The sequence below is a fragment of the Trachypithecus francoisi genome, unplaced genomic scaffold (genome assembly GCF_009764315.1).
Source record: "Trachypithecus francoisi isolate TF-2019V2 unplaced genomic scaffold, Tfra_2.0 Lachesis_group12, whole genome shotgun sequence".
Taxonomy (NCBI): Eukaryota; Metazoa; Chordata; class Mammalia; order Primates; family Cercopithecidae; genus Trachypithecus; species Trachypithecus francoisi.
Genome location: NW_022681457.1, coordinates 98295909 through 98365584, shown reverse-complemented (window position 1 = coordinate 98365584; position 69676 = coordinate 98295909). Strand labels below are relative to the sequence as shown.

The following is a 69676-nucleotide window of genomic DNA, read 5'->3' as shown; positions in this document are numbered from 1 at the left end:
TTCTTTTTTTTGAGATGGAGTCTCGCTCTGTTGCCCAGCCTGGAGTGCAGTGGTGCAGTCTCGGCTCACTGCAACCTCCACACCCTGGGTTCAAGTGATTCTCCTGCCTCAGCTTCCTGAGTAGCTGGGATTACAGGCACATGCCACCATGCCCGGATAATTTTTGTAATTTTAGTAGACACGAGATTTCAACATGTTGGCCAGGCTGGTCTTGAACTCCTGGGCTCAAGTGATCTGCCCACCTCAGCCTCCCAAAGTGCTGGGATTACAGGCATGAGCCTCTATGCCCGGCCTTAATGTAATTTTTAAAACTCAAAAATATTGCAAAAAAATTCATGTTGAACAAAACATCAACATTTTAAATAATGACTGAATTTGACACTTGCGTGGGCACTTGCATGACTGGGGTTTACTGGTCTCACCGTAATCTCAGTCCTGTGGGATCCTGTCTATATTTAAATTTTTAAATGAGATGCTACATATCAAACCTTAGAACAGTGTCCGGCACCATGCAAGTGCTCAGTAAAATAATAATGATGAGGCCAGGTGCAGTGGATCACTCCTGTAATCCCAGTACTTCGGGAAGTCAAGGCAGGAGGATCACTTGAGCCCAGGAGTTTGAAACCAGCCTGGGCAACATAGCAAGACCCTGTCGCTACAAAAATAAAAATTAAGGCCAGGCACGGTGGCTCACAAGTGTAATCCTAGCACTTTGGGAGGCCAAGGTGGGTGGATCACGAGGTCTAGGAGCTTGAGACCAGCCTGGCCAACATGGCAAAACCCCATCTCTACTAAAAATACAAAAAATTAGCTGGGTGTGGTGGCACGCGCCTGTAGTCCCAGCTACTCAGGAGGCTGAGGCAGGAGAATTGCTTGAACCTGGGAGGTAGAGGTTGCAGTGAGCAGAGATCACACCACTGCACTCCAGCCTGGGTGACAGCGCAAGACCCCATCTCAAAAAAAAAAAAAAAAAGTAGTCAGGTGTGGTGGTTAACGCCTATAGTACTAGCTCCTTGGTAGGCTGAGATGAAAGAATCACTTGAGCTCAGAAGTTTGAGGCTACAGTGAGCTCCACCACACTTCAGCCTGGGTGACAGGGCAATACCTGTGTCCAAAATAGATAAATAAATAAAATGATGATTATGATGGATAACATAATGATGTAAGCCACTGTGGGTCCTATTCTGTCTTCAGGTCAATGGTACACATAGTGTATTTGACACACAGAGAGAATCATATTTTAACCTCCATATGTCAGAATTTGTATCAGTAACAATTATGAAATAAAACAAATAATCATGGCCAGAAAGTAAACATAGTGAAAATTTTATTTTTTATTTTTATTTTTTTTGAGACGGAGTCTCGCTCTGTTGTCTGGGATGGAGTGCAGTGGCGCGATCTCAGCTCCCAGAAAGCTCTGCCTACCGGGTTCATGCCATTCTTCTGCCTCAGCCTCCCGAGTAGCTGGGACTACAGGTGCCCGCCACCATGCCCAGCTAATTTTTTGTATTTTTAATAGAGACGGGGTTTCACCATGTTAGCCAGGATGGTCTCGATCTCCTGACCTTGTGATCCACCTGCCTCGGCCTCCCAAAGTGCTGGGATTACAGGTGTGGGCCACCATGCCTGGCCAAATATTTATTTTATTTAACTACATATATATACTCAAACTAATAAAAATGTCTTGAAAATGAAATAAAAATTACAATCCAAAATGGAAAAGTAGGGGGCTATGCATGGTGGTTCATACCTTTAATCCTAGCACTTTGGGAGGCTGAGGCAGATGGATGGCTTGAGCCCAGGAGTTCGAGACCAGCCTGGGCAACATGGCAAAACCCTGTCTCTAAACAAATTGCAAAGATTGGCTGGGCACAGTGGCTCACGCCTGCAATCCTAGCACTTTGAGAGGCCAAAGCAGGTGAATCACCTGAGGTCAGGAGTTCGAGACCAGCCTGGCCAACATGGTGAAACCCCGTCTCTACTAAAAATATAAAAATTAACTGGGCATGGTGGTGCATGCCTGTAATCCCAGCTACTTGGGAGGCTGAGGCAGGAGAATCGCTTGAACCTGGGAGGTGGAGGTTACAGTGAGCTGAGATCGTGCCACTGCACTCCAGCCTGGGTGACAAGAGTAAAACTCCATCTCAAAAAAAAAAAAAAAATTAGCTAGGCATGGTGGTGGGCATCTGCACTCCCAGCTTCCCGAGAGGCTGAAGTGGGAGGATTACCAGAGCCAGGCAAGTCAAGGCTACAGTAAGCTATAATCACACCACTGCACTCCAGCCTGGGTGACAGGGCGAGACCCTATCTCGAAAAAAAAAAGAAAAATAAAAATGTTGGGGAGGGCGGGCACAGTGGCTCACACCTGTAATCCCAGAACTTTGGGAGACTGAGGTGGGTGAATCACTTGAGCCCAGGAGTTTGAGACCAGCCTGGTCAACATGGTGAAACCCCATCTCTACCAAAAATACAAAAATTAGCCAGTGTCATAACCTGGTCTCAAAATAAATAAATAAATAAATAGATTAAAAAAATTTTTTAAGCACAAAAGGGAAAAAAGTAATGGACTAATAGTTTTTAATTATATTTATAGATTTTTTTTTTTTTTTTTTTTTACAAAAGGGAACATACGTACATACAAGAAGCAATGCCTCCAAAAGTGTGGACTTGGCTGAGTGCAGAGAATAATTTGCACAAAGAATGACAGAATTGAAGCAATTCAAATTTTTTCCCTTGCTTTTTTTTTTTTGTTTGAGATGGCGTCCCGCTCTGTCGCCCAGGCTGGGGTGCACTGGCGTCATCTTGGCTCACTGCAAGCTCCACCTCCCAGGTTCACGCCATTCTCCTGCCTCAGCCTCCCGAGTAGCTGGGACTACAGGCGCCCGCCACCACGCCTGGCTAATTTTTTGTATTTTCAGTAGAGATCGGGTTTCACAGTGTTAGTCAGGATGGTCTCGATCTCTTGGCCTCGTGATCCACCCGCCTTAGCCTCCCAAAGTGCTGGGATTACAGGCATGAGCCACTGCGCCCAGCTCTTCCCTTGTTTTTACAGTTACTGTGCTATCACTGTTGATTTCAAATTTGTTGTTTAAATGCAAGGATGTGGAGACATGAACTACTCCCAAAGTGAGCTCCCATGATTTCGACCTACTGGGGACTCTCAAACTAAAGGTGCTTTGTAGCTGACTCCCTGTGTGCTGGGGGCCAAGCATATAACTCAGAGTTATCCAAATTAGCTTCCATGTAGAATATATTACTTATTAAACGTTAGGTAATAAAAACATATGATTCTGCAGCTTACATATGTTCCTAAAACTTACGGTAGTCCCTCTGCTTTGGGAGGCCGAGGTGGGAGGATCCCTTGAGCCCAGGAATTTGAGGCTGCAGCGAGCTGTGATTGTGCCACTGCCCTTCAGCCTGGCTGACAGAGGGAAACTCTGTCTCTTAAAAAAAAAAAAAAAAAAGAACAAAAAACAAAAACCTCACAGCAATCACAACAATTAGTACTTTGACCAACAGAGGGATCTCTTTAGGAAGGATGATTTTATTTTATTTATTTATTTATTTATTTTTTTTTTTTTTTGAGGCGGAGTCTCGCTCTGTCACCGGGACTGGAGTGCAGTGGCCAGATCTCAGCTCACTGCAAGCTCCGCCTCCCAGGTTCACGCCATTCTCCTGCCTCAGCCTCCCGAGTAGCTGAGACTACAGGCGCCCGCCACCTCGCCCGGCTAGTTTTTGTATTTTTAGTAGAGACGGGGTTTCACCGTGTTAGCCAGGATGGTCTCGATCTCCTGACCTCGTGATCCGCCCGTCTCGGCCTCCCAAAGTGCTGGGATTACAGGCTTGAGCCACCGCGCCTGGCCGGAAGGATGATTTTATCACCAACATTATTTAGAATTGCCAAGCCATGGTGAGAGTAAAAAGCAGACCTACCCAGTTTCACTGATGTTTCTATTTTATCTTTTTTTTTTTTAACTTTTTTTGTAGAGATGGGGTTTCGCCATGTTGCCCAGGTTGGTCTTGAACTCCTGGGCTCAAGCAATCCGCCTGTCTCAGCCTCCCAAAGTGCTGGGAGTACAGGCGTGAGCCATGGCACCTGGCCTCACTAATGTTTTTAAATTCTCTACAGACAAAGCATGCCTTATTTCTTCCACATGGCAGACTCACCACCACCCTTACCTGATTCACCTCTGCCTCAGGCTACCGGTTTCCCATCTTTGGCCAAGACAAAGGCCCCTTCCAAAGCTGACAACATTCCACTACTTTTTTTTTTTTGAGATGGAGTCTCGCCCTGTCACCCAGACTGGAGTGCAATGGCATGATCTGAGCTCACTGCAACCTCTGCCTCCTGGGTTCAAGCCATTTTCCTGCCCCAGCCTCCTGAGTAGCTGGGATTGCAGGCGCGCACCACCACTCCCCGCTAATCTTTAGTAGAGACAGGGTTTCACCATGTTGGCCAGACATGGTATCGAACTCCTGACTTTGTGATCCACCCACCTCAGCCTCCAAAGTGCTGGGATTACAGGCATGAGCCACTGCACCCAGTCCTTTTTTTTTTTTTTTTTTTTTTTGAGATGGAGTCTTGCTCTGTCACCCAGGCTGGAGTGCAGTGGCGTGAATTTTTATTTCCTGGTTTCAAGTGATTCTCCTGCCTCAGTCTCCCAAGTAGCTGGGATTATAGGCGTGCACCTTGATGCCCGGCTAATTTTTGTAGTTTTAGTAGAGACGGGGTTTCGCCATATTGGCCAGGCTGGTCTCAAACTCCTGACCTCAAGTGATCCATCTGCTTCAGTCTTTCAAAGTGCTGGGATTACAGGAATGAGCCACTGCGCCTGGCCAACTTTATTTTATTAATTCTTTTATAAAAAGAGACAAAAACTACTTCTAAATCCACTCTTTCTAATTTTGGCTCTACAAGCTATTTCCAGCCAATGACCCTGGGTAAGTCTGTTTTCTCATTTGGAAATGGAAGTAACAGTCCCTGCCCATGCCTTACCCCTGTGAGGGCTCCATGAAGCAGTGGGGGAGAAGAGTGTTTAGAAAGAGGGAGGCACCACCCAGGTGGCAGGTGTACACAGATGGCAGGCCTTGACAACAAAGTTGATTATATTCTTCTGAGGTCACTGGATCCAGGATCTGGGAGAGGGGAAGGGGATCTGGTGGGTGCTAGACTGCAATCACTGAGTTAGATTTTTTCCTTCCAGGAAAAGGCTAGATCCTCTTGGCCAGGAGGCAGAGGACTGATCACCATGACCTGGCCTGCTCTGCTGCTGGATCAGAGCCTGGCTGGATAGAGAAGCTTCTCTTCCAGTGGAAGGTGGCCAAGGAGCAGGGTACAAAGAAACACTGAAACCCACTGGCTCTTGTCCTGGGAAGCACCCGGAAAAGAGCTCACCTATTTGTTTAACTGTCTTCCCCAAAGAAAATGTAACTTTTTTTTTTTTTTTTTTGAGACAGGGCCTCATTCTGTCTCCCAGGCTGGAGTGCAGTGCCATAATCATTGCTCAGTGCAGCCTTAACATCTCAGGTTCAAACCATCCTCCTGCCTCAGCCTCCTGATTAGCCGGGACTATAGGCACATGGCGCCAGGCATTTTTGTGGAGACAGGGTCTCACTATGTTGCCCAGGCTGGCCTCAAACTCCTGGGCTCAAGCAAGCCTGCCTCAATCTCCCAAATTGCTGGAATTACAGGCATTAGCCACTGTGTCTAGCCACAGAATGTAACTTTCTAGAGCGGGGGTCTTTTTTTGGGGGAAGCTCAAACAGCAGAAATGTATTTCTCACAGTTCTGGAGGTTGGGAAATCCAAGATCAAGGTGCTACCAAGGTATATTTCATTCTGAGGACTCTTCCCTTGACTTGTCATCAGCCACCATCTTGCCGTGTGCTCACATGACCACATGACCTCTTCTTTGTGAGCTTGAGAGACAGGGAGTAAGCTATCTGGTGCCTCTTCTTATTAGGGCACTGTCTTAGTCCATCTAGGCTGCTACAACAAAATACTTTACGGTGGGTAATTTATCAAAGACAGAAATTTATTTCTCCCAGTTCTGGAGGCTAGGAAGTCCAAGATCAAGGCCCCAGAAGATTTGGTGTCTAGTGACGACCAGTTCCTCATCCAGAGCACTTTCTATGTGTCCTCACATGGCAGAAAGGCAAGGCAGCTCTCTGGTGCCTCTTTTTTTTTTTTTTTTTTAATTTCTATTTATTTATTTTTAGGCAGAGTTTACCTCTTTTTGCCCAGGTGATCCGCCTGCCTCAGCCTCCCAAAGTGCTGGGATTACAGGCGTGAGCCACTACGCCCGGCCTCTGGTACCTCTTTTTTTTTTTTTTTTATACTTTACATTCTGTGATATATGTGCAGAACATGTAGGTCTGTTACACAGGTATACACATGCCATGGTGGTTTGCTGCACCCATCAACCCGTCATCTACATTAGGTATTTCTCTTAATGGTGTCCCTCCCCTAACCTACCTCACCCCCTGAACAAACTTTTTTTTGAAAGAGCCAGCTAGTAAATATTTTAGGCTTTTCAGGCCATATGGTCTCTGTTGCAAGTACTCAACTCTGCTGTTGTAGTGAGAAAGCAGCCATAGACGATACGTAAACGGAACGTGGCTGTGTTCCAATAAAACTTTATTTATGGATACTACAATATGAATTTCATATAACTTTCACATGTCATGAAATATTCTTTTGACTTTTAAAATGATTTAAAAATCTAAAAACCATTCTTAACTTGCGAGCATACAAACACAGTAGGCCAGATTTATCGTGTGGGCCACAGTTTGTGCGCCTCTATCCTAGAGGGCAGGGACTGTCTTCTCCTCTGCTGTATTCCCAGTGCCTAGAACAGTGCCTGGCATGTAGCTGGTGCTCAGTAACTATTTGTTGATGATCAGCTGCTCCTTCTTCTGCCCCTTTTAACTCCAATTCCCTGCCCAACTCTTCCTGCTACTATATCACCTCTGCTGTCACCTCCTGTCCTCTCTGATGCCAGCAACCAAAGTCAGCCTCATCCCCAGGCTCCAGGACAACGGTACTGCTCTGTGGAGGAGCTCACTGTCTAATGCTCCGCCTTGCTCTCCTTCACCCGCTGCAGTTCTGGACCATGCCACCTGCATGCTTCTGTTCCTCCTCTTCCTCCCTGACCACTCCCTCTTTTTTTTTTTTTTTTTTTTTGCTAATTGCAGTGACTTTATTTTAAAGGGTTTTCAGACTTATAGAAAGGGGCTTTTTAGATGGGGCTGTGTCACTAGTCAACCATCTTCACTGTGGAGTCCTAATCACTATGATGTTTGTTTTGTAGATCACAAGGATTCATTCAAATTGTCTCTTCCATTCCTTCATAATAGGTTACATAGTCTGAAAGTACACCCCTCCTTCTCTAGTACATTGCATTCAAACAGGTTGCTGCTACTTCTCTACTGTCATTAATCTTTTCATCATCTTCTTATTCCTCTTAGCACAGTTAGGGCATAACATAGTATCTTCTATTCCTGGGGATGGGACAATGCAGACAGATAACAAGAAGAGAGAAATCATCCTCCCGTGAGTGGTAGGCACCCAGGCCTGACCTGCATGAAACCGCAGGTGCACCCAACGCTTTGTGTCTGCCGAGAGAAGTCTGCCATGGACCACACACCACCTGACTCCATAGGCTTGCATCAAAAAGACCTCAAGAGAAACAGGAATGGAACATGAATTCACAGCCTTAGGCTGAACAGCCCTTGCAGCAATTCTTGCCCGTGATGCCAACATGGCTCCCTGCGCTGAAGTTATTACTTCAACTGTATTAGTCTCTTCTGCTCACTCATTCATCTCATAAGTTTTCTGAAGCCGTGCTGTCTTGGTCACTGCCTTGCATTTCCTCGAACATTGCTGTAATCTGGTTCCTTGTGACACTTCAGGTATATCTTGCTGTTGTTCAGGGTAAGCATGCCTATGGACCCTCAGATAAACTTCGATTTTCTTGCCATTGGTACTCAAACTGAGTTGTTGGCACCAGTCCTGTAAAGAGTCCCAACACACCTTATTAATGGGAGGCAAAATGGTTGGCAAGGGAAGAGCTGGCACTTTGCATCTAGCTTTTTGTGGAGCTGTAAATTGTTCATTTGTTTGAAGCAGATGACCTTGATTGTATTTCATGGGCTTCTCCAGTTTGACATCAGAAGTTGAAGAAACACTTGGTTCCGTTTGTTCCATATTTGGATCATCTTTAACTGGCACCAATGTCAAAATCACACTTTCCCCATCATCTACTTCCCCCTCAAAGAAATTCTTCTTGCTGCTATCCAAATTTGAGTCTGACATTTTTCAGCAACACCCGTCTTGCCCATTCGGTAATATGTTGTTTTAAAAATTAGGCCGGGCAAGATGGCTCATGCCTGTAATCCCAGCACTCTGGGAGGCCCAGGCAGGCAGATCACTTGAGTCCAGGAGTTCGAGATCAGCCTGGGAAACATGGTGAGACTCCCATCTCTACCAAAAAATACAAAAATTAGATGGGCGTTGTGGCGCGTGCCTATAATCCCACCTACTTGGGAGGGGGTAGTGGGAGGACTACCACTCCCTCTTTTTTTTTTTGTGATGCAGTCTCACTCTGTGGCCCAGGCTGGAGTGCAATGGCGCAATCTCGGCTCACTGCAACCTCCGCTTCATGGGTTCAAGTGATTCTCCTGCTCAGCCTCCCGAGTGGCTGGAACTACAGGCGTATGCCACCACGCCTAGCTAATTTTTGTATTTTTAGTAGAGATGGGTTTCACCATGTTGGCCAGGCTTAAAACCACTCCCTTTGGCTTCATTGTCTACCAGTCCCTGATCACAGTCAGAGGAGTTCCTCTACGCTGAGGCCTCATGCCTTCACTGCACACAAGTGCAGAACCCACTCAGTGAACCCCAGGCCCCAGTCTCTGGCTCTTCCGCTTCTTTGCAGGGGGAAGAATTTGGAGAAAAGAAGGAAGTCTATGATTGTCACCTACCATTTCTTTTTTTCTTTTTCTTTTTCTTTTATTTATTTTTTTGAGACAGACTCTCACTCTGTTGCCCAGGTTGGAGTGCAGTGGTGAGATCTCGGCTCACTGCAAGCTCCGCCTCCCAGTTCACGCCATTCTCCTGCCTCAGCCTCCCAAGTAGCTGGGACTACAGGCGCCCACCACCACACCTGGCTAATTTTTTGTTTTTTTTTTTTTTTTTTTTTTTTTTTTTTTTGAGACGGAGTCTTGCTCTGTCCCCGGTCTGGAGTGCAGTGGCCGTCTCAGCTCACTGCAAGCTCCGCCTCCCGGGTTTACGCCATTCTCCTGCCTCACCTCCCGAGTAGCTGGGACCACAGGCGCCCGCCACCTCGCCCGGCTAGTTTTTTCGTATTTTTAGTAGAGACGGGTTTCACCGTGTTAGCCAGGATGGTCTCGATCTCCTGACCTCGTGATCCGCCCGTCTCGGCCTCCCAAGTGCTGGGATACAGGCTTGAGCCACCGCGCCCGGCAATTTTTTGTATTTTTAGTAGAGACGGGGTTTCACCGTGTTAGCCAGGATGGTCTCGATCTCCTGACCTCGTGATCCACCCGCCTCGGCCTCCCAAAGTGCTGGGATTATAGGCATGAGCCACCACGCCCGGCTGTCACCTACCATTTCTATGGAGCACCTATCGTGTGCCAGGTGCTACACAGGTATTTTATTGCCTGATCTCACTTAATACTCATAACCACCTCTAGTTTTCCAAGGCACAAACTGAGGCTCAGAGGGGTTAACTGAAATACTCAAAGTCACACAGCTAGGAGGTAGCCAGACCGGGATTAGAGCCAGGGTTGGTGTGGCTCCATTCACAAGTACATTTTGAGGGCCTACAGTATATCATATGTATCCAGAGAAACAACAGTAAACAGACAAGTCCTGCTCATGGAGCTTTGTTCTAGTGGGAGAAACAAACAGGTAAATATATAACAGGACTGCTAGTAAAGAGGTTTGCCATGAAAAATAAAAAGATAACATAGGTTATATCACTGATGGAGAGCTTTTTTTTTTTTTTCAGACAGTCTCGCTCTGTCACTCAGGCTGCAGTGCAATGGCGTGATCTCTGCTCGCTGCAAACTCCGCCTCCTGGGTTCAAGTGATTCTCCTGCCTCAGCCTCCCAGAAAGCTGGAATAACAGGCGTGCGTGCCACCACGACTGGCTGATTTTTGTATTTTTAGTAGAGACGGGGTTTCATCATGTTGGCCAGACTGGTCTCAAACTTCTGACCTCAAGTGATCCGCCCACCTCAGCCTCCCAAAGTGCTGGGATTACAGGCGTGAGCCACCGTGCCTGGCCAAGGGGAACTAAGAAAAGCAAAGTCCTCTCCAGGAGGTGACATTTGAGCAGAGGTGTGAATGAAGTAAGAGAGTGAACCCTGAGAACTGGAGAAAGAACGTTCCAGGTGGAGGGCACAGCAGGAGCAGAGCCTGATGGAAGCATACCGGGCATGTCCAGTGATCCGCAAAGATACCTGGTGGCAGGAGGGCAGCAAACTAGGGACAGAGTGGTAGGAGAGGGTGACCAAGGGAGTGGGCTGAGGCCTGGGGGCCTTCTCAGACTTGGCCAAGACTTTGGATTTTGTTTGAAGTGTAATGCGGGAGGCACAGGAGAGTTTCAAGCAGAAGGATGAGGGATCAGATGAGGGATGAGACAGACAAGAGACTCTGCCCCCTGGCTCCATCACTGCCACCCACTGTGTACACACTGAGCTCTCCTGGACCCCTTTCTGAAGTTAGCATAGTGAAGTGATCAAGAGCACTGGCTTTCAGGTCTGAGAAAAGTGAATTCCCAGCCCAGCTGCAATACTTACTGACTGTCTGACCATGGCAATCCTGTTCCTCTCTAAGCCTCAGTTTTCTCATCTGGAAAATGGGGACAAATGAGGACAATAAATTTTTTTTTTTTTTAAACTGAATCTTGCTCTTTCACCCAGGTTGGAGTGCAGTGGTGCAATCTCGGATCATTGCAAGCTCCACTTCCTGGGTTCATGCCATTCTCCTGCCTCAGCCTCCCGAGTAGCTGGGACTACAGGCGCCCGCCACCATGCCCGGCTAATTTTTTGTATTTTTAGTAGAGACAGGGTTTCACCGTGTTAGCCAGGATGGTCTTGATCTCCTGACCTCGTGGTCGGCCTACTTCGGCCTCCCAAAGTGCTGGGATTACAGGCGTGAGCCACCCCGCCCAGCCGATGACAATAATTTTTGTCTCATGGCATTGTATCGTTGGGGTGATTTGATGATCTCTTACTTGTAAAACACTTAGCTCCAGGCAGGCTACATAGTGCTCTCTCAATAAGCACTCATAGTTTGTTACTATTTTTTTTTTTTAAGTTTTTTGAGGCAGGATCTTGCTCTTTTGCCCAGGCTGCAGTGCAGTGGCTCAATCATAGCTCATTGCAACCTCAAACTCCTGGGCTCAAGCTATTCTCTGGCCTCAGCCTCCAAGTAGCTAGGACTACAAGTGCGTGCCACCATGCCCAGCTAATGTTTTTATTTTTAGTAGAGATGGGATCTTGCTATGTTGCCCAGGCTGGCCTCAAACTCCTGGTCTCAGGCAATCCTCTTGGCTCAGCCTCCCAAAGTGCTGGGATTACTGGCATGAGCCATTGCACCCCACTTGTGATTATTATTTAAAGTCTCAGCTCTGTTCTGGCACTTTGTAACAGCTCAATAAAGGTAACTATCATTATGATTATTCTCCTCACCCTGTTCCGCCTGTTAAAGACACATTAGCCAGGAACCCCCTTTACTGAGAGGCCAAGAAAGAATAATGATGACAGACCCTCTCCCCAGGGCAGGTCCCTTCCAGAACCTCTGCTCTTGAACATTATAGAAAAACCTTGGCCTGATGTGCATCCCAGCACTTTGGGAGGCCAAGGCGGGCAGATCACAAGGTCAGGAGATCAAGACCATCCTGACTAACACGGTGAAACCCTGTCTCTACTAAAAATACAAAAATTTAGCCGGGCGTGGTGGCACATGCCTGTAGTCCCAGCTACTCGGGAGGCTGAGGCAGGAGAATAGCTTGAACCTGGGAGGCAGAGGTTGCAGTGAGCCAAGATCGCGCCACTGCACTCCAGCCTGGTAATGGGGGAGACTCTGTCTCAAAAAAAAAAAAAAAAAGAAAGAAAGAAAGAAAGAAAAACCTCCCAGGCTTCAGCAGAGGGACCCAAAAAACCCGGCCCTCAGCCCCTGTCAGTTCAGGCCCCCTACTCCTTGCCAGAACTGCCTCTTCAACAGGGTGCAAAATGGTTGCCTCACTTATGTCTAGCAAAGCCCTTTCACACTCACCAGTTACTCATTTAACAAACACCTCAAGGCCAGACAAAACCCTGTCTCTACAAAAATCTTTTAAAAATTAAAAATTAAAAAAAATTAGCTGAGTATAATGATGGTGCCTATAGTCCCAGCTACTTGGAAGGCTGAGGTGGGAGAATTGCTGGAGCCCAGGATGTTGAGGCTGCAGTGAGCTGTGATTGCACCACTGAACTCTAGCTTGGGCAACAAAACAAGATCCTGTCTCAAAAAAAAAAAAAAAAAAAAAGAAGTTAGAATTTATCCACCACTCAGAGTGTAGCATTTCAGAGCATGAGATTAGATTGCCTGGGTCTGAGTTGCAAATTTGCCATTGCATAGCTGGGTGATGTTGGACATAACATTTCGTCTCTTTGAGTACCTCTGTGCCAGGCAGTGTGTCGGGTGTCAGGGAGACAATGAAGAGTCAACAAGACCCAATAGCTGCCCTCTCAGAGTTTACAGTCTAATTTAAAAGCCAGATGTAGGCCGGGGTCGGTGGCTCACACCTGTAATCCCAGCACTTTGGGAGGCCGCGGCGGGCAAATCACCTGAGGTCAGGAGTTCGAGACCAGCCTGACCAACATGGAGAAACCCAGTCTCTACTAAAAAACACAAAAAATTGGCCGGGCGCGGTGGCTCAAGCCTGTAATCCCAGCACTTTGGGAGGCCGAGATGGGCGGATCACGAGGTCAGCAGATCGAGACCATCCTGGCTAACATGGTGAAACCCCGTCTCTACCAAAAAATACAAAAAACTAGCCGGGCAAGGTGGCAGGCGCCTGTAGTCCCATCTACTCGGGAGGCTGAGGCAGGAGAATGGCGTAAACCCGGGAGGTGGAGCTTGCAGTGAGCTGAGATCCGGACACTGCACTCCAGCCTGGGCAACAGAGCGAGACTCCGTCTCAAAAAAAAAAAAAAACACAAAAAATTAGCCGGGTGTGTGGCGGGCGCCTGTAATCCCAGCTACTCGGGAGGCTGAGGGAGGAGAATCGCTTGAACCCAGGAGGCAGTGAGCCGAGATCGTGCCATTGCACTCCAGACTGGGGGACAAGGGCGAAACTCTGTATCAAAAAAAAAAAAAGCCACATGTTAATCAAACAGTCACATAAATACATGTAAGAAAGTACAACTTTGAGAAGCACTGTGAAGTATTGATTGCTATGGGCATGAGTACTATGGAGGTGAGGGAAAATGTCCTGGAGGAAGTGATGTAGAGCTGAGCTGGCTTGAAGAACACAGAATACTGTTTCAAGTACAAGGAGTGGCATGCGCAAAAACCCTGTGGCAGAACTGAAGGAAAGCCAGTGTGGCTGGAGCCGCGAGAGAGGTGGAGCAAAGCGTGGGCTTAAACTGTAGCAGCATCAGCACTTGTGGATTACGGTTTGTTCTGCACAGCTCTCTGATGAGTGACTGCTATGCCTACTCCAGAGATGGGCAAGATGACCTGGAGAAGCTCTCCAGGTAGAGCCCAGATGTCCTTTGGGCTCCCTTCTTACCAGCATGACCCACTCATGGGAGAGGGGACACAGGAAGTGAAGCTTATTCATAAAAGGTTGAAAGCACAACCAATCAATCAGTCCTTAAGTGAGAGGATGCACTTGATAGGGAGATTACTTTGAGAGGAAGAAGAAAGAGGGTCGGGGCCCAGGATAGAGGAAAGCTGAAGGTAGAACCACTCCTGCTTTCCCTCACTTCCTCTATTCCTGCCATCCACCCTACCTCTCTGGCCCAGCCCCTGACCTTCATTCTGTGGGTCTCAGTGTCTCTCTTCCTAACTTAAATGTGGCTGAGTGCAAGTCAGGTATCTGGCACCTGTGTGCGATCTGTTTCAACTCTTGACTAGCAAATCAAAATACATGATACCCAGTTGAATTTGAATTTCAGACAAACAACACATAAACTTTTAGTCAAAATATGTTCAAGTATAACAGCTCAAACTACTTTGGCCTCCCAAAGTGCTGGGATTACAGGCGTGAGCCACCCCGCCCAGCCGATGACAATAATTTTTGTCTCATGGCATTGTATCGTTGGGGTGATTTGATGATCTCTTACTTGTAAAACACTTAGCTTCAGGCAGGCTACATAGTGCTCTCTCAATAAGCACTCATAGTTGAGTGCTTGCCTCTTGCCATAGCAAGAGCTGGGGCATCACAAACTGCTTCCAGGTAACTGAACTGGATGACCCCCACACTGATGTGAATAATGGCTTCCATCTCTGGTCCAGGCTGCCATCTGTTTTGTCACCTTTTCTTATCAGGGAGGTGGAGACTATGTGAACAAAAGAACACACTCTGGGCTGGGCGCGGTGGCTCACGCCTTAAACCCAGCATTTTGGGAGGTCGATGGGGACAGATCACCTGAGGTCAGAAGCTCAAGACCAGCCTGGTCACCATGGTGAAACCCCATCTCTATTGAAAATACAAAAAAATTAGCTGGACGTGGTAGCAGGCACTTGTAATCCCAGCTACTTGAGAGGCTGAGGCAGGAGAATGGCTTGAACCCGGGACATAAAAGCTGCAGTGGGCTGAGATCATACCATTGCGCTCCAGCCTGGGCAACAAGAGTGAAACTCTGTCTAAAAAATAAATAAATAACATACTCTGGAGCCAGACTGTCAGGTTGTCTCTCTGCTCTGCCATTTTTCAGTCCTGTGGATTTTTTTTTTTTTTAGATGGAGTTTCCCTCTTGTCACCAAGGCTAGAGTGCAATGGCACAATCTCAGCTCACTAAAACCTCCACCTCCCAGGTTTAAGCGATTCTCCTGCATCAGCCTCCTCAGTTGCTAGGATTACAGGCACCTGCCACCACGCGAAGCTTTTTTTTTTTTTTTTTTGTATTTTTAGTAGAGATGGGATTTCACCATTTGGCCAGGCTGGTCTCGAACTCCTGACCTCAGGTGATCCACCCACCTTGGCCTCCCAAAGGGCTGGGATTACAGGCGTGAGCCACCATGCCCTGCTGCAGTCCTGTGGCCTTGGAGGGACCCAAGTAATGGGATGCTTACTGCCCTCAGTTTCCTCATCTGTACACTGGAGAGAATAATAGCACAAACCCATAAGATTACAAGGATTACCTTAGTTTATGCAGGTAAAAAATGTGTAGAACAGTGCCTGGTCCATAGTAAGTGCTATGTTAGTGTTAGCTGTCATTATTTGTTTAGTTACACCACAACGAATGTAAACTCCATAAAGGCAAATGCTTTATTTATTATGTATTTTATTATTTATTTTTCAGCAATGGGGTCTCACTGTCTTGCCCAGGCTGGAATGAAACAGCGTGATCATAGCTCACTAGAGTCTCAAATTCCTGAACTCAATGGATCATTCTACCTCAGCCTCTTGAGTAGCTAGGATTACAGGCACCCAACTAAGGACTTTGATTTACTCATTGCTATATTCTCAGGCTCTAGTAGAAAGCCTGAGCCATGCCCCCTGGTGTGCTGAGGCAAAAGGATTGCTTGAGGTCAGGAGTTCAAGGCTGTAGTGTGCTATGGTTGCCTCTATGAATAGCCACTGCACTCCAGCCTGGGCAACACAGTGAGACTCCATCTTTAAAAATAATAATAATAGGTCGGGCGCAGTGGCTCATGCCTGTAATCCCAGCACTTTGGGAGGCCGAGGCGAGCAGATCACGAGGTCAGGAGATCGAGACCATACTGACAAACATGGTGAAACCTTGTCTCTACTAAAAAATATATACATAAAATTAGCCAGGTGTGGTGGCACATGCCTATAGTCCCTGCTACTTGGGAGGCTGAGGCAGGAGAATTGTTTGAACCCGGGAGGCAGAGGTTACAGTGAGCCAAGATCAGGCCACTGCACTGCACTCCAGCCTGGGCGACAGAGTGAGACTCCATCTCAAAATAAAAATAATAATAATAAAAAGAAGGCTTGGCTTACAATACATTCTCAGAAAGAGGGTCTAGTGTGTAATATATAGCCATAAATAAACCAGGTGTGGTGGCTGTAATTCCAGCATTTTGGGAGGCTGGAGGATCGCTTGAGGCCAGGAGTTTAAGACCAGCCTGGGCAAGATAGTGAGATTCCATCTCTACAAAAACAAAACATATAGAAAATTAGCTGGGGGCCTGGTGCAGTGGCTCACGCCTGTAATCCCAGCACTTTGGGAGGCCAAGGCGGGAGGACCATGAGGTCAGGAGATTGAGACCATCCCAGCTAATACAGTGAAACCCCGTCTCTACTGAAAATACAAAATGTTAGCCGAGCGTGGTGGCACGCACCTGTAGTCCCAGCTACTCGGAAGGCTGAGGCAGGAGAATTGCTTGAACCTGGGAGGTGGAGGTTGCAGTGAGCTGAGATTGAGCCACTACACTCCAGCTTGGGTGACAGAGCGAGACTCTGTCTCAAAATACAAGAAAAAAAAATTAGCTGAGCATGGTGGCACACACCTGAAATGCCAGCTACTTGTGGGAGGTAGGAGGATCGCTTGAGCCCAGAAGTTCAAGGCTGCAGTGAGCTATGATCTTACCACTGCACTGTAGCCTGGGCAACAGAGCGAGACCATGTCTCTAAAAAACAAATAAAAAATTGGCCGGGCGCGGTGGCTCAAGCCTGTAATCCCAGCACTTTGGGAGGCCGAGACGGGCGGATCACGAGGTCAGGAGATCGAGACCATCCTGGCTAACACGGTGAAACCCCGTCTCTACTAAAAATACAAAAACTAGCCGGGCGAGATGGCGGGCGCCTGTAGTCCCAGCTACTCGGGAGGCTGAGGCAGGAGAATGGCGTAAACCCGGGAGGCGGAGCTTGCAGTGAGCTGAGATCCGGCCACTGCACTCCAGTCCGGGCAACAGAGCGAGACTCCGCCTCAAAAAAAAAAAAAAAAAAAAATATATATATATATATATAGCTGTAAATAATTTATTGAATTAAAATGAATCTTGTCCTATATACCTGAAAGATTGAGATTATAATTCCCATTTTACAGATGGAGAAATTGAGGTTTAGAGCCGTAAAATGAGTTTCCCAATATTAAGAAGGTAGCAGAGCTGGAAGTCAAACCCAGATTTGTTAGGTTCCAAAGTCCTTTCCACTCAAAATTCAGTTCAACAGCTGAGGTCCTACCCTGGGAAAGCTATGGAAAAGGGGGAGCATGTGGATTCTGGAGAAATCCTTATCCACTTTGATTTTTTTGTGTGTGTGTGATGGAGTCTCGCTGTGTCGCCCAGGCTGGAGTGCAGTGGCACTATCTGGGTTCACTGCAAGCCCCGCCTGCCGGGTTCACGCCATTCTTCTGCCTACGCCTCCCAAGTAGCTGGAACTATAGGTGCCCGCCACCTCGCCTGACTAATTTTTTGTATTTTTAGTAGGGACAGGGTTTCACCATGTTAGCCAGGATGGTTTAGATCTCCTGACCTCGCGATCCGCCAGTCTCGGCCTCCCAAAGTGCTGGGATTACAGGCGTGACACTGATTTTTTTAAGCCCTAGTCTGTTCTCAACTTCTTGTGTGACCTTGGGTAAGTCACTTCATCTTTCTGAGCCTGTTTCATGATTTGTAAACTAGGTGGTGGTAATCACTCAAGGAAATCACATGGCTCGCAGGAAGCTTTTGATAAACATTCCTTCCCATCCCCCTGCCTTAGAACAGCTTTGCAGATAACTGACCAGTCTTCCTGCTTGCTAAACCAGCAAGCTTGTCCCTCCAGCAAGCTCACTCCTCACACGTAAATACATCTCACCACACCCGGACCCCTAAGGCTCTTTAGGTGGAGGCTGAATCTCTCTGGGGGAACCAGTTTCCTGGCCTTTCACGCCGAGTCCCACCAAGCCACAGTTCATCCTGGGAGCCTGGTCCCTCCTCCGAGAGTCGCAAACCTAAACCAGTCCAGAGCTGGGGCTGCAGGTGACTCCAGGGAGATCTGGCCTGAAAGGACTCCCTTCATAGGGCAGAGCACAGATTGCAAAAACGCATATTAAGAAATCACTCTTGGCGGGGCGCAGTAGCTCACGCCTGTAATCCCAGCACTTTGGGAGGCCGAGGCAGGAGGATCGCTTGAGCCCAGGAGTCAGAGACCAGCCTAGGTAACACAGCGAAACTTCATGTCTCTTTCTCTCTCACTATATACACACATACATACATATATATGTATATATATATTTATTTATGGATGTAATATTTATATACAATATGTAAAACCAGTCAATCAAACAATCACTCTATGGTGGCGCTGTGGGTCCTGATTGTAGTAACAACTGCTGATGCCTATCTGGGCCTGGGGCACTGAGATCGCCCGGAGATCACAGTGTTAGCTTCAGTGTGGGGTAGAAATTAGTAGAGGACAGGGGATCTCTAGGGCCTGGTGAGTTGAGGGCCTAAGGGGAGCAGGTCCCAGGCTCCTTCCAAGCCTCAGCCCAGATCAGGCCCAGGAACCCAGTGTGAATGTGCGTGCGGGGGTGGGGATAGGGTGCTTCCCTCCCGTTGGAAGGAGAAGGAACATCTGGGCTGGGATTCCAAATGAGCTAAGCGGGGGAGAACGGTGGCCCTGGTGTGGTGTGTCCAGGGGAACAGCGCTGGGAGGGAAGAAGCCAGCAGGGCCTCTCTGGCTGAGCCGAGCGCGGGCCGGGGGCTTGCGGCGGGGACCGGGCCGGCCCTCGGGGCGCGGCGGGGGCGGGGGTCCGCGCTGGGAATGCCGCGCCGCGGGGGCTGGGGCGGGGCTTCTCCGGCTCCGCCCCCGCGCAGGTAGCCAATGGGCGCGGCGGCGCCGGGTGACGGAGGGAGCCGAAGTGCTAGTGCCGCGGCGGCGGCGGCGGCGGACGGCCCAGCCAGAGCGCGAGGGGCTCGGGGGGGCGCGGCGGTTCGGGTCGCAGAGCCAGGGACCCCTGGACCCGGGAGGCGGCGCAGCCGGGGCCGCCAGAGGAGCGCGGGTGGCCCGGCGGCGGCGCGATGCCGCTCGCCCAGCTCAAGGAGCCCTGGCCGCTCATGGAGCTAGTGCCGCTGGACCCGGAGGTGAGTGAGCTGGGCGGGGGACGGGCGCCCGCGGCCGGCGAGCCCGGATCCTCACAGGGGCGGGGCTGCCCGAAGCGCCGCTGTAGCCCGGCGGGCGCCCGCGAGGGCACGAGTGCCCTCCGATCTCTTGCCCACTGTCCGGCTCCACCCCCCTATGCCCCGGGTGTTCGTGTGCGAGGGACAGTTCCGCCAAGCGCCGACTACCTCCCCGCCATAGCCAGGAGAGGGGATCCTATGGGGCGCTGAGATCTGGCCGCCTTCACCCCACACCTAGGACCGTCCCGGCATCTGTCCAGAACTGTCGGAGCTTCCTCCATTAGTACAGACGGGGAGATCTTCAGTGCCAGATGTCTGGGATTCTATCAGAGACAGGGGTTATGGGACCCCCTACTTCTTCCAGGGCCTATCCGCCAAGAGCCCTGCTTCTGGCTTCATCGCCGCTGAGCCTAGAAGGATTTCCCCTCTTGACCCCTGGCGGTTGTGGAGTGTGGGATGGCACCACCCTTCTGAGACTGGAACTCCTGATTTTCTTTGCCCTGAGGCTAGGGCCAGAGGACACCTGTGTTCCCTACCCTGGGCTGTGGAGAAGAGAGTGGGGAAGAGCCCTTAGACCTTGTGAAGATGATTCCTGGCAGGGCGTGGGGGAACCTTGGTGCCTACCTCCCTTCTTATGCCCCTTCCGGTAGGAAGGGCTGGGCCCTTGGGGAGTTTGGCTTCTGCCAGCCCAGACTCCCCAGACAACTTAGCTCCTCTCCCAGAAGCAGCTCCTGTCCTCCCTTGAGGACTCTGTGGCTCCAGTCCCTAAGCGTGCAGAAGTCCACCTCTTCCTGTGCCTTTTGACCCCAGGGTCAAGGTCAAGCTCCGGAACGAGCTGGTGGAAAACTTCCTCCTTAACCTCTTGCTGGGAAGGAAGCAGGTGATACTCTCCTTCCCAGGTGGTTGTTGCGGGTATGCAGGGAGGGAATGGAGGCCTCATTTGAGCCCAGGATCTGAGATGACTTTCTTCCAGCTTGGGCCTGGAGACCCTGCCTCAGTCCCCTCCTCTGCCCTCTCTTACCTAGGGCAGCCACCAAGTGTCCTGCCTCTCAGGACCACAGGCTAAGATCAGGGTGAGCACCCAGGGTCCCCAGCCCCCAGGGTGTGCTGCCCCTTTAAAGGGATGGCCGACACTGGCTATTGGAGGGTGGGCGCGGCAGGATTAGGTAACCAACCTGAAGGCGCAATTTGGAGTAAATTGCTCTGGGATTCCTGCCATGGGGATTTTACAGGCACTGCTAGGCTGCTCAGAGGTTCACTCGCTGACTCACCCTCTGAGGTGAGGAACACTGCCCTCTGCAGCCCCTGTACTGCCACCCCCTACTAGGACTGGGGCACAAGGTCCTGGGGGTGGTGCTCAGAGGTGGATTCCTTTGCCCAGGCACGCCCCGGGACCAGGCCTCCAAAGGGGAAGGTAGGGCTGGGAAAGGCTGGGGAGAGACTATGCTGATAGGGAGGGTGGATACCCAGGAGCTCGATCCTTGGTCTGGGGCACCACTTCCTGCTCCTCTTTAGGGAATCCTGAGGCAGGGGCCAGCTTCCCAAGGGGCAAGATTTAACTGGGAAACTCTCAGTTTTGAGTTCTGTAACACCTGAGGTCTGTGAGAAGCGAAGACCAGCGGACTTCCTGGGATTCGTGGGACAGGGGGACGCGATTTCCTCAGGAGTTTTGCTCCAGAAACGCTGTTTGATCCTCAGTCAGTCCTCAGCCTGTCTGGGCCTCTGCTTCTCCAGTGGCAAGTGCTAGGTTCTAGCCTCCACTTCCTGGGCCTGAGAGGGTGCAGAGTGTTGGGTACTGTTGTCTGGTCCCCCCGCCCCCACTCCTGGAGGTGCCAGGCGACTGGGTGTTGTTGTTTGGGTAACAGGAGCCACAGGGCAGCCACGGTGCAGGTTGGGCTGTTCTCACTGGAGAACAGGGCCTCGCTGTTCTTAGCCCAGGTGACTTGTAAGCGATACAGCCGCCTGACCTGCAGGTACAGGCACCACCGCTGCTGGCAGCTCCTAGCCAGGAAGGAGGCAAGTGAGGGGCTGGTGGGGGCTTTTCACAGGGACCTAGGATCTGGACTGCTCTGCCCTCCCATAGTGCTGCTGAAAATGGGCCGCTGGGAGGCAGGGCCTGGCCCAGAGTGCAGCCCAGGTGGAGTAATCTATGGGAAGTGTGGGTGAGGATTCTGCCTGGGCTTCGCTTAGCCCTGTTGAAAGCAGTAGTAGCCTTGTCCCTAGGCCCAGTTCTGCCACGTACAGAGCTTTACTATGTGCCACCCATTCTGCCTTATGAATGTCACCCCACTTTAATTCTCACCACAGCTTCTCAAGGTAGGGATTATTACCCCCATTTTCAGATGGGACAACTGAACTCAGGCTGATGCGTTAATATCAGAGCCAGGATCGCAACCAAGATTTCTCTCACTTCCACCAAGTAGGAGAGAGGCTCAGGGATGGGGAAGGGCTGGAGCCACACTAGCCCAGGTGGAAGGTGCTCCAAGAGAGGCTCCGGATGTTGGCAGACTCTCCTTATCCTGCAGGGCCCTTGTCCAGTCTTTGCCGAGGGCTGGCAGTGCCAGCCAGCCCTGGCACCTGGCCCCCAGCCTCCAGCAGTGAGCAGGGCTGCCAATGCTCGGCTCAGAACCCAGCTCCTGGGGCTGCTTCCTGCCTGTGGGGCACGTGCTGTCCTTCTCCATCTGCTGCCCAGCTTCTCCAGACGCTGCCCTGGGCCCCTCTTTCCAAGACAGAGCTGCTTGGGTGGGAAGGAAGGATGCCGGTTGGAACCCATTTCTGACATCTTGGAACTGGGGGCAGTGGTCTGGGGCCCTGGGCATCTGCCCTCATGAGCAGTGCTCTCTGAGGAAGAGGGAGGAGGGTGGGTCTCCAACCTCTAAGAGGCCAAAGGACTCCTAAGACAAGGTCCTTCTTCATTCAGTACTTTCCAAGGTCAGCACCATTGTCCCCATTCAGTCGTTTATTTAGCACTTAGTTGATAAGTACTATTTCAAACAACAAAGTGCAGATGTTAGCAAGGCACACCTGCCCTCATGATACAGATAAGGAAACTGAGACTTTATTTATTTTATTTTTTTTTTGAGATAGAGTCTTGCTCCGTTGCCAGGCTGGAGTGCAGTGGTGCGATCTCGGTTCACTGCAACCTCCACCTCCTGGGTTCAAGCGATTCTCCTGCCTCAGCCTCCTGAGTACCTGGGACTACAGGCCCGCATCACCATACCCAGCTAATTTTTGTATTTTTAGTAGAGTTGGGGTTTCACCATGTTGGCCAGGATGGTCTCCATCTCCTGACCTCGTGATGCGTCTGCCTCAGCCTCCCAAAGTGCTGGGATTGCAGGCATGAGCCAGTGCGCACAGCCGAAACTGAGACTTTAAAAAGTGATATGAGGCCACACGTGGTGGCTCACGCCTGTAATTCTAGCACTTTGGGAGTCTGAGGCGGGTGGATCACCTGAGGTCAGGAGTTTGAGACCAGCTAGGCCAACATGGCAAAACCCCGCCTCTACTAAAAATACAAAAATTAGCCGTGCATGGTGGTGCGGCCTATAATCCCAGCTACTTGGGAGGCTGAGGCAGGAGAATTGCTTGAATCCGAGGGGGCGGAGGTTGCAGTGAGCTGAGATTGCACCACTGCACTCCAGCCTGGGCAAAAGAGCAAAACTGTCTCTAAAAATGAAATAAAAATAAAAAGTGATATGACAGACCCAAGGACGGAATAAGTGGCTGGCAGAGCTAGGATTAGTGGCTGTATCTTTGTGGCTGCATAGTTCTTTCAAGGATCCTATGCAGCAGTCAGGCCAGAGGGGCAGATGACCGAGGACCCAGGCTCTGAGTGGGAAGCTGGCACCCCACAACTCCCCTGACCCCCCTACCAGTCTGTTCTCCAGGGCTGCCTGTTTCCCTACTCTTACAGGTTTGGCGTTTCGTGAGAATGACACCCAAGCCAGAGATACAGGGAGTGGAGGCAGCCAGACTGCCTTGGGGGGGGGTCCCTAAATCATCCAGGCCACTGCTCTAGAAGCCCATACCTCTGCTTCATCCCCTCCCTCAGTAGACTTGCAGACACATGACTTTGGGTTATGGTCACGTGTCTCCCACCTGCCTGCTGAGGGACCTCGGGTGAGTCCCTTAACTCTCTGAGCCTTATCTGAAACATCGGAGTAATAGAACCTGCTCTGGCCTCCTTGCTGTCTTTGCTGGGTTGAACTTTCATTGGATAAACCACATGCTGGACTCTGGCTGGGTGCCAAGGAGTTGATGATGGACAAGCCATGGCCCCTTCCCGAGTTAACCTGCAGCGTGCTTGGTGCTATGAGGGTAGAGAGGAGGGAGGAAAGAACGTGAGGCTGTGTGGACAGGGGTGACATTTGAATTCAGTCCTGATAAAAGACCAGGAGTTTGTCAAAGTGACAAGGCAGGAAAGGCTTTCTTGGTAGAGGGAGCCACCATACAAATGCTGGGGATATAAAATAGACTGTTTTCAGGGTCTCCAGTTGTTCCGTTTAGCTCAAAAATAGGGCCCAATGTTAAGAATGGCTATTGTTTGTAGGCCATTTACATGCCAGGTATATATATTTATAGGCATTATTTCATTTACTTCTTGGAGCCACCAATGAGGTATGTTACTTTGATCCTCATTTCACAGATGAGGAAACTGAAGCCCCCATAAATGAACTAACCTTCTAGGGGTCATGCAGGTGGTAGAAGCCAGAATTTGAACCCATAAGGTCAGGTTGCAAAACCTACATTCCTAGTTATTGTGCTGGGCAGTTGAAGATGATGGCCTCGAATTCTATGCTAAGGAGCTGGGACTTGAATCTACAGTCAGTGGAGGCCATGGAGAGGTTTGCGGCCTGGTACGTAGCAGATTCTCAGCAAATCTTGACTGAGTGAGTTGAGTGCAGTAGTTGCACTTAATTTTAGGAATAATGAGGGTTTGGAGTGGGGAAGGCCATGGGGCAGGGAGCTTCTGGGTAGGCTGTTCTGATCATTTGCAGGAATTATGTCAAGAGTCTAGAATGCCGGGTGAAGTGGGGCTCAGTCTACAAAAGCATCCCTACCCCAGCCCAGCCCCTGGGCCCTGGCCAACCCATCCCTTCTCCCCAGGCTGCTGAGAGATGACAGTGTGTGTATGGATGTGTGTGTGGAGGGGCCTGTAGAACATTTGGCCCCTGGGGAGAGATTAGGGGCATTAAAGGGGCTCAGGGGGCAGGATGTCCTGGGAGTAGCAATGGGGAGCTGTTCCAGGGGCAGGGAGATTATGTAATGGGTAGAGCACAGCTGTGCCTGCTACTGCCAAGCAGGGCTACAGCTGCCCCATGGAACCAGCTCCTGGCTCCAAAGTCCAGATCCAGACCTGTTCTAGAGCAGGCCTTCCTAGCCGTTGGGAACCTCCTGTCTGCCTCACCACACTCTCCCTGTTCCAGGAGGGGTGGGGCGATTTCTTCAAGCTTCCAAACACCTAGATAGGGTAGGTTACTCACCTCACATCACACAGGAAACAGATGGGCTGGGTTTGACACACCCACCCCATTTAATAACCACCTGAGAGTGAAGTCTGGGGGCTGGAAAAGGCAAGACTGACCAGAGAGGGGCTCTGGGCTCTGGCCTGTTATTCAGCTGACCTTTTGAGCACCTCCTGGATTTGGGACCAGATTTTTAATCCCCACTCACAAGTTGTGTGACTATAGGCATCATCACTAGGTACCCTCAGAGCCTCAGTTTCCTTCTCTGCCAAATGGGGCCAGGGCCTACTTCCCAGGGCTGTCGTGAGGATTAAATGGTGCCACAGGGCCCAGGCGCAGTGGCTCATGCCTGTAATCCCAGCACTTTGGGAGGCTGAGGCCGGCAGATCACCTGAGGTCAGGAGTTTAAGACCAGCCTGGACAACATGGTGAAACCCCATCTCTACTAAAAAAAAAAAAATACAAAAATTGTATTTTTAAAGCCAGGCATGGTGGCACATGCCTGTAATCCCAGTTACTTGGGAGGCTGAGGCAGGAGGATCACTTGAACCCGGAGGCAGAGGTTGCAGTGAGCCGAGATTGCACCACTGCACTCCAACCTGAGCAACAGAGCAAAACTCTGTCTTAAAAAAAAAAAAAGAAAGAAAATGATGCCACAGGTGCGAGGCACTGAGCCCACTGCCTGCCATGTGGCAGAGGTTTGGAAGAGAGCAGCTGTTAGCACCAAGCCCTCATCTCTGCCCTCCCGGGACTCCCCGTTTATTAGGAAGGGCAGGCCTGTGTGTAAATAGCCTCTGCAGTGTGACAAGTGCTACAACGAAGGCTGAAGTGGAGGCAGCAGTCATTCTGCCTGGCAAGGTCAGGGGAGGGGTCCTAGAGTGGGGCAGGGCAAGGATAGTAGCCACCATCTCTGGGTTGCACACTTTCCCAGACTTTGTCTCCTTCCACCCTTGCAGCAACTCTGGGAAGTCAGTGTAACTATCCCACCCCATGTTACAGATGGGGAAACTGAGTCCTCTCACAGTTGACTAGTTTGTACAAGGTTTGTATCTGGTAGAGCTGGAAGCCACACATGACCCTTCCTTTCTCCCTGGGCGGAGGTGACATTTGAACTAAGTCTTCAGAGATGAAGTGTTTGCCAGGCAGACAGCATGAGGGTGAGAATGCTGGCACCTGGGAATGTTCTGCCTGAGTCATGAGGGGCCATTGCCACAATCCTTGGTCTCTGTGCCCTCCCCGTGAAAGTGGAGGTGGAGGGACCCACCCAGGACTCCTGCCCCACCACCATGGCCTCCATGGCTATTGGGAGCAGCTAAGGGTGGGGGTGCCCCACGGAGTCTTTCTCCCAAGCATGTAAGTTCTGACAGTGCTCCCCCAATCTCCTTTCTTTTTTCCAGAATGGACAGACCTCAGGGGAAGAAGCTGGACTTCAGCCATCCAAGGTGAGGACCAGGGCCAGCACCCTGGGCGAGGGGCTGTGGAGGGTCCTGTTTGCATGGCCTTGGAGGAGGTTGAGGGCCCCAGCCTCTAGCCCCTTTGCCCAGCTCAGCCATCCTTCTCAGGGCCCACCGAATCCTTGTGGCAACCTTGGGCATAGAAATCACTTGTTCCAACCTTCCTATTTTGTAGGTGAGGCAACTGTGGCCCAGAAAGGGTCAGGAGCAGAATCCAGGTCAGGGCTCTGGTTACCTGTTACCCAGGCCAGGATGTGCCTGTGGTTTATTTACTCATGGAATTCATGCTGGCTCTAAGGAGTGATGGGAGGGGCTCAGGCCAGCTGTGCTGCTCCTTTTGGTAGAGCTGTGCTTGTCAAAAGCCTAGAAGTGAGCATCTGGGCACATGAGCTGGAAAGGGGCTGCTGGTGGCTTCTCAGGGCTAACCAGGCCCGTTGCCTGGCATGTGGCACTCATGGCATTTCTTAGGGCCTCCACTTCCAATCTGGGGCTCATTCCCTCGCCCCTGCTATCTCTGCTTCCCCTGGGCCTCTTCCTGTAGCTCCCTACCCCCTGTTGCAGGTTTTGTGTGTTGCCAAAAGCACCAGGGACTAGGTGACAGTGTGTGACCTTGGGGAGGTTCCTTGTACACTCTGGGCCTTGGCTTTCTCATCTCTATATTGGAAAAGACCACATCCCCTTCACAGGGAGGCTGTGAGGTCACAGGAGATGCTGGCTGTGGAGGGTCTTTGGAAGCTGCCTAGGCAGGGACAGAGCATGGACTCTGGTGTTAGAGCAAATCTGGGTTCCAGTCCTGGCTCCATCCCCACCATTTAACCAGAAGCTCTTCTCCCTTCTGAGTCTCAGTTTCCTGAGCTGTAAGTTGGGGAAATAGTGCCTATCTCACAGGAGCAATGTGAAGGACGATGAGGTAGTAACTGCCTGGCACATGGCAGCTTGGTGCCAGCACCGAAAATGTCCTTGTATATTGCTCAGCTCAGCTTCCTGCCAGTGGCCCCACCTTCCAGACCTAGGTTGTCTTGAGCACCAGACCTGCCATAAGCTTGACCTTTGAGATGGATTCAGAATTAGTCCTGATGTTTACCTTGACTTAGCTTCCTAAGATGAGGTGACTGAGCTGGGTAGGGTAGGGCAGGTGAGGGAAGCAGGCTCCCACCCCCTTCTCTGTGGGTTGCTGTGGCAACCTTGGACCAGCAGAGGCCAGTAAATAGTGTGGACTGGGCCCCTTGGTTTATCTCAGCCCATGTCTGCAGAATCTCCTCCCAGTAGCTACCTCTCGTTGCCTAGTAACAAAATGAAGAAGCTGTAGGTTCCCAGTGAAGAAACAGGGTGTTCAGATCTCAGGGCTGAAGTTCTGGGGGTTGCAGAGGAGCTTGCAGCATTTAGGGACCTGTGCTGAGTACAGCTTCTCACCTCAAGAACTGGAGGGGCTGACTGGGAGATGGTAGGAGCTTGCCCACGCGGGTAATCTTTTGCTCCCAAGCCTATGACTCTTGCTCTAGAGCAGAAGATCGTGGTGTGGGAAGGGAGACAGGGCTGGAGATGGTTGGGACAGGGAGTCTCGAATGCCACTTAAGGAAGAGAAAGAGTTTAACCTATGCCTAGCATCATACCAGGCGCTTTACATTTAGTTCTCACTACATCCTTGGAGGTAGACTGTTACTATCCCCATTTTACAGATGACAAAATTGAGGTTCAACATCACATAGCTGGTGGGCAACGAAGACAAGTCTTGTTTAGCTTCAAGGTCATTCCTCATAGTCCAGAGAACCCTGAGTGCTGAAGAGGAGGAGCATTGGCTTTCTGTGATCCCAAGTGGGACCAGTCCTGTGCACCTGCTCATCCATCTGTTGCCCCAGCCACCAGTGTCCCTAATGCTCACTTCTGGGCTTAATACACCAGGGGGCGCTCAAACTGTGGTCCGGACCTCATCACTTCGTGCGGTGGAATAAGCTGGCAATGGGCCACTTTGTCCTAATCAGACATTCGGTGCACCCTATTGTACACGGAAGGGCCTAAAATGAAGTCAACATCCCCCACCCTCCGGGAGCTCCCAATATTTGGGCAGAGGGTGGAGACAGGAAAGCTGTGTGGTAGGCGCTATGATGGGACGAGAGCGCAGCTGTGGGCACATAGAATCTCTGCTCTGTGCCAGGCCCCATGTTGGACAGAGACGTATACCACCACCTTCCAGGTGCCCTCATTTCTCTCCATAGCATGATGAGATGAGCACGTCCCCGGGAACCCAGCTGATGGCATCTGAGTTCAGGGCTGAGTGTGGACCAGAGACATGGTCATTGCTGTGAATGGCCGAGGAAGAAGAGTTGGGGTGGGCTCTAGGGCACAAGCCATGTTCCCTGCGGAACTGGCATTTGGTTGGGGCTCGAAAGGCAGGATTTGGGCAGCTAGAGAAAGAATTGGGCCTTCCAGGTGGCAAAGAGGCAGGGAAGGGAGTCAGGGATTCTGAGTTCAGAATCCTGCACCTATTTTTTATTTGCCTTGTAACCTTGGGCAAGTCACTTGCCCTGCTGAGGCTCGGGTTCTCTCCTGAAAAATAAAAGGAGAATAAAGCCTATTTCTCAGGGCCACCTGGAAAAGAGAATGTGGTGCATATAAATTAAAGTATCTAACAGGGCTTGTGGCACAATGTTGCTGTTTAATGCTTGTTTATTTTATTCATTTCAGGCAGAAAGCGGGATTCGGGATTTGGGTTTTAGCAGCAATACTGTGGATAGCCATCGGGGTGAGAACTCTGTGGATCCCCTCAGCACCTAGGTGCATCTGGTACCCTCAGGCACACCGGAGCTCCATTTGTCCTCCCTCCCTTCCTGGGAGGGGACGGAGGAGCATCCCAGGCCCCCTCCCCCAGCTATCTCCGGAGCTGGACCCCTTTGAAGCGCCTGCAGGTCTATTTTGAGAGCTGAGCGTCTCCCCTCCCCTCCTCTCTTCCTGTTTATGAAACCCTGATCCCTCCCGGATCCCTCCTGCTCCCCTGGCCAGAGCTTAGGCAGGATGTGACTGTGGACTTCAGGGAGGCTTGGGCAGCCTCAGGTGTTGGGAGGAACTTCCCTGGGCCTGGCCAGAGAAGGCCAGCCACTCTCCTAGTACCTGGGGCCCTGTGGCTGGGCTCTGTCCCTTTATCTTGCCCAGGGGAGACCCCACAGCAGTAAGACTAATTAAACCTGGGAGAAATTTTGTTTCCAACATCCCCTTGTCTCTGTGGCCCGTTTTGCTTCTAGAAACAATCTGAGAGTGGAGCATATTGTTCCAACCTTCATTTTACAGAGGAGGATACCAAGGTTCATACAGGGAAACAGATTTGCCAGGAGCACTCAGCTAGTGAGTGGCCAGCTCTTCCTGACATCCCACCCTGCCTGCCCTCCTGGCCTTAAGCCTCTTGCTCACACAGGTCTTTCTCTACCTGGAGTGTCTTTTTTTTCCTCCTTTCTGCCTGGCCAACACTTGTTCATCCTCAGGACCCAGCTGGGCTGCCCCTCTGGAAGGTCTTTCTTGACTTCACCCATTGGCAGATAGTCACCACCTTTGGGCACCCACAGCACCTTGATTATGGCTGTCTCAGGATAGTTGTGGTTTTTTGGTTTTGTTTTTGCTTTTTTTTTTTTTTTTTTTTTGAGACGGAATCTTGCTCTGTCGCCCAGGCTGAAGTACAGTGGCCGGATCTCAGCTCACTGCAAGCTCCGCCTCCCGGGTTTACGCCATTCTCCTGCCTCAGCCTCCCGAGTCGCTGGGACTACAGGCGCCCGCCACCTCGCCTGGCTAGTTTTTTGTATTTTTTAGTAGAGACGGGGTTTCACCGTGTTAGCCAGGATGGTCTCGATCTCCTGACCTCGTGATCCGCCCGTCTCGGCCTCCCAACGTGCTGGGATGACAGGCTTGAGCCACCGCGCCCGGCCTTGTTTTTGTTTTGAGGCAGGGCTCCCTGTGTCGCCCAGGCTGGAGTGCAGTGGTGCAACTACAGCTCACTGCAGCCTTCACCTCCTAGGCTCAAGTGATCCTCCTACCTTAACTACCAGAGTATCTGGGACTACACACGCACACCACTATGCCCAGCCAGGAGTTCAACACAAGCCTGGGCGATACAGGGAGACCCATCCTTTACAAAAAAAATGTATTTTTTTTTTTGAGACGGAGTTTTGCTTTTGTTGCCCAGGCTGGAGTGCAATGACACGATCTTGGCTCACGGCAACCTCTGCCTTCCAGGTTCAAGTGATTCTCCTGCCTCAGCCTCCCCAGTAGCTGGGATTACAGGCATGTGCCACCATACCTGGCTAATTTTGTATTTTTAGTAGAGACGGGGTTTCTCCATGTTGGTCAGGCTGGTCTCGAACTCCCGACCTCAGTTGATCCGCCTGCCTCAGCCCCCCAAGTGCTGGGATTACAGGCATGAGCCACTGCGCCTGGCCCTCTACAAAATATTTTTAAAAAATTAACCAGATGTGGTGGTGCGCACTTGTCCTCCCAGCTTACTCCAGAGGCTAAGGTGGGAGCCCAAGAGGCTGCAGTGAACCATGATGATGTCACTGCACTCCAGCCTGGGCAACAGAGTGAGACTCTGTCTCAAAAAAAAAAAAGCCAGACACAGCGGCTCACACCTGTAATCCCAACACTTTGGGAGGCCAAGGCAGGCAGATCGCCTGAGCTTAGGAGTTCGAGACCACCCTGGGCAACATGAAACCCTGTCTCTACTAAAATACAAAAAATTAGCCAGGCATTGTGGAGTGTGCCTGTAGTCCCAGCTACTCGGGAGGCTGAGGCACGAGAATCACTTTGAGCCCAGGAGACGGAGGTTGCAGTGAGCTGAGATCTCACCACCGCACTCCAGCCTGGGTAGCAAAGTAAGACTCCGTCTCAAAAAAAAAAAAAAAAAAAAAAAAAAGGCTGCATGTGTAACTGCTCCATCAGTAGGAGGCACACTTACCATCATCTCTCCATGCCAGGCCTGACCTAGTGTTGGAGGCCAGCTCCCCTTCAACCATGCCAGGGAGCTGTGGACCCCTCCTCACCTGCCTGGTGGCATGCTGGGAGATGCGTCTGAGGACATCTGTCCCACCTGAGGGAGGGGGTAGCGCCTGGGAGGGCCCTGCAAATGCTGCCAGCTGGGGAAGGGGCTGTTGGTGTCCGTTAGGGCCAGGATTGGCAGGTGGGCTTGGCTACAGCTGGTCGGGTGGGGACTCTGGAGACCAGGGATCAGGCCCGGGGGCTCTGGGCTTCTCTTCCAGCTGCCCTGTAGGAGGAAGTAAATAAAGAGGAAGTCCCTATGTGGGGGATGGGGCAGGGACCAAGGGATGTGGGCTGGTGGCTGTCCTCCCCCCGCCCGCCACCAGAGGCCTCAGGGCCCACACAGCCTTCAGCAAAGGCAGTTCTGAGACTGTTTCCTTCCTGTTGCCCCTTCTGGTACCCTGCTGGCCACAGAGGCTAGTGTGGACTGGGCCCCTTGGTTTATCTCAGCCTGTGTCTGGAGACTCTCCTCCCACAAAGTAGCTATGTCTCTACCTTCTTTCTTTGCATCTCAGGGACCAGGGGTTGGTAGGGAGGGTGAGCTTTGGGGCTCCGAGAGCTGCCCCAGCCTCCAAACCCCTGTCTGAGGAAGGTGGAGAGCAATGAGAGGCTTGGCTGAGGAAGGCATCTTTCACAATTTCCCAGCAGCCATCCACCCGCAGACTCTGCAAGGACAGGGAAGGGAAAGTCTGTATGTGCGTGGGGGCGTGTGTTTCTGCATAGGGGTTGTCTGTGGACAGGGTTTCCGATCATTGGCCTGAATGTGTGTGTGTGTGTGTGTGTGTGTGTGTGTGTGTGTGTGTGAGTTCCTGTGCTGTACTGGTGTGAGTGATGAAGTGAGACCACGTAGAAAGGGGCTGGGCCTGGTCAACGCCTGCCCCATAGCTGCCTGCTCCTCCTCTCAGACCTCTCTGAGGTCCTTGGTTGGGCTTTCTGCCCACCTTACCCATCCTGGGGCTTGGGACTGGCAGCCTTCTTTGGCAGCTTCTTTTGCAGCTGAGCAGGGCAGGACCGGGGCCACTGGTGCCTGCTTTCTGGGCTGCCATTGTGGGTGGGCCTAGCCATGGGAAGGGTGCTATGGGGGGTGGGACACAGTATCTAAGCTCTGGGCTGGACAGTCAGACAGTGGCCTTTGCTGACTTTTGCCCCACATTTTTTCAGGTCCCCCCTTCACGTGGATGTTTGCGGGTGCTGATATGCCCACTGTGTCACCGCCTTATCGCCTTGTGACTTCTGTCTCTGCTCTTGTCTGTCCTCCTTAGAGTCAGAGGACATAGGGAGAAGTGTGCCCCGGGCCTTCCCTGGGGTCATGAGCTTGGGGTCTGCAGTGTCCCCTCCTCTGCAGAGGAGCCTGACCCATCTTCTGCCCCTCCTCCCTGCAGAGGGGGAAGTGAGAAGGAGGGGGGCCAGAGACCCTGCCTTCTGGGCCAGGAAGGCTAAAAAAAAGCAGAAGTAAGAAGAGTAACCGGGCCCTCTGGCCACTGGCCTGAGCCCCACCATGCAGACCCCGCCAGATTTCCCCAGAGTTGAGAGAGACTTGGTTCCCTGTCCCAGAAAGGTGAGCAGAAGAGTCGCCTGCCTCCAGCAGTGTCTGTCACCGTGACTGGGCAAGGAATGGGTTTGGGGGTGGCTCTGTCCCCTGGGGTTTCTGGGTGATTTCCTGCTTCTGTCCCCAGGGAGTGCTCTCAATCAGAGGCAGACAGATGAGGTAGAGGCTCAGATCTCAGGGTGGGGTGTGCAGGTATTGCTGTGTGTCCTTGGCCCCCCCTCAGTCTCTCTTTGAGCCAGGCTTTCCGCCTGTCCCGCCAGGAGGTTACACTCGGGTCTGATTTGACTGCGGCTTTCTGGTGTTTTTGTGGGGCTGTTCCACCCACTCCTCCATCTGTCAGGGAGGGTTAGGTATCTTCCCCTGAAGACAAGATTGTGTCTCCGAGGGCCAGGACCTATAGTGGGAGGTCCCAGGTGGACCCTAGTACTGAAGGAGAAGGGGGTTTGGGCAGATGGGTGGGCAGGACGTGGCTCTGGCTGATTTACCTGCCCACCCTTTCCTGGCATTTGATGCCTGCTGACCCCAGGCCAGGCAGTAAGCAGGGAGGCACCTGGGTCCAAGCTAGCTCTGCCACTGTTTGCTTTGAGCCTCGGTGAGTCACTGTCTTCTGAGCCTCAGTTCCCTGTTCCTGGAATGAGGATAACAGTTTTTAGGATATGATCAGAGTCAAAGACATCAGATTGCACTCAGGAGATAGTCCTCTCAGCCACTATCTGGGCCCTCCTCAGATCCTGGCATAGGAGGAAAATCCTAGGGAAATGGAAGACCTCAGAGGTGGGTCTGTAAGTAATACCAGAGTCCTCTCCTGAATGGTGAGAGTTTGCAGATTGTATCCCCTCATCTCTTTCCCCACCCCAGGTACAGCACCAAGAACCCACAGTTCCGCCCTTAACCCCTTCCTGGGGATCCCTGCCCTGCTGCCTGCCTGTGTATCTGCCAGGTGTCAGACCTATCTGCCCTAGGTACTGTCAGTCTGCTTGGGGCTCGCTGACTCTCCTGCTGTCTCTCTTTGCTGCCTTCCTGTGTCTGTGGTTGGGTTCCAATCTCTGTCTCCACTTGATAAGTGCCTGACTTCACCTGTTGGGCACGTGTCACGTGTTAGGTGCCTGTTGTTCATGTCCCCTTCTGTCTCTGCCTGTTGAGTTTATGTCTTCATCTGTCTCTGCCTATTGGCTACATGTCTCCTTCTGTCTCTGCCTATTGGATACCTGTCCCCTTCTGTCTCTGCCTGTTGGGTTTATGTCCCCTTCTGCCATTGCCTGTTGGGTTCGTGTCACCATCTGTCTCTGCCTGTTGGATACATGTCCCCCTCTGTCATTGCCTGTTGAGGTTTTTTTTTTTTTTTTTTTTCCGAGGCAGTCTCACTCTGTTGCCCACGCTGGAGTGCACTGACGTGATCTTGGCTCACTGCAACCTCTGCCTCCCGGGTTCACGCCATTCTCCAGCCTCATCCTCCCAAGTAGCTGGGGCTACAGGCGCCTGCCACCACGCCTAGCTAATTTTTGTATTTTTAGTAGAGACAGGGTTTCACCACGTAGGTCAGGATGGTGTCGATCTCCTGACCTTGTGATCCACCTGCCTTGGCCTCCCAAAGTGCTGCCTGACCTGCCTTGGCCTCCCAAAGGCGTCAGCCACTGCACCCAGCCTGCCTGTTGGGTTTATGTCCCCTTCTGTCATTGCCTGTTGGGTTGGAATTCTCTTCTGTTCCTGCCTATTGGAGATGTGTTCCCTCTGCCTTTGCCTGTTGGGTTCATGTCCCCATCTGTCTTTACCTATTGGGTACATGTCCCCTTCTGTCTCTGCCTGTTAGGCTTGTGCCCCATCTGTCTCTACCTGTTGGGCTTGTGCCCCATCTGTCTCTGCCTGTTGGGTTTGTATCCCTATCTGCCTACACACATTGGGGATGAGTCTCTATCCACCTCTGTCTGTTAGATATGAGTCCCTCCTGCTTCCCCTTATTGGTACACGTCTCCATCTGTTTTCTTTTTTTTTTTTTTTTTGTTTGTTTTGAGACAGAGTCTCACTCTGTCGCCCAGTCTGGAGTGCAGTGGCCGGATCTCAGCTCACTGCAAGCTCGCCTCCTGGGTTTACGCCATTCTCCTGCCTCAGCCTCCCGAGTAGCTGGGACTACAGGCGCCCGCCACCTCGCCCGGCTAGTTTTTGTATTTTTAGTAGAGACGGGGTTTCACCGTGTTAGCCAGGATGGTCTCGATCTCCTGACCTCGTGATCCGCCCGTCTCGGCCTCCCAAAGTGCTGGGATTACAGGCTTGAGCCACGCGCCCGGCCTCCATCTGTTTTCTATTGGATATGAATTCCTCCTGCCTCTGCCTGTTGGGTGCGTGTCCTTATCCACCCCTGCCTTTTGGGTATGTGTTCTCTCCTGCTCCTGCCTGTTGGATGCCATTATGTTTTTTTTTTGTTTGTTTTGAGACAGAGTCTCACTCTGTCGCCCAGTCTGGAGTGCAGTGGCGCAATCTGGGCTCACTGCAAGCTCTGCCTCCCAGGTTCACGCCATTCTCCTGCCTCAGCCTCCCGAGTAGCTGGGACTACAGGCACCCGCCACCACACCCAGCTAATTTTTTGTATTTTTAGTAAAGATGGGATTTCATTGTGTTAGCCAGGTGTTCTCGATCTCCTGACCTTATGATCCGCCTGCCTTGGCGGATCCCAGAGTGCTGGGATTACAGACATGATGGATGCCATTCTTATCTGTTTCCACCTGTTGGGTGCCTGCTTCTGCCTGTTGGGTGTCTCTCTTCGTCTGCCTCCACATATCAGGCACCTGTCTTTGCCTGTTGGTTACCTGTTTGCTATTGGGTACCTCTCTGCTGTTGGGTACCTGTCTGCTCAGCAGCTGCACTGGCAGAGGGCTTTCCCTTTGCAGACCCACAGGGAGGATGGGGGAATGGCCAGAGGGCAGCCCTCAGGCACTGAGGAGTAGGGGAGAGAGAGGAAGGGAACGTGGTGAGGGTGTAGGCCTGGTGCTGGGAAACCACAGGCCCTGAGTGATTGGCTGCCCTGGGCCGGGCCCAGCCCCCGCCCTCACCCTGCACATCCGCCTTGGTCCCGGCCACCACCGCGGCAGCCCCGGACTCTGCCTGCTCCTGCCATGGTGCCGTGGCCCTGCTGGGCGGATGGAGCAGGATCCCAAGCCGCCCCGTCTGCGGCTCTGGGCCCTGCTCCCCTGGCTGCCCAGGAAGCAGCGGCCCAGGATCAGCCAGACCTCTCTGCCTGTCCCTGGCCCTGGCTCTGGCCCCCAGCGGGACTCGGTGAGTGTACCCAGATGTCTGGTCCTGGCCTGGCTCTGTCTCTCGCAGCAGGTGCCTGGGAAGCCAGCTTAGCGTAATCTGGCTTTGGGCTGTCCTGGCCCAGGCCTGGCCCTGCGGGGTGACTGGACCCTGCCCAGACTTGCTTCCTGTTCAGGGCTTCAAGGCAATGCCAGCAGATTAGAGGGAGGGTAGAGTCCTGGAATGGCTAGGACGTGGCAAGGGGCTTCTAGTAGGTTTGTATTAGGGAAGTTGGGGAGGATGAGCCATGCAGTCTCTGGCCTTAATTCTGACCTGCCCCAGGCCAGCACTTACCAAGTTGATGGGGGAGTTTGGGTGACTCTTGGGTTTTTGTGCACATCAGCCCTGTCCTACTGACCAGAGGGATCCCCTCATCCCATCCTGACTGGGAACGAAGGCCCAGCTCTACCTCACCATATGAGAACAAACCTACTTACTATTGTGGCAACCCTAAAGCAGCAGGGGGAGGGACGCCCCACAGGCAGACCTGGGGCAGGTCTCTGGGTCTCAACCAGAGCCTGGGGTTGACTTAGCCTGGCCATGCCTGGGCATCCCTTTGGGCCTAACCAGGCCAGAGCATCGGGAGCAATAGGAGTGGTGCCTCTTCTCTTTGACCTTCCCAGCCTTTGAGGCCCTTTTGAAATCGATGACCTTGGAGGCTGGCCCTTCAGGGAAGTCGTCTGTTGGGCCTTTAGGTCTCATCTGCTAAGGTCTGGTGGGAATGGCCTTGGGCAGGGCAACTCCTGCTGCCCGGATGGGGCCCACCATGCCCACCAGCTCTGTCCCTCCATCAGGATGAGGGCGTCCTCAAGGAGATCTCCATCACGCACCACGTCAAGGCTGGCTCTGAGAAGGCTGATCCATCCCATTTCGAGCTCCTCAAGGTTCTGGGCCAGGGATCCTTTGGCAAGGTGAGTCATGAGCCCGTGGCTGTGAAGGCAACCCTCGTCATGTTAGAGGTGGGGGTCAAGGGTCACCTAGGGGCCCAAAGGATCAGAGGTCACCTTGGTACCCAGGGAGAACAAAAAGACCAGCTTGGGGCTCAGAGAAGATGGAGGTCAGCCTGGGCGCAGACCTCTCCCATCTTCTGCCCTGCTTCCCTCTCTGCCTTCTCAGGTCTTCCTGGTACGGAAAGTCACCCGGCCTGACAGTGGGCACCTGTATGCTATGAAGGTGCTGAAGAAGGCGACGCTGAAAGGTGAGTAGGGACACCTCCCTGTGCAGGACCCAGGCTGGGCTGAGGGAGGCAGCCCAGACTTCAGGGGCCTTGGGTCTGGCAAGGGAGACAGCTCTGTCTTCAGGAGCACCTAGTTCAAAGGTGGAGAAACAGGCCTATTTCTCAGCCATCTCTCCCCACCCAGTCCCCCTCCCCCTAAGCCAAGTGCCAATGACTGGCTGTAAAGGTCTGGAAGGTGGTAATAGGGTAAATGTAATATGTTTGTCGGGGGCGGGGCCCTCAGCTACCAAGCTGGTCAAGCAGGGGCGTTCTGACTGTTGATGCTAGCAGAGTCTGAGGGAGACCTCTGTGGCCCCTAACTCAGAGGCCTGAGAGAAGGGCATGAGTGAAGAGGCAGGGAGCCCAGGGAGGCAGCTGGGCCAGGCGAGAGAGGGTGAGTCCAGGCAGGGCCACAGAGCTGGATGGCAGAGAGGTTCAGAAGGGAACCCTGGGCCAAGGTTAGAGTTCTGATAAAAGTCACGGCTGGGCGCGGCAGCTCACACCTGTAATCCTAGCACTGTGGGAGGCCGAGGCGGGTGGATCATTTGAGGTCAGGAGTTCAAGACCTGGCCAACATGTTGATACCCTGTCTCTACTAAAAATACAAAGAAATGAGCTGGGTGTGGTGGTGCGCACCTGTAATCCCAGTCAGAGCCAAGTCCCAGCTGGGGAGGTCGTGGGGGCAGTAGGAGGCATCAGCCTTAAGCTTGTTATGGGTGGCTTTGGTCTCCTAAGGCCAGCCTGGTGGGGGTGGGAGTCATCCCCCAGGAGGTGTGGTGGCAGCTTCAGAGGGAGGAGAAAGATGAAAAGCCTGGGTTCCTGCTGTGAAGGGCTCACAGGCTGGGCGGGAGAGGCTAAGCATACCCGACAGTGCGGTGCAGCTGGTGCCGAGACTGGTGTGCATGGATATCCGACGGGCTGGGGAGCTGGGAGTGGTGGTGCAGCCTTGCAGAGGGTGGGCCCAGAGGCCAAGGGGACACCTAAGGAGCGGTAAGCCTTGAAGGATGAGTGGATTTCTCCAGACCAAAAATGGTCGAGGAAGGGACCCTGGGAAGGAGAAACTGTTTGCCTGACCTAAAGTGCAGAGGTGGTTTGAAAATGTAAGGTAGGCTGGGCGCCATGGCTCATACCTGTAATCCTAGCACTTTGGAAGGCTGAGGCGAGTGGATCACTTGAGGTCAGGAGTTCGAGACCAGTCTGGCCAACATGGGAAAACCCCATCTCTACTAAAATGCAAAACTTAGCTGGGTTTGCTGGTTTGCACCTGTAGTCTCAGCTACTCAAGAGGTTGAAGCACAAGAATTGCTTGAACCCAGGAGGTGGAGGTTGCAGCGAGTTGAGATCGCGGCACCATACTCCAGCCTAGGCGATGAGAGCGAAACTCCATCTCAAAAAAAAAAAACAAAACAAAGGAAAAAGAAAATGTAAGGTGACCAAAATAGTTAACTCTGGTGTGGTCCCTGTCATGTCTAGTGAGGAAAATAAAAAAATTAAAATAGAGGAAGGGGCCCACTGATGTGAAAAGTGCTCTGAAGGGAACCAGCTCTGCAGCCGTGTGTGCTGACACAGAAGGCGTGTTGGAAGGCAGCTGCAGCTTCTACTTGTAGCAAGGGCCAAGGATTGTGTCCTGAACAAGACTCTGGAAAGACGTGCAGGAGGAGCACATTGGCCAGATCTCCTAAGATAAGCAACTGTGAGCATCAATTCTAGAATGGCAGTGACGAATGAATAGAATTCATACTAGATGGATGGACTAGTGAAGGCTTTGGGACTGTGAGGCTGGAGAGGAAACTGCCGATCCAGTACATGGACCAAAAAAGCCTTTAGTTTTGCACTGTGTGTATTGCTCAGACATTTTGTCTGGTCTTAGTAAGCATTCCTGAGCCTTCCACCTCTCCTTTTAATAGAAGTCAAGGCCGGGTGTGGTGGCTCACGCCTGCAATCCCAGCACTTTGGGAGGCCAAGGTGGGTGGATCATTTGAGGTCAGGAGTTCAAGACCAGCCTGGCCAACATGGTGAAACCCTGTCTCTACTAAAAATACAAAAAAAAAAATGAGCTGGGTGTGGTGTGCCTGTAATCCCAGCTACTCAGGAGGCTGAGGCACGAGAATCACTTGAACCTGGCAGGCAGAGGTTGCAGTGAGCCAAGATCACACCACTGCACTCCAGCTTGAGTGACAGAGTGAGACCCTGTCTCATAAAAAACAAACAAAAAAACAAAGGCCACATGAGAGGTCTCAGTCAAGGGATAATCAATATTGTAATAAACTTAAGTTGAAACACAGTGCCCAAAATGAACCTAGGCAACCAAGTCCAAAAGCCTGTCTTTTTTTTCTTTCCCAAGACAGAGTCTCGGCACATGCCACCAGGCACATGCCACCAGGTTGGCTACTTTTTTGTATTTTTTACTAGAGACGGGGTTTCACCACGTTGGCCAGGATGGTCTCGACCTCCTGACCTCATGATCCGCCTGCCTCGGCCTCCCAAAGTGCTGGGATTACAGGCGTGAGCCACCATACCTGGCCCTAATTTTTGTATTTTTAATGCAGACAAAGTTTCACCATGTTGGCCAGGCTAGTCTCGAACTCCTGACCTCAAGTGATCCACCTGCCTCGGCCTCCCAAAGTGCTGGGATTACAGGCATGAGCCACCCCCGGCCCAAAAGCCTGTTCTAATCACACTAGAAAAATCAATAAAACATGATACTTGGTGGGCTTCAATAAATTTAGAAGGCAACCTGAAAAAGAGAAGAGTGCTCTGAAGGAGAAGCACTGTAGGAATCCAGAAGGCCCTAACTCAGCTTGGCAAATTAAGGAGTGCTTCCTAGAGGAGGTGAGGCCTAAGCTGAGTCAAAGAACCTGCTGAGAATCAGAACTGCCCAACAACTTTTATTCTTTAAAAAAAAAAAAAAAATACGTGAAGGGTGCCCGCCTAGACCCATGGATTGGGATTTTAGGCCCAGGGAATCTGCCTCTCCAGCTCCCCAGGTAGCCGTTCTTACCAACCGCAACTGGAATTTGGGAATTTTTATGCCAGATGGAAAGCAGGGCTGGTGAAGGCATGCCAGGGGGAGGTGCAGAGGCAAAGTCTGAGGATGTGACAAAACAGAGCACCTGGGGAGCAGGTTGCTCAGACTGGCTGGTTAACAGGCCTTGATGGGGCGTGGTGGGAGAAGGGACCACAGAGATGGGCAGGGTGCCAAGGCCCCGGCTGTGGGCACTGCTGTGAGGGGTGGGAGCAAGGAGCCGGCCAAGGAGCCAAAAACAGACTGGGAAGGAAGAAACCTGAGGATTGAGTGTCCCCAAAGCCCTGGGTGAGGGGGCCTTGGGAGCTCAGGCCTGGAGGAACAAGTAGAAAAGAGATCCCTTAGCGGGGGCTTGGGAGTGGCTGTGTTGAGTGTCTAGACTACTGGTGACTTCCTTTCTCGTCTGGCCAGTACGTGACCGTGTCCGGACCAAGATGGAGAGAGACATCCTGGCTGATGTAAACCACCCATTCGTGGTGAAGCTGCACTATGGTAAAGCTGCAGGCCCTATCTGAGCTCCTACCCTGCCCATCCTTCACCCTTGCCTGTGGTCTGTACATTCTCCCACCACCTGCCTGGTAGGCCAAGGGAGCCAGGGCTGAAGGAGCAGGTCGTAAGGCCCGGGTGACTCTACCATTGCCTTTCTCCCTCTCCCCAGCCTTCCAAACCGAGGGCAAGCTGTATCTCATTCTGGACTTCCTGCGTGGTGGGGACCTCTTCACACGGCTCTCAAAAGAGGTGAGCTGACATCTACTGCCAGAGGGCCACGGGATAGAGCTGGGGGACAACAAGGCCTCCCATCCCAGGGCCCTGTACAGAATGTGTTCAGATGGCTTGAACCTGGAACCACCCAGGCCTGTCTAGCGGCCCCTGGCCCAGGAAATACCATTCACCCTTGGATGGAGGCCATACGCTGGCAAAGTCTCTGAGAGTTTCTCCCAAGGAAACTCTGGGGAGCTAAGAGTTCCTCTCACCTCCGCACCTGCATTCTTCCAGGGCTGCTCTGAGCAGAGGTGTGAAGATAAGGGAGACGCCCAAAGTCACCCAGAGAGCCAGAGACTTTAGCAGTCATCTCCCATATGTCATCCAACAGGATTTTGAACTAATATAAAAGGATTTGAGGCTGGGCGCAGTGGCTCACACCTGTAATCCCAGCACTTTGGGAGGCCGAGGTGGGCGGATCAGGAGGTCAGGAGATCGAGACCATCCTGGCCAACATGGTGAAACCCCGTCTCTACTAAAAATACAAAAATTAGCTGGGTATGGTGGAGTGTGCCTGTAATCCCAGCTACTCAGGAAGCAGAGGCACAAGAATCGCTTGAACCCGGGAGGTGGAGGTTGCAGTGAACCAAGATCACGCCACTGCACTCCAGCCTGGCAACAGAGCGAGACTCTGTCTCAAAAAATAAAAAAAAAAGATCTGAGCTAGAAAATGGGGTCATTCATACAATTCAGACTTTAAAGAGAATCTAGCCTTTTTTTTTTTTTTTTTTTTTGAGACGGAGTCTCCGGATCTCAGCTCACTGCAAGCTCCGCCTCCCGGGTTCACGCCATTCTCCTGCCTCAGCCTCCCGAGTAGCTGGGACTACAGGCGCCTGCCACCTCGCCCGGCTAGTTTTTTGTATTTTTTTAGTAGAGACGGGGTTTCACAGTGTTAGCCAGGATGGTCTCGATCTCCTGACCTCGTGATCCGCCCATCTCGGCCTCCCAAAGTGCTGGGATTACAGGCTTGAGCCACCGCGCCCGGCCGCCTTTTTTTTTTTTATTGTAATTTTTTTTTTTTTTTTGAGATGGAGTTTTGCTCTTGTCACCCAAGCTGGAGTGCAATGGCAGGGTCTCAGCTCACTGCAACCTCCGCCTCCTGGGTTCAAGCAATTCTCCTGCCTCAGCCTCCCGAGTAGCTGGGATGACAGGTGCACGCCACCATGCCTAGTTAATTTTTGTATTTTTAGTAGAGATGGGGTTTCTCCATGTTGGCCAGGCTGGTCTCGAACTCCTGACCTCAGGTGATCCGCCTGCCTCAGCCTCCCAAAGTGCTGGCTGGGATTATAGGTGTGAGCCACCGCACCCGGCTTCAATTGTTATTTTCCCGAGTAGCTGGGACGACAGATTCATGCCACCATGCCTGGTTAATTTTTGTATTTTTAGTGGAGATGGGTTTCTCCATGTTGGCCAGGCTGGTCTCGAACTCCTGACCTCAGGTGATCCACCTGCCTCAGCCTCCCAAAGTGCTGGCTGAGATTATAGGCATGAGCCACCGTGCCCGGCTTAAATTGTTATTTTAATGTTTGAATAGGTAATACATTTACATGATTCAAAAGAAAAATATTCACGAAGAAGTCTTACTCCCGCCCCAGCCCCTCTATCCCCACCCATAGATAAACGTTATTATTGCTTTCTTGTTTAACTTTCCCATGTTTCTTTTGCCAACAAATCTGATATATGTTCATTCCTACCCCCACTTCCTTATGTAAAAAGTACTATTCTGTATACACTGTTCTGTACCTTGGTTTTTTCAAGATAGTACGTCTTGGAGCTCACTCCATCTCAGAACACGGAGAAACTCCATGTTCTAGTTTATGGCTGCAAAGCACTCCATTATGCAGGGGATACAGCTGCTTCCAGCCTTCTACTCTTGGACCCTAGGCCTGTTTCCAACCCCTTCTATTTCCGAACGATGCCACAATGAGTGGCTTGCGTATTAGTCATTTCATACTTCAGATCCTTTGTATGACAAGAAGGCTATGTGGCCTGGGGTCTCCAAGGGTTCTCCCAGGGTGGCCCTTCAGGACCAGGAAGCTGCTGACTGCCCAGTGCCCCAGCTCTTAAGGAAGAGGAGAGCCCTGCTGAAGACCCCTCCTGTGTTTTGCAGGTGATGTTCACGGAGGAGGATGTGAAGTTTTACCTGGCCGAGCTGGCTCTGGGCCTGGATCACCTGCACAGCCTGGGTATCATTTACAGAGACCTCAAGCCTGAGAAGTGAGTGAAGCTCCAGCCCCATCCCAGCCTCCTCAGGGGAGGCCTCTTCTAGGACAGGGCCGTCCTGAGGTGGGTGGGCATGGCTTTCTCCAGGAACGTCCTCCTGTCTTGGGCAATCTGAGGAATGGGTGAGTGGGGTGGGTGGTAGTACCAGCTGCCCAGTCGCTAATGCTACCATTCCCAAGGGCCAAGTACCTTCCATGCCGGTGATGTTGCCCATCTTTTTTTTCTAATCTAGTGTGACATTTGAGATGCTACCTTTAGAGGTCTTTCCTTGATACAGCCCTGTAGAATTTTCCCTATTATCTAACTACCCTCAAATGATAACTAAGGAGCCAGGGCAGGTGGTGAGTTTGAATAAGATCTGCGTTTAGTGTTAGGTAGCCTTGTATTCAAATCCTATCTCCACCTACTAGCTAGACCTACTAGCTTGATGACTGTAGAGCTACTTAACTGCCCTGAGCCTTAGTTTCCCCATTAGCAAAATGGGACCCTAATAGTACCTGCCTCACACAGTTGCTTCAAGGATTAGCAAAAAAGATAGGCAACACCCCTGCATGGCACTGCTACCACCCTGCAACGCCCACCCTGTCATCAGAGATAATTGGGTGGAGCACCTCCTCTGGGCTGAGCCCAACTCCCACAGCCCTGTGGTGACATCACCACCCCCACGGCCACAGCTGAGGAGCCCTGACCCCTATTCCTCTGTTACAGCATCCTTCTGGATGAGGAGGGCCACATCAAACTCACTGGTGAGTGGAGGCCACCTGCCCCCTTGGGCCCCAGGGGAGGGCAGGGCAAGGTCCTAATAGGTCTCACTGAGTGCTGGGGGCTCATTCTTCCTGAGAAGCTGTGCCTGTTACTTGGAAGTGTTCAAAAACTCAGGCCTCAGACTTGGAACACCCTCAGTTGGAATCCCAACGTTGTGTAACGTTGGGCAAGTCACCTGACCTCTCTGGGCCTGAGCTTCCTCCTGAGTGTCATGGGGGTGATGTCTTCTGGCCTCTGGGCACGGGGGTTGGGTGTGCAAAGGGTGGCAGCAAGGAAGGCAGGATTCCTGAGGTGTGTCCTCCTGCCCTCCTTGCTGTAGACTTTGGCCTGAGCAAGGAGGCCATTGACCATGAGAAGAAGGCCTACTCCTTCTGCGGGACAGTGGAGTACATGGCCCCCGAGGTCGTCAACCGCCAGGGCCACTCCCACAGTGCGGATTGGTGGTCCTATGGGGTGTTGATGGTGAGTGCCCAGACAGGGGTAAAGGATCCAGCCCAAGCCTCTGGCCTCAGTCTCCCCATCTGTACAGTGAGGGGGTTGATCATCTCCAGGGCTCTCCCCGTCTCCTCTCACAGCCAAGCTGGCCTTACCCTATATGCAGCTGTGGTTTTCTTCCTTGGAAGGATCCTAGGCTCGACCCCACCTGGGACGCACCTAACCCAGTGCTGGCCTTCTCCCCAGCCTTGCGTCCCCTCTGCTGCGCGTGGTGGTCTGGGTTGGCAGAGGCCAGAGGGACGGACGTAATTCTTGCTCCAGGAAGACTTGGATGTATCAGCAAGAATCCTGGGACTAGGGCAGAGGGGCCTGGATGGGAGGAGGCGGGAGGTGTGTGGGAGACAGGGATCAGAGCCTGAGTAGACCCTTGTCCTCTGCAGTTTGAGATGCTGACGGGCTCCCTGCCCTTCCAGGGGAAGGACCGGAAGGAGACCATGACATTGATTCTGAAGTAAGCCCCAGCCCTGCCCTGATAACAATGGACTCCTCCAAGCCCCAGCCCCAGTTTGGCGGTCAGAATATTATTACCCTGTCCCTGCCTCAGATTCCCTTTCTAATGAGACTCTCCTCTGGGTTAAACATTATACCTTCCTTTTTCATCCATGGGGGCCTGTGGTTGGGAACCCTGAAGTCTTTGGGAAGTGAATTAGTGGATGGCTTGTCTAGACTGAGCTGGGAACTAAACCTGGACAGGGGCCGGGGCAGATGGGGCCTCTGGGGCGGGGCTCGGCCTTGATGAGTCCCGGGGGCTGTTTCAGGGCGAAGCTAGGCATGCCCCAGTTTCTGAGCACTGAAGCCCAGAGCCTCTTGCGGGCCCTGTTCAAGCGGAATCCTGCCAACCGGCTCGGTAAGCAGCCCCAGCTCAGGGGAGGGGATGTGGCGATGGGGAGCCGGGTACAGCTGCAGCCTAGGCCACAGGGCCACATCTGGGCTGAAAGGGGCCGTTGTGCTTTGTGTGGGCAGACAATGCCGCAGGCCACCCTGCCTTCTGGCTCCATGTGTGGTGTTGTGGAGGGGGGAGCTGACCTGTGTGTAGGGGGAAGGCAGGAACTGAGTCATCCCTACTCCCTCTGGGGACAAGGACAGAGGCCCCTACACAGCTTCTCCGCCAAGGCTGCTGGCACAAGAGAAAGAACATGAGCTCAGGAGTCAGAAGGCACAGGTCCCAATCCCGGCTCTGCGTCAGGTCCCCACTGCCTGGCACGAAACAGTCCCTGTATAAATACTTGTTAAACGAATGAGGCCACTTATGAACTAAGTAACCCCGGGCAGGTGACTTCACCTCTCTACACCCAGGTTCCTCGTCTCAATGGGAGATGATGATCCCAAGCTTGCTTCAGGGCTCTGTTGATGAAATGAGGTTGCATGAACATGCTGGCATGTAGTAGGTGTCCAGTGTGTGCTGGCTTCCCTGGCTTCTGGGTTCATCTGGTCCATGACCAGCTGTGTAAGGTCCACCCCAGGCCCCTGGGGTTGAATGGAGTGACAGCCTGTTCTATGGTTGAAAATGTCAATGGGATAAGAGGAACAGAGACGAGGCTTGCGTTGGAATGAGGTAGGGCTCTCTGTAGGTCTCAGAACAAGCTCAGCTTCTGTTCTGACTGTGTGGCCTTGGAGAAGTTGCCTAAAGTCTCTGGGCCTTCCTCCTCCCACTAGTACATTGGAACTTCTTCATCAGAAGCTCCAGAAAGTGGAAAATGCTGAGTAGGTGAGAGGCCTTAGGGTGATGGCTGGGTAGATTTGAGGCAGAGTGAGCCCATTTTCCCCTCTGCTTCAGCAGCTGGTCCCAGAGCCCTGTGATGCTGCTGGGAGGGCAGGGTGGTGTCTGGGAGTTGCGCCAGCCAGGGACAGACCCTTCATTTGGGCTCTTTCAGGCTCCGGCCCTGATGGGGCAGAGGAAATCAAGCGGCATGTCTTCTACTCCACCATTGACTGGAATGTGAGTGTGTCCACCCACGCCAGGGCTCCGGCCATCTTGGCCACAGGAAAGGTGGTGGGAGGGGAGCCTCTGCTAGCAAGGGCCCCAGACGCAGGAGCAGAGGGTCACAGCCTGCCCTTGAAGACAAGGGCTGGCCTCCTGAGGGCAAACAAATGTGCTGTTGTCTGCTGGGCAACATGGCCTATGTTCCAAGCCCAGCACCTCCTCCTGCATGGGGCTCCTGGTGGGCTGTTGAGGGTGCTGTGGTGACCAGGGTGCCCACCCCATTGTGCAGAAGCTATACCGTCGTGAGATCAAGCCACCCTTCAAGCCAGCAGTGGCTCAGCCTGATGACACCTTCTACTTTGACACTGAGTTCACGTCCCGCACACCCAAGGGTGCGTCTCTTATCTGTTTTGTCTGTCTTGGGCTGGTACAGGAGAGAAGCCAGGAGTCGGTGGCAGCTTGCGGGGCAGAGATAGTCAGGGACACTGACAGGCCGAGGTGTGTGGATGGGCAGGCGGGTGAGTTTCTGGCTCTGTGGGACTCTGACTTTTGCCCTGTCTCACTCTGCCTGACTCTCTCACCCTGGGGTTCTGTGGGTCTCTTTGTGTCTGGTGAGAGAGTAGGAGTGGGGGTGTGTGGGTGGTGAAGGCCACAGTAGAAAAGTCAGGACCCCTGCCAGGGGCACCTTCCAGCCCACTCGGAAGACCAAACACTTCAGGCTTACCATCACGTCAGGGAGAAGGAATCTGACCCAGCCACACTGTGTGGTGGCTGAGCAGAGGTGACAGTGCCCATAGATCAGGGACAGGCATGGGAATCAGCTTTGGCTGCCCTGACTGCCGGGCCTCCGTGTACTTACCTGGAACAAGGGCACAGCCACAAACCCACTCATTTCCTGGGGTTGCTACAAGAAGCCAGTGAAGGAGCTTCTGGGAAGGAGCCGGGTGAATCCTAACTTTTTGGCCAGATATTGACAGTGGGTGTGGGGTGGAATGTTCTGGGAGGCCTCCTATAAGGGCATGTTTTAGGAGAGGGGGTGCTTTTCTTTTCTTTTCTTTTCTTTTTCCTTTCTTTTCTTTTCTTTTCTTTTTTTTTTTTTTTTTTTTTTTTGAGATGGAGTCTCGCTCTGTTGCCCAGGCTGGAGTGCTGTGGCTGGATCTCAGCTCACTGCAAGCTCCGCCTCCTGAGTTTACGCCATTCTCCTGCCTCAGCCTCCCGAGTAGCTGGGACTACAGGCGCCCGCCACCTCGCCCAGCTAGTTTTTTTGAATTTTTTTAGTAGAGACGGGGTTTCACCGTGTTAGCCAGGATGGTCTCGATCTCCTGATCAGCCCGTCTTGGCCTCCCAAAGTGCTGGGATTACAGGCTTGAGCCACCGCGCCCGGCCTCTTTTCTTTCTTTTCGAGATGGAGTCTCGCTCTGTTGCCCAGGCTGGAGTGCAGTGGTGCCATCTCGGCTCACTGCAACCTCTGCCTCCTGGGTTCAAGCGATTCCCCTGTCTCAGCCTCCCGAGTAGCTGGGATTACAGGCATGTGCCAGCACGCCTGGCTAATTTTTGTATTTTTATTTTTTTTATTATTTTTTATTTTTATTTTATTTTATTTTATTTTTTTTTAAGACGGAGTCTCGCTCTGTCTCCCGGGCTGGAGTGCAGTGGCCGGATCTCAGCTCACTGCAAGCTCCGCCTCCCGGGTTCACGCCATTCTCCTGCCTCACCCTCCAGAGTAGCTGGGACTACAGGCGCCTGCCACCTCGCCCGGCTAGTTTTTTGTATTTTTTTTAGTAGAGATGGGGTTTCACCATATTAGCCAGGATGGTCTCGATCTCCTGACCTCGTGATCTGCCCGTCTCGGCCTCCCAAAGTGCTGGGATTACAGGCTTGAGCCACCGCGCCCGGCCAATTTTTGTATTTTTAGTAGAGATGGGGTTTCACCGTGTTGGCCAGGCTGGTCTCAAACTCCTGACCTCAAGTGATCCACGAGGGGTGCTTTTCTCACTGTACTTACACACCTCTGATGATAGGGACAGCAGTTCTCCAAGCAGTCCGCTGGGCAGCGTGACAGGTGCAGCTTTGTAGGAGTCAGGGGCCGGAGAAGCAGCATGAGGCAAGGCTTCTCAGAGGAGGGAGCGAGTGAGCTGAGTCTTGAAGGATAGGCAAGCAGTGGATTATCTAGTTAAAGGGAACAGTGTGTGCAAGGGCTCAGAGACCCCTTTAAGGATCTGGGAAGTCCAACGTGGCTCAGCTGTGGTGTGGAGAGAGAGAAGAGGAGGATCACAAGGCCCTCCATTGCCACACTCAGAAGCTGGGATTACTCCTGAAGGCAGAGGGGCACCTTTGAAAGGTGCGGGCAGGGTGGCAGATTTGTGATTGGAACCTTCCCTTTGGCTACTGTGCAGAGATGGACCTGAAGGGGCTGATGTAAAACGGGGAAGCTGAGGAGGGAGCATCCAGGAAGGGATGAACTGTCTTGGCCTGGGATGGAAGTGGATGTGAGAGTCTTTAATGTTCCTCATGCATCAGGACTGGACTGGTCTAAACACATATGAGCAGTTGGGCTAAGGCCTGGGATAGACAGGCCCTCTGCAGGCTCCCGCCATGGCCAGCCCCTGAGGCAGGTCTGAGGCCCTGTGCTCCCCCTTTGCTGGGCTGCCTCAGGGTCGAGGGGACCTCCTCAGGTACCCTCACATTCCCCTCCCGCCCCTGCAGATTCCCCAGGCATCCCCCCTAGCGCTGGGGCCCATCAGCTGTTCCGGGGCTTCAGCTTCGTGGCCACCGGCCTGATGGAGGACGACGGCAAGCCTCGCGCCCCGCAGGCACCCCTGCACTCGGTGGTACAGGTGAGGGGGGCAGGGGGCTGCTGCTCCGTTATCCTTTTCTAAAGAATGGCTGTGAATACAAGCTCTGAGTTGGACAGAACCGGGTTCATACCCTCATGCCACTGTGGGACCCATAGGGCCTCCAACATAAAACAGGGACAGTAAGGCCCATCTCACACTGTGGCCCTGATAACTGGATGATGATATGGCTATGCATTTCCCAGCACAGAGCAGGGTCTGGGTACATGCCAGGGGGTGCCCAGGGTAGTGGTGCAGAGTGACTGTCGTGTTTCTGGCATAAGGGTAGCGAAGGACTTGTATCTCTTCACACTTATTCCCCATTTGTACACTTCCACTGCCTCATGAAAGTTTTGGGTTGAGAGGCAAGAATGTAGACTGTGGAGCTCATTGCATGGGTTCCAGATTCACAAGATCATGGACGTTGGGGTTTTTTTTTGTTTGTTTTTGAGACGTAGTCTTGCTCTGTTGCCCAGGCTGGAGTGCAGTGGCACAATCTCAGCTCACTGCAAGCTCCGCCTCCCAGATTCAAGCAGTTCTCCTGCCTCAGCCTCCCGAATAGCTGGGACTACCAGATGTACACCACCACACCCAGCTAATTTTGTTGTTGTTGTATTTTTAGTAGAGACAGGATTTTACCATGTTGGCTAGGCTGGTGTCAAACTCCTGACCTCAAGTGATCCACCCACCTCAGCCTCTTAAAGTGCTGAGATTACAGACATGAGCACCCGACCAGATAATGGACTTTGGATGAGATACTTTCCTTCCTGGTGCCTCAGTTTCCTTATCTGTAAATGGGGAAATGATAGAAGCTCCCTCCATAGAGCTGTTAGGAGAATTATTAGAGTTAATACATGTAAAGTTAAAGTGGGCTGGGCACGGTGGCTCATGCCTGTAATCCCAGCACTTTGGGAGGTTGAGGAGGGTGGATTGCTTGAGGCAGGAATTTAAACAGACCCATCTGGCCAACATGGTGAAACCGCATCTCTAAAAATACAAAAATCTGACGGGCGTGTTGGCGTATGCCTATAGTCCCAGCTACTTGGGAGGCTGAGACACGAGAATTGCTTGAACCCGGGAGGCAGAGGTTGCAGTGAGCCGAGAATGCACCACTGCACTCCAGCCTGGGTAACAGCGCAAGACTCTATCTCAAAAAATAAATGAATAAAAAATAAAGTTAAGGTGACTATGTAATTTATTTTCCAAACTGGGACATCTTTATCCAGGACAAATATTAGACTGGATGCAAGGACCGCAGGCACAAGCCAGGGCTGGCCGCAGGGCATGCAGTCACCTGATGAAAGTGCTTAGAATACTGCCTGGCACACAGCACACACTAAGCACCATTCAACATTGCTATGGCTAATGTCCCAGAACCTTGAGACACCCCGAGTTGAACTGTGACACCCCAGAAAGGGGAGGCAAGTCACTCAAAGCCATACTTAGTGGCACAGCTGGAACTCGGCTCAGGGCTCCTGTATCCCTCCCTGGCCTGCCCAGGCTTTTCAGAACTAAAGTCCTCTCCATGTGTGTTGTGACCCTCTTGCCCACTCCCTACACTGCCCTCTGACCACAGGCTGCAGTCCAGGCAGGCTGGGAGCCAGCGAGTATGCCCAACATATAGAGTAGAAAACTGAGGCCCAGAGAGGGGCAGGCTCTCACCTGCAGTCACATGGCCAACACTCTACCCCAAGTCTCCTGGCCCTTCCCTGGTGCTGTCTCTACTGAGCCAAGACCTTCAGTGCTGGGAGATGACCCTTAGCACTCTGGAGCCAGGGGTCAGCCACAATTTTTGGTCTCCTACAGCAACTCCATGGGAAGAACCTGGTTTTTAGCGACGGCTACGTGGTAAAGGAGACGATTGGTGTGGGCTCCTACTCTGTGTGCAAGCGCTGTGTCCACAAGGCCACCAACATGGAGTATGCTGTCAAGGTGGGCCTCCTGACCACGTCTCAGCCAAGGCTGCCGGGCCGGGGGCAGGTCCCCGTCTGGTGGGGAGGGGTGGTGCCTGAGCTCTGCAGATGTATGAAAGGTTGTGTGGCTGAGACCTCCAGGCCTGCTCCATGGCAAGGAAGGACCGTGGAGCCTGTCACCCTGACACTGCCACATGCACCCACTTTCTTCAGGTCATTGATAAGAGCAAGCGCGATCCTTCAGAAGAGATTGAGATTCTTCTGCGGTACGGCCAGCACCCCAACATCATTACTCTGAAAGATGTGAGTGGGGGTCCTTAAGACTGGGGTGGGGACCAGGAACTCGACTCTCCAGGATTTGTCTCAGGGTTGCCATTCCTTTGACTTCTCATCCTCTTTCCAGTGGTCATGTGGAGGGGAAAGAGGTCCCTTGGTCCCTCCAGTCTGCCCATACCCCAAGGGCCCTCCTTCAGACTCAGGCATTTTCTGAGGACGTTCTTTCCTATCAGGGGACCAGTGTCAGCATCCTCCTTTTGGGGAAGGCGGGGCCACTGAAGAGCAAGCAGAATACCTGCCTAAGGCTCATGTCATTCTTCCCTGCTCTGGGGCGCTGCTGACCAGGGGTCCCAGGCCTGATACTGGGGAGAAGAGCCTGATGGTGAGGTCTTCGGCAGGTGTACGATGATGGCAAACACGTGTACCTGGTGACAGAGCTGATGCGGGGTGGGGAGCTGCTGGACAAGATCCTGCGGCAGAAGTTCTTCTCGGAGCGGGAGGCCAGCTTCGTCCTGCACACCATCGGCAAAACTGTGGAGTATCTGCACTCACAGGGGGTGAGTCTGGATTCAGGGAGGCGGTAGGGGGATGCCAAGGGTCATACCATCAGCAGAGCACATGAACCACATGCTGGCCCAGGAATGGCAACCCCCAGCTAGCCAAATTGAGGGAAGACTAGGCTGGGTCAGGGGATGCGTGCAAAGGAGGGAGGGAGAGATGTGGTCAATTGTGAAAGGGAAGGTATGGAAAGTTATTCAGTATCTACTGTGTGCCAGTCACCATGGTAAGGTTTAGCATAAGATGAAGTTTCCAGGCCAGGCGCAGTGGCTCATGCCTGTAATCCCAGCACCTTGGGAGGCCAACGCAGGCAGATCACTTGAGGTCAGGAGTTTGACACCAGCCTGGCCAACAGGGTGAAACCCGGTCTCTACTAAAATACAAAAAAATTAGCCGGGTTTGGTGGCGGGCGCCTGTAATCTCAGCTACTTGGGAGGCTGAGGCAGGAGAATGACTTGAACCTGGGAGGTGGAGGTTGCAGTGAGCCAAGATCACACCATCGCACTCCAACCTGGGCAAAAGAGCGAAATTCCATCTAATAAATAAATAAATACATAAATAAGATAAAGTTTCCTTACATTATCTCAATTGGTTTTCACAAGAACTCTGAGATAGATGCTGTTACTGGTCCCACTTCACAGGTAAGAAGACCAGATTTCAGAGATGAAAGTTCATTTGCTCAAGATTACATAGCCAGGGAAGAATGGAAGAATTTCAGACTGAAGAATTTAGGTGGGGAGTGGGTTTTGAGTTAGGAAGCAGCAGGGTCACCATGGGGGAGCTGCAAGGCTTCAGGGAGGTGAATTCGACTGTGCATTCAGTTGCTAAGGCAGAGGAAATGGATGCAGGAGGAAATTCTGCTGGAAACGTAGCCGGGACTACAGAAGAGGTGTAGCTCCAAATGGCAGAGTTTGACCTTTATTACTGCACAAGGCAGGTGAGCACTAGATGATGGTGAGGTGGGAAAGTTCATTACAGTGGATTAAAGCCCAAAACAGTAGCATTAGTTTCTCTCTGCATGAGGTGATGTTTTAGGGTACGTCTGATCAGACAACATGGGGGTTAAGAATGTAGGCTCTGGGCCAGGCGCGGTGGCTCACGCCTGTAATCCCAGCACTTTGGGAGGCCGAGGCGGGCAGATCACGAGGTCAGGAGATCAAGACCATCCTGACTAACACGGTGAAACCCCGTCTCTACTAAAAATACAAAAAAATTAACCGGGTGTGGTGGCGGGCGCCTGTGGTCCCAGCTACTTGGGAGACTGAGGCAGGAGAATGGTGTGAACCCGGGAGGCGGAGCTTGCAGTAAGCCGAGATCACGCCCCTGCACTCCAGCCTGGGCAACAGAGCGATACTCCATCTCGAGAAAAAAAAAAAAAAAGAATGCAGGCTCTGAATCCACCTGGCTGAGTCCAGGTCTTGGTGTATGAGGTTGTTAACTTGTTTTCACATAGTACCCAGTCCATAGACACATTCCCCTATTGTCCTGTTTTTTTTTTTTTTTTTTTTTTTTTTTTTTTTTTTTTTTTTGTTGAGACGGAGTCTCGCTGTGTCGCCCAGGCTGGAGTGCAGTGGCCGGATCTCAGCTCACTGCAAGCTCCGCCTCCCGGGTTTACGCCATTCTCTCGCCTCAGCCTCCCGAGTAGCTGGACTACAGGCGCCCGCCATCTCGCCCGGCTAATTTTTTGTATTTTTTTAGTAGAGACGGGGTTTCACCGTGTTAGCCAGGATGGTCTCGATCTCCTGACCTCGTGATCCGCCCGTCTCGGCCTCCCAAAGTGCTGGGATTACAGGCTTGAGCCACCGCGCCCGGCCCTGTTTTTTTTTTTATTGTTGGAGACAAGTCTCGCTCTTGTCACCCAGGCTGAAATGCAATGGCATGATCTTGGCTCACTGCAATATCTGCCTCCCAGGTTCAAGTGACTCTCCTGCCTCAGCCTCCCGAGTAGTTAGGATTACAGGTGGCTGTCAGAATGCCTGGCTAATTTTTTGTATTTTTAGTAGAAACGGGGTTTCACCTTGTTGGCCAGGCTGGTCTCAAACTCCTGACCTCAGGTGGTCCGCCCACCTCGGCCTCCCAAAGTGCTGGGATTACAGGCGTGAGTCACCACACCTGGCTCACTATTGTCCTTTCAAAAATATCTTTTTTGACTGGTTTATTGAAATTAGAATACCTGTAAGTTCCACACATTTCATTCAGTTGGTAAATCTCTCCCTTTTTTTTTTGAGACAGGGTCTCACTCTGTTGCCCAGGCTGGAATGCAGTGACACAATCACAGTTGACTGCAGCCTTGACCTCCTTGGGCTCAAGCGATCCTCCCACTTCAGCCTCCCAACTAGCAGGGACCACAGGCATGCACCACCACACCTGGCTAATTTTGTATTTTTTGTAGAGATGGGGTTTTGCCTTGTTGCCCAGGCTGGTCTTAAACTCCTGAGCTCAAGTGATTTGCCCACCTCGGCCTCTCAAAGTGCTGGGATTACAGGCATAAGCCACCTTACCCAGCGGCTTTTCTTTTTTTTAAACTGGAGGAAAATTTGCATACAGTAGATTTCAAGGGTACATTTTGATGAATTTTGTTAAATGTGTACACCCATGTTGCCTCCACAGTTAGACCTCCCTTTTTTATGCCACCGACATATTGAATACGAGTTCTGTGGAATGTCTCGTGTTCTGAATTTGTCTGTCGGCTGCTTTCTGCATCATTTACATTATTTCTCCATTGTTTATATTTCCTGTAAACTACAAGTTGCTCTAACATCATTATTAGCTTTGGCTTTTTTGGGGGGATGGGAATGAGGTCCAGATGGTTAAGGTTGGGCCGAGCATGGTGGCTCCTGCCTGTAATCCCAGCACTTTGGGAGGCCAAGGTGGGCAGATCACTTGAGGCCAGTAGTTTAAGACCACTCTGGCCAATATGGTGAAACCCCGTCTCTACCAAAAATATGGAAATTAGCCGGGAATGGTGGCACATGCCTGTAATCCCAGCTACTCTGGTGGCTGAGGCAGGAGAATCGCTTGAACCTGGGAGGCAGAGGTTGCAGTGAGCTGAAATCACACCACTGCACTCCAGTCTGGATGACAGAGCAAAACCCTGTCTCAAATAAAAAATAAAAATAAAAGAAGGCCGAGGTCATCCAATCTATGGAGGTACACTTCGGTGCATCACATCCACGAGCACAGTGTCATGCTGCCCGCCTTTAACCATGGCAGGTGGTAACCGTCCTGTCTCCTTAGTGTAAAGATCCTCATCGAATGGTTTCATCCTTTCGGAATCTTGCCTGTGTCGAGTATTTCATTAGGGTTGTGAAAGTGGCGACGCCTGATTATGTCTAATTTTTTAGGGGAAATTCCGTAAAAAAGAATTTCACCTCTTAACCAAAGCTCCAATTTGGTTACCCCCTGTGCTTTTAATGGTCACGTTTGAAGTGGCTTTGGTTTTTGAAATGCCAGTGCCATAGACTAATATTTAAACATGTCAAGTCAGAGAGTGCGTTTCCTTTTTCTGGTTTGTTCTTAAGTGAGTACTCGTTAAACTTAAGAAGGTTTAGAAGACAGGGAAGCCAGTGTCCCCGTGGGTCACCTGAAGCTCAAAGTAAGGAAGAACTTTCTGAAGAGGGGAGGTGCCTCCAGAGACAGTGAGCCCCTTCTGCCAGGGATGTGCACAGCTCCAAGTATAGATAACCACTTGGTGAGGATGTTGTTGGAGGAAGTTGTCTCCTTCCCGAAGCTAGGAGTGTGTGTGTCTCCAAAGTTTCTGGCTCTTTGCTAATACCAGGGCAGGTGATGAGGAATGGGAAGCTCTTCTTGTTGACATATTTGGAGGGGATACTCTGGGTTGCTTTGCCGACAGCAGTAGCTGTGGTCTGTAAGCTGGGAATCCCACAGGAGCTGAGGGATGGTAAAGGGATGACCAGGGAGCAGGGTCCACTGGGACCCCTGTTTGTTTAAATATTATCTTTGTATTGAAGCATTGCGTAAACACTGAGAAGTGCACAAATCATAATGGACAAGTCAATAAATTTTCAAAAAGTGAATACACCTGTGTAAACCAGTACCCAGATCAATAAACAAAGCATTTCCAGTTCCTTAGAGCCCCCCACCTGAGGATAACCATCCTAAGCTAAATTCTAATAGGTTCATTTTGCCCGTTTTTTAATTTATTTTATTTTTTATTTTTATTTATTTATTTTTGAGATGGGGTTTTGCTCTTCTTGCCCAGGTTGGAGTGCAATGGCATGGTCTTGGCTCACTGCAACCTCTGCCTCCCAGGTTCAAGCAATTCTCCTGTCTCAGCCTCCCAAGTAGCTGGGATTACAGGTGCCTGCCACCACAACCAGCTAATTTTGCTTGTTTGTTTGTTTGTTTGTTTTGAGACAGAGTCTCGCTCTATCACCCAGGCTGGAGTGCAGTGGCACGATCTCAGCTCACTAAAAGCTCCGCCTCCCGGGTCCACGGCACGCCATTCTCCTGCCTCAGCCTCCCAAATAGGTGGAACTACAGGCGCCCGCCACCATGCCTGGCTAATTTTTTGTATTTTTAGTAGAGATGGGGTTTCACCATGTTAGCCAGGATGGTCTCGATCTCCTGACCCCGTGATCCACCCGCCTGGGACTCCCGAAGTGCTGGGATTACAGGCGTGAACCACCGTACCCAGCTCATTGTAGTTTTAATTTGCATTTTACTGATGATTAATGAAGTTGAGGACCTCTTCAAATGTTTCTTGCCATTCGGACAGCGTCTTTTATGAAATGCCTCTTCAAGTCTTTTGTCCATTTTTAAAAATTGGTTGTCTTTCCTTTGCATCTTACATGGCAGGAGTTCATAATTTAATATGTGGAGTCTTTGTAAGTCGCCAGTCTCCCTCTATGTTGTTTCTATAAGGTTGTGGACTCTGTAATAGAGAGGGTTTCTCCCTTTAACCAGATGATTCACTTAGAACAATTTCACCTCTTGTTTGGCCTGTCACAGGTGCCTAAATGCACATCCTCTCACGCTGCTCCTGAAGATGTTGCTGCCACTGCTGCTAGTGGTAGCTAATGTCACGTGCCACTTTCCACAGGCCAGGCAGGGTTCTGTGCACTTTACGTATTAACTCTTGTTTTTTTTTTTTTTTTTTTTTTGAGACAGGGTCTCACTCTGTCACCCCAGCTGGAGTACAGTGGCGTGATCATGGCTCACTGCAGCCTTGACCTCCCAGGCTCAAGTGATCCTCCCTCCTCAGCAACCTGCAGCCTGCATAGCTGGGACTACAGGTGTGCCACCACACCTGGCTGATTTTTAAATTTTTTCTTGTAGAGATGGGGTCTCACCATGTTGCCCAGGCTGGCCTCAAACTCCTGGGCTCAAGCGATTCTCCCACCTCAGCCTCCCAAACTGCCAAGATTGCAGGTGTGAGCCACTGCACCCAGCCCAGAGCCTGTGCTGCTTCGGACAGCATCTGGTCTCTAGGTTTTGCTTGTTTGTTTGTTTTTGAGATGAGTCTCGCTCTGTTGCCCAGGTTGGAATGCAATGGCGCGGTCTCGGCTCACTGCAACCTCCACCTCCCGGTTCAGGTGATTGTCCTGCCTCAGCCTCCTGACTAGCTGGGGACTATGGGTGCGTGCCACCACACCTGGCTAACTTTTGTATTTTTTAGTAGAGACAGGGTTTCTCCATGTTGTCAGGCTGGTCTCAAACTCGCAACCTCATGATCTGCTGCCTTGGCCTCCCAAAGTGCTGGGATTACAGGTGTGAGCCACTGCACCCGGCCTGGTCTCTAGTGCTTCTTCACAAGCAGTCACTCTGTCTTAACATCCAGCATGATAGAGGGGTTCAGTCCAAGGCAGTTCTGGGGTTACTGTGATGTCTGTCATTTCCCAAGCCCCCTGCTAAATATTCCTGTCCTTCCCTATAAGCCTGGGGTTGAATACTATTATCAGCCCGATTTTACAGGTGAGGAAACTGAGGGCTAAAGATGTTAAATGTCGTGCCCAAAACCACACAGCTATGAGTGGATGGTAAAGCCAGGATTCACACCCTGGCCTGCCTGACTCCTTCCTGTGACTGGAATCCCAACTCTCCTGGAGGTCACGGCCTATTGCTCCAGTGCCTGCATTCAGCCTACACATATATTTTGTTTGGCCTGCAAGATAAGGAGTGTTTTTTTGATTTGAGGTATGGTTTAGTAAGGCTTTGGTAATTTGGCTGCTTCTAAAAACACTGGGTCCGAGTTGCTGTGTAGCGACTGTCAGCTGGAGCCAGGTAGCCACTGCCCTCTGTAGACTACTTAGAGGTTCCCGCTCTGCCTGGCTTCACTAATTACTTGCCCAACCCGTTGTGATTTTCCATGCAGTGAGATGTGACACTATCCTTTTCCTCCTGCCACATACACGCCTGAGGGTCAGGTATCAGAATCACCTGTGGGGCTTTTTAAAGCTGTACTCACCATCCCTACTATTCTACCACTGGCAGTGGTGAGACAGTTTCCTATAGGAATTTGTAGTTTCTCTATGTTGTATTAGGGTAGGAAAAAAGATCAACAGCTTGAGCCGGGCGTGGTGGCTCAAACCTGTAATCCCAGCACTTTGGGAGGCTGAGGTAGGTGGATTGCCTGAGGTCAGGAGTTCGAGACCAGCCTGGCCAACATGATGAAACCCCGTCTCTACTAAAAATACAAAGAATTAGCTGGGCATGGTAGCAGACGCCTGTAATCCCAGCTCCTCGGGAGGCTGAGGCAGGAGAATTGCTTGAGCCTGGGAGGCAGAGGTTACACTGAGCCGAGATCACACCATTGCACTCCAGCCTGGGCAACAAAAGCGAAACTCCATCTCAAAAAAGTTAATTTAAAAAAAAGGTCAACTTCCATATCCCTGTGTCCCAGTAGTGTCATGTGTGCCACACTAAACTGGATAGACTGTGGAATTAAGGTCAGAACTGGGTTCTGGTCTTGTCTCTGCCTCTAACTTACATGCAAGTCAGTTGTCCTCTCAGGCCGGATATAGTAGCTCACACCTGTAATCCCAGCACTTTGGGAGGCCACGGTGGGAAGATCACTTGAGGCCAGAGTTTAAAACCAGCCTAACCAACGGGGTGAAATCCTGTCTCTATAATACAAAAATTAGCCAGGCATGGTGGTGCACACCTGTAATTCCAGCTACCTGGGAAGCTGAGACATGAGAATTGCTTGAACCCAGGAGATGGAGGTTGCGGTGAGCCAAGATTATGCCGCTGGCGAGACTCCATCTCAAAGAAAAAAAAGAAAATTGTCCTCTCAAAGCCTTGGTTTTCTCCTCTGTAAAATGGAGCTAGTAATTCCTGTCCACTCACCGAGGTGCAGTGGGTGGCTCCAGTGAGATCATGACTGGTAACTTGCGTTCTTTGTAAACTGGGAGTTTACTTGCGCAGGGTAGTTGGTGTCCTCAGCCAAGCTGAGCATCCCTGTCCTCTAGGAAGAGTCCACATTCCTGGGGGCCTGGCCTTGTGCTGTGGCCATGGCCTTGTGCTGTGGGCCATATGATTGTGTTTGAAGGAGAGAGCCCATAGGACTTTCTCCGAGGCTTGGATACAGTGCATTGCTGGGGCCACCCTAACAGTGTGGTCCTTTCCCCCTCATCTACCTGGCACTCTTCTCCCTATGGAGGTGGACTGTGCTGGGCCATGTCTACCTTCTCCTTGGGCTCCACAGGCACTGCTGGAGGGCTTGGGGGATCAACTGAGACTATGAAAGGACTATCTGAATAAAACCAACTAGCCTGCAAAACTCTACTAATCTAACCTGCAAGGTGTCTGTCTCTGTGTTTCAGAGGTGTGATTTGTTCATTCATTGCACAAAATTCACTTAGCATTTGCTCTGTGCTAGGCCCCGCACTGGGTGTTGAAGGTGAACGGGCATTCCACAGACGTAGGGTTATGATCGTTACTGAAGGAGCCCCTGGTGGCCTGAACTCAGGGGACCTGAGGGATGCAATGGACAGTGAGGCTGGTACAGATGATGGCTGTGCCTCCCATGTCAGGGTAGGGACTTTGGACTTTATGTTGCAGGTAGGGAGCCTTTGACGGTTTTTTGACAATGCTCAGGGAGGTTCCTGGGCATTAGCTTAGGGGAGGAGGAGCAGGAAGATGAGAACATGAGGAGTTTAGTGTGGGATGTGTTTGAGTGTGAGGTTCTGTGGAACATCCAGTGGTTGCCGTGTGGTAGGCAGCTGGATTTATGAGCCAAGACTCAGGAAAGTTCTGGACTAGGGTTAGAGATCTGAGAGGTATTGGTAATTGATAGAGGATTGACTATGAATGGAACTGTACAGGCCAGGCACAGTTACTCACACCTGTAATCCCAGCACTTTAAGAGGCCCAGGCAGGAGGATCACTTGAGCCCGGGTGTTCAAGAACAGCTGGGCAACATAGCGAGACCCTGTCTCTGCAAAAAGTGTTTTAGAAATTAGCTGAGTGGGCCGGGCGCGGTGGCTCAAGCCTGTAATCCCAGCACTTTGGGAGGCCGAGACGGGTGGATCACGAGGTCAGGAGATCGAGACCATCCTGGCTAACACGGTGAAACCCCGTCTCTACTAAAAATACAAAAACTAGGCCGGGCGCGGTGGCTCAAGCCTGTAATCCCAGCACTTGGGAGGCCGAGACAGGCGGATCACGAGGTCAGGAGATCGAGACCATCCTGGCTAACACAGTGAAACCCCATCTCTACTAAAAATACAAAAACTAGCCGGGCGAGGTGGCGGGCGCCTGTAGTCCCAGCTACTCGGGAGGCTGAGGCAGGAGAATGGCGTAAACCCAGGAGGCGGAGCTTGCAGTGAGCTGAGATCCGCCACTGCACTCCAGCCCGGGCGACAGAGCGAGACTCCGCCTCAAAAAAAAAAAAAAAAAAAAAAAATACAAAAACTAGCTGGGCGAGGTGGCGGGCGCCTGTAGTCCCAGCTACTCGGGAGGCTGAGGCAGGAGAATGGCGTAAACCCGGGAGACGGAGCTTGCAGTGAGCTGAGATCCGGCCACTGCACTCCAGTCCGGGAGACAGAGCGAGACTCCGCCTCAAAAAAAAAAAAAAAAAAAAGAAATTAGCTGAGTGTGGTGGCACACGCCTCTAGTCCCAGCTACTCAGGAGGTTAAGGTGGGAGGATCACTTGAGCTCAGAGGTTGAGGCTGCAGTGAGCCATGAATCATGCTGCTGTACTCCAGCCTGGGCAACACAGACCCTGTCTCACAACAAAGCATAACAAAACAAAACAAAACAAAACAAAGCCTTACAGAGTGGGGGGAGGAGAAGAATGAACTGTGGGGTGGTTCAGCCCCCTCAAGTTACAGATGAGCAAATGGCCCCAGAAGAAAGCCGTTTGCTTATGGCCTCAGCAATGTCATTCATCCATTCATTCAACAGATATTTATTGAATACCTGCCATGTACTAGGAGCTAGTCTGAGTGCTGGGATACAGCAGTGAGCAAAACACTCATGGAGCTTACATTCCAGTGGGCAGACTCAGAAAGCCAATTAAATATTATGTGAAGTAGGGAAATGCTACAGATAAAAGTAAAGCAGTGTATTCTTAGATTCTAAAGATAAGGAAAATAGGGCCGGGCATGGTGGCTCACACCTGTAATCCCAGCACTTTGGGAGGCCGAGGTGGGCAGATCACTTGAGGTCAGGAGTTTGAGACCAGCCTGGCCAACATGGTGAAACCCCATCTCTACTAAAAATACAAAAGTCAGCCAGGTATGGCAGTGGGTGTCTGTAATCCCAGCTACTCGAGAGGCTGAGGCAGGAGAATTGCTTGAGCTTGGGAGGCAGAGGCTGCGGTGAGCTGAGATCGTGCCACTGCACTCCAGCCCGTGTGATAGAGGGAGACTGTCTCAAAAAAAAAAAAAAAAAAAAGACTTTTAAGATTTTGACCTAAGTAATAGGAAGGATGGAGTTGCCACAAGGTAAGATAATATGATGAGTAGGTTTTAGGGGAGAACTGGGAGTTCAGTTTTGGACAAGTTAACTTAGAGCTACCTGTGGACACCTACACAGAGTCAGTAGCAGCAGCAATAAGACTCTCATTTCAGCCCCTTCCACTTCTCTTGGATGCCAGGTCTGTGCACTCATCCTGTCTGGGTAACTTTCTCATCCCTGGCAGCTGACCTGGGCCACTGGCTGCCTCCCCACACTGAGAACTGACCCCAGCCCCTGCCCCTAGGTTGTGCACAGGGACCTGAAGCCCAGCAACATCCTGTACGTGGACGAGTCCGGGAATCCCGAGTGCCTGCGTATCTGTGACTTTGGTTTTGCCAAACAGCTGCGGGCTGAGAATGGGCTCCTCATGACACCTTGCTACACAGCCAACTTCGTGGCGCCAGAGGTGAGTGGCACAGCCTCCTCAGCTGTAAGAGTGAGGGGGAACTGGAGGCCTTGTGCCCCCTCCTAGAGGCCCCACGTTGGTCAGGACTCCAGTCTCTGTGATCTTGGCCCAGCTGGCAAGGGGAGATCTAGCCTGTGCCTGGGACGCTTGTCCTGCCCTTGAGGGGAGTAGCAGGAAGCATCTGTGGTGACTTTCTACTGCCCCCCAGACTGACCACCTCCCCTGCCCTGTTGCCAGGTGCTGAAGCGCCAGGGCTATGATGAAGGCTGTGACATCTGGAGCCTGGGCATTCTGCTCTACACCATGCTGGCGGGGTGAGTGTCCCTGGCCTGGACCCTTCCCCACTCCTGTAGCCCTGGCGTTTGGGCTGGGCGGTGCTTGTCTGATAGGAACGGCTCAGCCAGCTCTGACTCAGGATGGTCTGGAAATAGAGACATGCTCCTGCCTCAGGGAGCTCTATCTTGGGAGTACCCCGTCTGAGGGGGAGACAGTCTCCCCCAGTTCCAGGGTGGAGGCCAGAGTCTGTACCCAGTCCGTGCGGGCTTTTCTGCAGATACACTCCATTTGCCAACGGTCCCAGTGACACACCAGAGGAAATCCTAACCCGGATCGGCAGTGGGAAGTTTACCCTCAGTGGGGGAAACTGGAACACAGTGTCAGAGACAGCCAAGGTAAGTCTGTACGGCCTGCGTGGGCTTATTTGGAGGAGGGAGGCAGGGTCCCATCCCAGGGCTTTTCAGTAGTTCACGAACAGCCTCATTTCTCCAAGTGGATGTTCCACAAATCCCTGTTGCTGTATTTCTCCAAGTGGAAGATTCCCAGGCAGACAACCACCATCCCCGCACCTTGTTGGGGTAACTTGGTGATCATTCATTGGCCCTTCTCATTCTGGGTCCTGTGGGGCACCCAGGGCTGCATCATCAGTCCCGGCCTTGTGGAAACCTAGTGTAGTGAGGGGTACTACCTAGTTTGCACACAAGGAGCAGAGATGCCTGGAGGCACAGATAGGCGGACCCTCTTGGCCAGGGGTATGGACCATGGAGACACAGAGCAGAGCAACTGGCCATGCCACGCTGAGCCTCCTTGGAGGAAGTAGCATGTGAGCTTTCAGTATTAGCAACAGTTTTTGGTTATTGGGAACCTGTATGCCAGACAGAGTTGAACCCTCTATGTACGGCCACCTCACATCAACCTGTGAGGCAGGGAGTGGTTATTCCTATTTCTCAGCAGGGAAACTGAGGCTCAGAGAGTTTAAGAAACTTGCCCAAGGCACTCACTTGATGAGTGCAAAAGGCAGGTTTTGAACCTGAATCTGTCTGAGCCCAAACCTGAAGCTTTTCCCACCTTCCCACATGGCTTTTTGAAGGCAAAGGAGAAATGGAAGGGTATTCCAGGACAAAGGGCCTAGAGCAGCAAAGGCCCAGAGACAGGAACCTTGGCTGTGTGCGGGGAGCCCTGGAGCAGAGTGGAGATTGGATCCCAGGGGCTGCTGCAAGGGTTCAGGCGGGAGCTAGCAGAAGATGGTTGCCCTTCTGTGTCCCATTAGGGGCCTGCTCCCCTGCAGCCCTCCCACCACCCCCTTGCCCACTGTGTCCCCAGGACCTGGTGTCCAAGATGCTACACGTGGATCCCCACCAGCGCCTCACAGCTAAGCAGGTTCTGCAGCATCCATGGGTCACCCAGAAAGACAAGCTTCCCCAAAGCCAGCTGTCCCATCAGGACCTACAGCTTGTGAAGGTATGGCCACCCTTGGGCTGCTGGGCATCTAGGGGGTCAGCCCAAGGTGGCATGGTCAGGGACTTGTGGCAGAGCCAGGCAATTCCATGTCTGTGCGGAGCACCATGAGGTGGAACACAGGAGAAGAAGACACAGCCCTGCCGTCAGGCAGCTTAACATGCTACGGTGTCACGGTGCACTCACAGCCCCCAGTCCTCTGGAAGACACAGCTGCTGACCTCTGAACCCTCCAGTCTTAAGGGGATTGGACCCATGACCATAAAGGACCACTGAGGCTGGATTAACAGTGGGCTTGGCTGGGCGCGGTGGCTCACGCCTGTAATCCCAGCACTTTGGGAGGCCAAGGAGGGTGGATCACGAGGTCAGGAGTTCAAGACCAGCCTGACCAAGATGGTGAAACCCCGTCTCTACTAAAAATACAAAAATTAGCCAGGCGTGGTGGCAGGCTCCTGTAATCCCAGCCATTTGGGAGGCTAAGGCAGGAGAATCGCTTGAACCCAGGGGGCAGAGGTTGCAGTGAGCCAAGATTGTGCCACTGCACTCCAGCCTGGGTGACAGAGTAAGACTCCATCTCAAAAAACAAACAAAACAGTGGGCTATGGGGCTGGGTGAGGTTGCTCACACCTGTAATCCCAGCACTTTGGGAGGCCAAGGCGGGTGGATCACTTGAAGTCAGGAGTTCAAGACCAGCCTGGCCAATATAGTGAAACCCCATCTCTGCTAAAAAGACAAAAATTAGCCTGGCGTGGTGGTAGGTGCCTGTAACATCCCAGCACTTTGGGAGGCTGAGGCAGGTGGATCACCTGAAGTCAGGAGTTCAAGACCAACCTGGCCAACATGGTGAAACGCTGTCTCTACTAAAAATACAAAAATTAGCTGGGTGTGGTGGCGGATACCTGTAATCCCAGCTACTTGGGAGGCTGAGGCAGGAGAATCACTTGAACCCGGGAGGCGGAGGTTGCAGTGAGCAAAGATCGTGCCACTGCACTCCAACCTTGCCTGTCTAAAAATAAAACAAAAAACAGTGGGCTGTGGAACACTAAGAGGGGCTGGCCTACTCTTGGGGCATGCATCCCCTCGCCACTACATCTCCCACCATTGTGAACTGACCTCCCCGCTTCTCTTTCAGGGAGCCATGGCTGCCACATACTCCGCACTCAACAGCTCCAAGCCCACCCCCCAGCTGAAGCCCATCGAGTCATCCATCCTGGCCCAGCGGCGAGTGAGGAAGTTGCCATCCACCACCCTGTGAGGCACCAGGGCATTCAGGCCACAGGGCAGTGCTAGCTTGACGGAGGCAGCATGCTTCCCAGAGGGAGTAGGCCGGAGCCACAGGGCCAGAGGGAGCTGGAACCCAAGGGGCCAGGGAAGCCGCCAGCCCAGAACACCCCTAGTGAGGGTGTGAGAAGTGCCTTCTCCTTCCCCAGGATGGACTCTTCTCGGCTCAGGCTTGCTGGTGGAAAGTGATTCACTATACAAACTCTTTTTTTATGGAAAAAATGGCATCAACCACCATGGATTTTTACAAGATCCATTTGCCTTTCTGGGAGCAGAAACAGCCATTGCGGCCCAAGGAGGGGAACTGAGTCACACTGGGGCTCTCTGAGACTCTTTAGAGCAGCTTTGGGATCCCACCCTGGGGACCCCCACGATTGGCCATCTGTAGCCATCTGCACACAGCTCCGAGACAGTCCAGTGTCACCTCTCTCAGAGCCTCTGGTTGGTTAGCAGAACTCATTCTATCCCCAGTCAGCTCCTTTTCCGTTCTATTCTGCTGGGAGTTCTAGAACCACTTCCTGCTACAGGAGGGGACTCATGCCCTGCTGGCTTCCAGCTTCAGGCACCAGCATCCACCTCGGCCCCACCAGTGGACCCCTGTGGTCAGGCTGGGCAGCCCCAGAGAGAGGATGTGGAAAGCACTTTTTGGCTGACTTCTTTTGGGGTTGGCAACAGGACAGAGTTCACGGGAGGCCAGTCAGTGGGCCATGAGGGACAGGGGCTTTTTTCATTTCTTCCTCTGCTGGTTACTCAGGGTTCATCTGTCCATGGCCTTTCTAATAAACTGTTGAGTTGAAGCACGCTCTCCTCCACTGTTCACCCCTGAATTTACCCTCTCTCTGCTATTGGATGTTGAAGACATTGGCAGTGACAGAAAATGGGCCAGGTCCAGTTAGCCCAGCTGCTTGGAACCAGGTCATCTGGGGAGTGTGTGGGAATCCTGCTGGTCCGGCCCACGCGTCCCTGCCAGGGGATTCCATTATGGTATTGATAACAGTATTATTAGCCACTGGTGACCAAGTGCCAGGCACTATGCCTGGGCCTCACATGAATATCTCATTTAATCTTAACCCTAGGCCGGGCGCGGTGGCTCAAGCCTGTAATCCCAGCACTTTGGGAGGCCGAGACGGGCGGATCACGAGGTCAGGAGATCGAGACCATCCTGGCTAACACGGTGAAACCCCGTCTCTACTAAAAATACAAAAACTAGCCGGGCGAGATGGCGGGCGCCTGTAGTCCCAGCTACTCGGGAGGCTGAGGCAGGAGAAGGGCGTAAACCCGGGAGGCGGAGCTTGCAGTGAGCTGAGATCCGGCCACTGCACTCCAGTCCGGGCAACAGAGCGAGACTCCGCCTCAAAAAAAAAAATAAAAAAAAAAATAAAAAAAATAAATCTTAACCCTGTGAGGTAGATGCTCTGTATTATCCCTGTTTTTGTTTTTTTTTTTTTTTTTTTGAGACGGAGTCTCACTCTGTCGCCCAGGCTGGAGTGCAGTGGCCGGATCTCAGCTCACTATAAGCTCCGCCTCCCAGGTTTACACCATTCTCCTGCCTCAGCCTCCCCAGTAGCTGGGACTACACGCGCCCACCACCTCGCCCGGCTAGTTTTTTGTATTTTTTAGTAGAGACAGGGTTTCACTGGGTTAGCCAGGATGGTCTCGATCTGACTTCGTGATCAACCCGTCTCAGTCTCCCAAAGTGTATCCCTGTTTTATAGATGGGGAAACAGGCTCAAGTTGGGGAATGACATTTTCTCATGCAGTATTTTCTGAGCACCCATTCTGGCCCTGTACTGGATGCTGATGAACCAGGTAAAGAACAAGGCCATTGTGTCCAGGGGTCTTACCTCCCAGTAGGGGAGATGGACACTTAACAAGCCAAGGTCAGCTACTGAGAAGACATGTGCGGAATTAAACTTGGGTGAGAAATTGAGTGGTCAGGGAAGGCCATTCTGGGGAGGTAACCCAGGAGCTGAGATCTGAATGGTGAGAAGGGGTCAGCCAAGACTGGGAGGCAGAGGGCAGGCAGGACAAAGGCCATGAGGGGGAAACAGGCTTGGTGTGCTCAGGGATGAGAGGAGGCTGATGTAGCTGTGACCCCAGAGCCAGGTGTTTGCCCAAGATGAGGCGAGAAAGGAGGCAGAAACCAGTTGTGCTAGGCACTGTAGGCCAGGATTAGGCGTGTGTTTAATTCTGAGTGAGGTGCAAGCTCCTAAAATAATTTAGGTGGGAAAGTGACATGATTTGATCATGATTTGATTCACATTTTTAAACGATCCCTCTGGGTCAGATGCGGTGGTTCACACCTGTTATCCCACCACTTTGGGAGGCCGAGGCAGGCAGATCAGTTGAGGTCAGGAGCTCAAGACCAGCCTGGCTAACATGGCGAAACTCTCCCTACTAAAAATACAAAAATTAGCTGGGGGTGGTGGTGCACGCCTGTAGTCCCAGCAACTCGCAAGGCTGTGGCATGAGAATTGCTTGAACCTGGGAGGCAGAGGTTGCAGTGAACCGCGATCACACCACTGCACTCCAGCCCAGGCAACAGAGCGAGACTGTCTCAAAAAAATAAAAGATCATTGCAGCTGCTCTGTAGATAATTTGCAGTGAGGTGGGGAGGCAGAAGGGAAGCAGGGTGACCAGGTTGGTGGCTATTGCAGTGGCCCAGGCAACAGATGAGGTGGCTTGGACTAGGGTGGTGGAATGGAGATTGGGATGGAGTGGATGGGGTCAGGATATGCTCTGGAGGTAAAGTAGCACTTGGCCGGGCGCGGTGGCTCACGACTGTAATCCCAGCACTTTGGGAGGCCGAGACGGGCGGATCACAAGGTCAGGAGATCGAGACCATCCTGGCTAACACAGTGAAACCCCATCTCGGCCGGGCGCGGTGGCTCAAGCCTGTAATCCCAGCACTTTGGGAGGCTGAGACGGGCGGATCACTAAGTCAGGAGATCGAGACCATCCTGGCTAACACGGTGAAACCCCGTCTCTACTAAAAATACAAAAACTAGCCGGGGCGAGGTGGCGGGCGCCTGTAGTCCCAGCTACTCGGGAGGCTGAGGCAGGAGAATGGCATAAACCCGGGAGGCGGAGCTTGCAGTGAGCTGAGATCTGGCCACTGCACTCCAGTCAGGGCGACAGAGCGAGACTCCGCCTCAAAAGAAAAAAAAAATACAAAAAACTAGCCGGGCGAGGTGGCGGGCGCCTGTAGTCCCAGCTACTGGGGAGGCTGAGGCAGGAGAATGGCGTAAACCTGGGAGGCAGAGCTTGCAGTGAGCTGAGATCCGACCACTGCACTCCAGCCTGGTTGTCGACAGAGCCAGACTCTGTCTCAAAAAAAAAAAAAAGAAACCCTGTCTCTACTAAAAAAATACAAAAAAATTAGCCGGGCATGGAAAAAAAAAAAAGTAGATAGCACTTGCAGTTTGCATGCAGAGGATAAGAGAAACAGGAGATTCAAGGATATCTTCTAGATTTGGGGGGAAAGAGTTTTGGGGGAAGTATTGGAGAGGAGTAGATTTGAGGAAAATTTTTAGAGCTCTGTGGAAAGTAACTTCTAAATATCCAAATGGCAGGGCATGGTGGCTCATGCCTGTAATCCCAGCACTTTGGGAGGCTGAGGCAGGTGGATAACCTGAGGTCGAGAGTTCGAGACCAACCTGACCAACATGCAGAAACCGCCTCTCTACTAAAAAAAAAAAAAACAAAATTAGTCAGGCGTGGTGGCACATGCCTGTAATCCCAGCTACTTGGGAGGCTGAGGCAGGAGAATCGCTTGAACCCAGGAGGCCGAGGTTACGGTGAGCTGAGATTGTACCATTGCACTCCAGCCTGGGCAACAAGAGTAAAACTCTGTCTCAAAAAAAAAAAAAAAAAAAATCCAAATAAGAGTTGTAATTAGAAGTTGCAGTTCTAGGGAGAGATCTGGACTGGAAAGATAAACTTGGGAGTCATTAGCTTGGAGAAAGTTTGCAAAGCCAAGAGACGGGGCTTCTCAGAGTGTGGTCCACGGACCAGCAGCATCAGCATCATCTGGGAGCTGAGTAGAAGTGCTGAATCTCAGGCCTGTCCCCAGACCTGGTTAATAGAAATCTATGTTATAACAAGGTCTACATGTGATTTCTATGCATATTAAAGTTTGAGAAGTGCTGTTCTAGGGACTGAGCAAAGATGAGGGGGTTGGGGATGCCTGTGCTGAGCCCTGGAGCACCAGCAAGGGAGACTCAGGGATGACAACCAGAGGAACCCTCCACCCCCAGA

At 51.9% G+C, this 69676-nt stretch overlaps 1 protein-coding gene and 1 pseudogene across 4 annotated transcripts; one reads left to right on the top strand and one right to left on the bottom strand.

Annotated features, from left to right (window-relative positions):
- Nucleotides 1–6640: 6640 nt before the first annotated feature.
- LOC117093923 lies at nt 6641–8313 on the bottom strand (annotated as a pseudogene).
- A 10731-nt stretch (nt 8314–19044) lies between these two features.
- On the top strand, nt 19045–66219 carry RPS6KA1 (ribosomal protein S6 kinase A1). 4 transcript variants are annotated; one of them, XM_033227636.1, is made up of 22 exons: nt 19045–19275; nt 26174–26218; nt 36881–36997; nt 37203–37284; nt 40739–40819; nt 40986–41065; nt 43200–43306; nt 44021–44058; nt 44397–44539; nt 44953–45023; nt 45331–45419; nt 46447–46511; nt 46786–46888; nt 49203–49333; nt 51137–51262; nt 51457–51546; nt 51918–52076; nt 62244–62405; nt 62643–62719; nt 62959–63076; nt 64005–64142; nt 65271–66219. In XM_033227636.1, exons 1-22 carry the CDS (start codon nt 19213–19215, stop codon nt 65391–65393), a joined length of 2208 nt encoding a protein of 735 aa, XP_033083527.1. In that variant the 5' UTR covers nt 19045–19212; the 3' UTR covers nt 65394–66219. The 4 variants fall into 4 exon arrangements, with proteins under 4 accessions (XP_033083527.1, XP_033083529.1, XP_033083528.1 ...); XM_033227637.1 differs by lacking the exons at nt 19045–19275; nt 26174–26218 and adding an exon at nt 32426–32807; XM_033227635.1 differs by lacking the exons at nt 19045–19275; nt 26174–26218 and adding an exon at nt 35855–36068.
- Nucleotides 66220–69676: the final 3457 nt, after the last annotated feature.

What these genes read in the sequence shown, in the direction of transcription:
- RPS6KA1 (XM_033227635.1), top strand. Translation starts at nt 35,934, where the DNA reads ATGGAGCAGGATCCCAAGCCGCCCCGTCTGCGGCTCTGGGCCCTGCTC. An exon ending in GGGCCACATCAAACTCACTG is followed by an intron (nt 44,059 to 44,396) that starts GTGAGTGGAGGC and finishes TCCTTGCTGTAG; the next exon opens with ACTTTGGCCTGAGCAAGGAG. An exon ending in ACATCATTACTCTGAAAGAT is followed by an intron (nt 51,547 to 51,917) that starts GTGAGTGGGGGT and finishes GGTCTTCGGCAG; the next exon opens with GTGTACGATGATGGCAAACA.